Here is a 63246-nt window from a genome sequence, read left to right on the forward strand (position 1 = left end):
CGTCTTTTACTTTTTGTATGCTATCGTATCAATCTTTTACCATTGTAGTCTAATGGTTAAAGTCTAAGCGCTCAATTTGAACATCACAAGTTCGAACTTCATTGAGGATATAGAGCTCGTCATCATATGGATATATTATGGGATGGTAGTGACCGATCCATAATATTTGAACCAGTGAACCTTGAACTTAATCCACTAGTGTGTTGGTGGAAATGCGATAACCAAGTTGAGCTAAAGTCTCACTAGCGGGTCAATAACCCGACCTAGTCTTTTACTTAGCCAAAAAAAAAAAGATATCTATCTTTTGAAATACATGCTTTGATACGAAAAGGCTAATATAAATTTTTGCAGTATACTTCTTCTAAGTTGTCGAGTTGTGCTAAGTTAGAACTGACGTGGTTCCAGCGTGTTAGCGACATTGGAACAGAATATGAACATGCCATAACGACAATGTGGAACAGTTTGTGTTTGGGGGCTTGGCACCAAGAGAGCATAGACATTGACGTCTAACACATGATCTTCAAAATTACTTGGCTTTACATCGAGGGACATTATCATTACACTGAGTCCCCTTTCTCCAACAGGATTCATGTTTGAATTAAACACGTACCAACAGATTCATCAATGCAGAAGCTTCAGAGTTCTTTCAGAATCAACAAAACATATAAAATTTTCCAAAATTTAATGCTACACTTCTGTAGCGTCTCAAAGAAACATAAATATTAGCCTAACAGAACCTCGAAACAGAAAATTTCCCGACATTCCTCATGGTGCCTCTTCTTACCGGTGCCGGTGCCGCTAATGAAAAGGGCAGCCTTTAGGCTCCATCCATCTTGAACGGAGATTCTGCTTCAAAATTTACAGAGATTCTGCAGTTTATGATTGGCTCTTTGTACTGCAAATGCATTCGGGATACGGGTTCTCGTAGAATGATTCTTCAGTCCTGAAACGCGCTCGGCCTTTAACCCCAGGTGTTGCAGTCCTCCTTTTCCTTTTAGCCCCTTGCCTGTAATGCCAGGAAAGGTACTGTCAGAATTATTATCCTGTTTCAGTAGTTCTCGGTTTCGTTGAAAATACCTATTCTCATGCATCTTCCGCACAATACGTGACAAAGAGGAACCTTCACTTATTTCACCTCTTCCAGCTTATCAAAAACTTCAACCAGTCTTCTCCTGGGAAAGAGAAAAAAGTAAGATAGACTGACAAGACTGAGTCACCACATGCCTAGAGAGCTTCAAACGATTTCTTTGACTATACTCAAGTGGAAATTCAAGAAATCACTATTTTTCTTTTCTTTTTATTTTTTGGATAAGCACAAGAAATCACTATTACCAAGTTGATTAGGAGGAACAGGAATGAAGATGAACAGAAATGCAGTGCAGAAGTTATAAGATGATGCCCATCCCTTTCTGTTTTCAGTCAAACATAACAACCATGCCTAAAAGCCCAAGTTTAAGCATCCCTCGTGGACATCACTGATTGCCATTCTATTTCCTAGATAACTAACTTGCGTATTCGAAACATTTTACCAAATACATAACTTACCTGTCTGGGGAGATTGTCCTTCGGTGCCCTAGGAATCTCCGGTGGCCCTCAACTGCTCTTGCCATGTTCCCAGAATAAGATGGCACAAAGACATCACTTTGCACTGAAATAATGTAGTCAAGTGCTGCCGTCTGAGACGCATGATCCATGAAGCCTTCCAGTTCTTCTGTACTTGCAAGAGTCTCCTGAAATAGATGATAAAAAGCGATTCCTTGAAATTGCAATTTTAGCACAACATCGTACAAAACTCGTTCAACCAACATAATCAAGGTTTCTATTAGCAGCGTTTTTACTGGTGAAAAGTAATGCTAATTTGTTGTAGTTGCATATTATGGTCTCTTTGCTTTTGACAGTTTTTCACTTTCTCCCTCAGTAACAATAAAGAAAAGTAAAGCAAATGTGTCAGAGCACAGTGCAAGACATATTGTAATATTATGACTTGTCTAGAGAGAATAAATCAACACCTTTTCGTTTAATTTTCTAAATTTAGTAAACAAAGAACTCTCGAAACGTAAAAATTTCTCTTGCCTCCAAATATAAAAGCCATTTCTTAGCTAGAGAGCTTTTAATGCTTCAAAACACGTAAAAAGCAATCCTATCAAGCCATATAACTGGAACAACTGAAGAAAACCACTCCCGACAACTTCCAGCTAAAATATCAGACTTTGCCCATGCAATAAACATTCATCACCAACCTTAAAGATGAGATTTGGGAATCGAGATGCAAGCTCTAAAAGCCGAGCACTTCCGCCATAGATTTCACCAGCAGCAATGTAAATCAATGTCGATGAGGGATACCCGAGAGTGCGAAGAAAAATTCCCACCTCCTTAGGTGTTAAAGGGCAAGATCCCTCGTTTCGCTGCTCTGTTGAATTATCTTCTTAACCTTCCAGTGACTTACTCTCTCCCTACAGACCATGGAAAATAAAATTAAGGTCCTGATGAGGAAATCAACAGTCGACGTGACTACCGAAACTAGCTATCTGGATTTTTTCCACGTTGCCATTTTCTTCTTGAATAGCAGAGAAAAGAAAATAAGGGTTGAAAATGATTTGGTCTGGTTTGGCTTCAGTAGTCCACATATCATGTAAAATGCAAGCTAATGTATTCTTTCACCAAATTCACCTCATTTTAGAAAGAGAGAACAAATGGAAAACTAGAAATTTTTCTAGGACTCTGCCAAAACAACTTTACAAAATCCTAACAAAGAGGACTACTATAACAACTATACAAAGATCTGTCGGGGTGGGGAAGATTTTCAAACCTCATTATCCTCAGCTCGTCTGACTCGGCTTTAGTCAAACCATAAGTGCAACCAGTAAAAGACAGCATGTCTTTCTCATACCGAAGGTGAAGAGCAATGTATTGTCCATTTCTTGATCTCAGCCGCTCCACCAGCTTCTGTGAGGTTTCACCGTCACGCACGGCTCAGTACCTAATTTAAACAGGATGCCCCATAGGAGACCTCTTAAATGCATCAAATACAGAGACAAGACAACCTCGAGGCTCATGCTTAAGATGGAACATTAAACTTTACCTGAGACACATCATTAGTGCAACTTCCAATTAGCTTAAGCTCCTTGGAACTCAGTTACTTCACACAATATCAGAACACAAGTTTCGCATTAAAATCCTGTTAACCCCCCAACACTTGTCATTAACCAAATGATCTGTTTCTGTTCATTGTTATTTTAAGTCCGTTAAGCATGTGTAAACCTTATATATTGCTCCTTTGTCCCCCTCACAACCAACTTAAACTTTAACAAATACTGGTCACTTGGCAGGGAAATAACAATCTGGCCAACATTGCATAGAACTTGGCAAGGAACTATCCAGACAGTTGTTCAGCAATATAAAATATGCAGAAAATTGGAAAACTCTACTTCAAATTGCCACGGGAATAAATAGTGATCCCTGGAGGGTACAAGGGATTTGCGGACCTTTCCTAGGCTCTCGATAGGGGAGAGAAGCGAAGTGCATGATACAAGGCTCGGCATCTCAATCTCTGTATGTCAAGTGGGAGATCATTGTTTGCAAGTCGGGAATCCGATTTGGGTGCATGGATGACCTGCATGTGGAGACCCATTCAGAAATTTCATGTTCAAAGAAACCAATAGAGAGACCCAAAATAATAAAAAAGTCTCAACTACTAGACTATCACGATGCCATATAACTGCAGGAGTAAACTTTCATAGAGACATTGCATAAGTTTTCCCACATGAACCCAACTACATGCGTTTTCCGGGATGCAATCATATGCTTTATCAGAAAATTTTAGCTGCAAATAAAAGGCTCTAAAATGCTCTGAGTACCTGATAATCTTTGAACAAATGTGACATTTCCTCATAGTAGCCCATGCTGGACCATGAACCAAAGTGCCTACGAGCATGAGGAATAGATTCTATTCCCACGGGAAGCTCCTTCATGACTCTCACATCTCCCTCTAAGCTTTTGATGAAATGAGCCTCATCAAATATGTCCGCAAATGAACTGATAATTAGAACGATGTTAGCAGGAATATAAATGTAGGGGAAGCAGAAAATGAGAAACACCAACTGTTGAAGTAGGGAAAACAAGATAAGTACCTTGAATCTTTCCAAAATGAGCGTCTATCAAGTTGAGGAATTATTAGAGTGGCATTCATTATGCGTGCCACAGCTACCATGTCTGATATCTGTCCAAAAAAAGAAAAAGCACAAGTCAAAAAACCTGCCATAGATTGGTTCCCTTCATTCACTTAGTCTCTATACAAGTTTCAATAAGAAAAGATGCGACCCGATAATTGCCCAAAGAAGTTTTTTGGTAGAACTTCACTCTCAAAAAGCATTGTATTCCTCTTTAATTTCTGGGCAGTTTCTCAAAATCTCAGTAGGAAGGTTCAACAACAAAGTATATCAAGTCCCACATAATAAAATAAGAAATGTAGAAGTCATTCCACTAAAAATTAACAGATTTTGGGTCAAGTTTCTCAGAAGCAGTGCAAAGAATAAATGGAATCGTCATATGGTCATAGTTCATATGCTGATCAGTTTTGGTATCTACTCATTCATGTCAAATGTGATCTTATGCAGTCTGTGATCAGAAAACAAAACTGTGCTTTCCATGAAACATGTGAAAACATATGGAAAACAGGACAAATCAACATCCCATATATATCCCACAAGAGAGATCTACGTGAGTGGAATATTGGCCAAGGTTAACTTACACCAGTCCGCATCTGATTCAATCCTCCATTGCTCCTCACAGTGAGATATCGATCTGTTTCTTGAGCAGCTGCCGTTGCAATTAATAAAAGTTTTAACAACTATGTCAGTAGTGTAACATACCTCTAAGAATAGCGCGACACCAACTAGATTGTAAGGGATTGACTATTTACAGTAAAGTTAGGGACTTCATGTCTTGATTCAGTAAATGAAAATAAGTGGATAAAGAATGTTCCTTCCAGACCTTTGTATTTAGAAGTGGACTTGACGCAAGGATGCAAACCGAAGCTGAAAGGAGTACCCCAAAGCTGTTGGTCCTTCATATGGACCTCCGAGTGCAAGACATCCTCGTGTTCAGGAACCTGTATAGACACTATTACATGACAGAACTACACATATACAAACACTTACATATGCCAAGTAAAAGCCACTAAAGTCTTGAGACTCGTCTGTTAAGAGACAGTGAGGCAAAATTCGGTACAAATTTGAATGGATTTAGTCATAATTCCTTCAGCTTCTCATTCCTCGGTGCCAACTGTGGCCTAACAGAACAGCTAACCTATGAGCACAGCAGATATCTCAGACTGAACGCATCAAAATCAACAGTGGCGCAACCGAGCAAAGCTAAAAATCAAGAATCCAAGCAAGCAATTTGGGCATAACCCATTAAAGAGCAAGCACCCGACAAGCCAGAGCCAAAAGAAATCACACCCGTTCAGATCGAATTTCATCGGATGCGGTCCCCTGCTGCCCGTCACCTTCCAACCCCTTTCTTGAGATGTAGATCAGCGTGAACAGAAAGAACGTAACGAGGAGGGCGAGGTATATGGCAATGGAGCGGAGCTTCCTGGAGAGCTTGGCCCTTCTTGAATGGAATTGGAAGGCCCCTCTGCCGTTCACCATCTCATCTGCTGCAGATCTCTCTCTCTCTCTCTCTCTCTGCGTCTCTTCTTCTTGTTCTTCTGCCTCCTCGTTGCTAAGACTTACGGACCAAAAGGGGGAATTTTAGCAGAAATTTGTATCTTCAGCTGCTTCCAACGTTAAAAAGATGGAAATGTTTTGTCAGTAGGGAGAGCTTCTTCTCGAGGAGGAGACATTACAGACGCAGATTCCCTCAATTTCTTGCATAATCTGAAGAATAGGATGATCTAATAATCTATAAATTTTATATATCTATCTATATATATATATATGGACAATAAAATTAGGTTGAGTGCAATAATAGATGTAATTAAAGGTAGCTAAATTTCTTAGTAATTATAATTATAAAGCTAAAAATTCAACATAAATGATTAAAAATATTTTGTTAAAGATAAAATGAATGAGAAGTGATTCCAAAATTAATGACGGTTGTAATTAACTTTTTTACAATCAAGTATTTCAAATTACAATTGAAATAAGAATTTAAAAGGGAAAATTATTACAAACAATGATTATAAGATGTACTTAAAATGTTAAATAAATAAAAGTGGTTAGTTTAATTTGTTGCATCCAAATTGAAAATGTTATGAAATGATAAGTTGAAAAAATTACAATGAAAACCAACAAAATAGTAAACAGAGAACTTTTTTTGAAGACTCAATATTCATGATTTTTTTTTATTTCTTAATATTATACGCTTTTTTAATTTCTTTGAAGATATTGCTTATCATAATAATGCATGGCAATATAAATTTTAAAAAATTTGACAATCTTATGGTTATATTTTTATTTGGTGATCTTAGTTTAAAGAGATCATATTAGTGAAAGATTTTAACTTATTATAAGCAACAAGCTACTAAGTATGTTTCATGTCTCATTTTGATTCTCTTTGCATGTACAACGGTTATCCCCTTGCCGCGGATATTACGAAGCTAATGAAGTCTACTAAGTAATGCACATTAACTACCTTTTGCAATAAATGATATTAATATATGTAACAATTATACTTAAAAGTTTTTCTGTAACCAATGAATGATCTAACAAACAAATATGAAAATAGATGCTATAATAATTTATACTCTAAAATAATTAATTAAGCATATACCAGCTATTACGATCCCCTAATTAAATTAATTTATGAGCATACTAAAATAAAAATTTACAGATAAAAGCTATTTCAAAAGAATGTGTAACATAAGTTACCTATGCACAGAATTTTCCCAAAAAAAAGAAGAACAAGACACTAGTTATATGTATTAAGATCATAAAAGGTAAAAAGAAATTAATAAATGAAATTAAGGACGTAATAAAATATTACTTTCCCATGAAAATGCAAAATGAAGTTTATATACTCACACTTAATATTTGTTGTGAATCTGAAGATGTGAAAAATTAAATAAAAGTTAAATGCACTTTAAAGAAACAAAGTAATAATAAAACAGTTAGTAATAAATTTGTCACTAAAATATTTAAAATTATTCTAATAAAATGAGTTTATAACTTGAAATTTTCAATTATTGTTAAAAAATTTTAATATTCTTGAAAGTAAATTAATCTTTAAAAATTTTGATAATCACTATTGAAAATAAATCCGTGCGACAAGCGGATTAGAACACTAGTAATATAATAAGAAGAACATTTTCAACAAATTAAGATTTCATTTCAACATTTAGTTTAGTTTTAGCTGCGTTCCAACTTCCAACATTTAGTTAGTAAAATAATAATAACTATAAAGTCTATAAAATCTTGAAAAACTTTATTTGTTGTATTTCATTCTCGGTTACATATTTCTTTTTACTTAAAGAAAAAATTTCCTAAGAAAATAACTATAAAATTATATTTTTTGCCACATATGTAGTATATATATGATGCCTTCTTAAAACATACGCCGTGGAGTTTGCTCAATAAAATTTTTTTTACTTGTGAATGATGCGACACTAAAAAAATAATTTATTGATCACATATATAATTTCAATGAAAAAGACTATAAGCTATTGATTTTATGGTTTTATTGTCATATAAGAGAAAAAAAAACTTTATGCACAGTATATGTACTTATGATCAGCAATAACACAAAAAAAAGGAAAAAGAAAAGGCACGCGGGTATCACAAAAATTGTTTTCAAACTAAAATTGCTAAATATAAATTTGTATTGTAATTTTAGAATTAAAGTTTATGTGATAAATTTGAATCAATAATACGTGTTAAACGAGACTATAAGTTGCAAAATTTTTATTAAACTAATTAACTTTCTATAATTTTTAATTAAAAATTTATAAAAAATAATTGTTAGAAACTTAAAATTAATATAATTAAAAAATGTTATTGATCTTAATAAAAAGTTGGCCTTTAAAAAAAAGTACATTGTAAGATAGAATGTAATAATATACAAATATATTAAAAGGAACTCGTGCAACACATGGGCAAGAGCCTAGTTTTTAGGGTAAAATGAACTCACCTACCTTGAGATTTGAAGAATTAGCGCATAACTCCATTTGTTTAAAAAATATGCATTTAGCCCCATTTTACTTTCTTTGAATAACCATTATTTTTTTAGAAAGATACATATTTAGGCGATAACTTTTGAAATTTCTTTCTTAAGACCATACATATACTATTTTATCTAACAAGGCCACCATGTTACATAAAATGTTCGTGTAAATCCTTTTCTTAGTTGTATTATATGTTCTTTAATTTTAGAAATTAAAAATTTAAAAGTTTAAAAACGTAATAAAAGAAAAAAGAAGGCAGATAAAGAGAGAGGAGAGATCCCTCTGGCAATATTATTTTAGGTGGTGGTCACCAACGGTAGTCACCACTATCCCATAATCATTTAATACGATTAAGCAGTTCAAAAAGTGGGTGTGCATGTCTGTGGATGAGATCCTTTTTGTTGTACCATCTCCATCTCCGGTAGCTCGCCTCTAGCCACCATCACGTGACACGAGGTCTTTGGCGTCCTCTGATGACATTGCCTAAGGTGGCAATGGCCGGTGACGCCTCAATGCCCTTTCTTCTCTTTACTTCTCCTATCCATTCATAGTTTTTAGCTTCATTTCTTTTTTTGTATTTTGTATTTTGTATTTTTTATTTTTAAAATAAAATAAAATATTTTAAGAAGAAGAACTTTATGTAATGTGGGTGGTATTCAGTAAAAAATAAATGTATGGTCCTAAAAAGGAAAGGTCTCCATAAGTTATGATCTCAATTGGAATTTTAAACAAAAATAATGATTTGGTCAAATAAGTCATATGGGGCTAAATGCATATTTTCTTAAAAGAATGGGATTGACTGTTATTTTCTCCAAATCTCAAAGGAGGTCAGTGCATTTTGCCATAATTTTTATTTTATTTTAATTTATCTATGTATCCATGTAAATTAAACAATTAAAAAGAAAGGGTGAAAATTGAAAAAGGAAAAATAGATGAGTTGAGGGAGGAAGCGATGGGGGAGAGAGAGAGAGTGAATTGTGAGAATATGTCACATGTGATACAAGTGTGCATGAATACCGGATATACCTAGAACTAGTTGGAACCTACTCATTAGGTAGGGTTCAAGTAACTCAAATTGAAAATATGGTAGGATCTGAGTGTTAATTTAAGGAACCGGTGAAAATAGATTCATATTCGGGTTTCAACATACAGGGTACCTACAAAATTGGTACTCGGGACTTATATATATTTTCAAAAAAATTAGTTTATATTTACATAATCCTCTATGTGCAATGTAGTAGCTACAAAATCTTAAGAATAGCTTATTTGCTTTGTTTGTTAAGGAGAGTTACATCATCCCTTATTTGCTAAATAGTTACATAATATTTTAGTTGCTTATTTGCTTTGTCTGCTATATATTCTTAGTTACATAATCCTTTAGTTCCGTGGAAGGATGAATATAATTCGATTAATCTATTTCAATATTTATCTGTTTTATGTGATTATGAATGAGATCTTTTCGAGTTGTATTTGAAGAGAAAAAATAAATAAATAAAGTTGCAACTTCCAACATGATAAATTCCGGTTACATTTCTGTTATAAGTCCCAACATGGTAAGGTATGATTCCAAAATCTTAGAACATGTTCTTTACTAGATAGGGTCCGGATACTTTGAAAAAAAAGGGTACCCGGACCCGCATACCCCTAACATGTGAGCCAATGAAGGGGAGAGGAGAAGTGGATGTTCACACGCGAATTTTTATAACCAATTTTGCTGTAAATAATACAAAAAATTAGGAAAAATAAAGAAAAGTGGTTTTACAGAGATGAGAGAAAAAAATTTAACATGAGAGAGATGTGAAAGAGACATGGAATGAGAGAATAGTGGGAAGTGAAGGAAAATTATTGAAAAAAATGAGAATATTTTATGCAATGAAAATATACAAAATCATTTTCTTTCTAATTGTATGGTTACTTTTTTTTAATGAGTGATTGACTAATTTCATAATATTTATTTTTTGTATTTTCATGGCACTTACAAAACACAACTCTCCCTTAAATAAATAGTATAGATTTTACCTTCGTCGACTATATTAAGGAAATTGAAGACAATTCGGTAAAATCAAGCGGGTAAAGAAAAAACTTTTAGGGGATACCAAATCCTTCCTTTATCATATATAAGTAAAATTGATTTCTATTATAAAAAAAATGATCCATCGTAAATCGAACAAAATTATCAAAATAATCTACTTAAAATATAAAATTATTAACTAAATTTCTATTATATGATTAAAATCCGTATAAGATATAAACTTATGACAATATCAAAAATTAACAAATAAGTATTTGAAACAAATATGTCATAAAATTTGATATTTAAAAATGTGTTATCGAGTTTGTGTATATCTATAATAAATAAGTCTAATATAAAAACGGCTAAATAAATATACAATTGTACACTAATTGAGAGATGTTAGTTGAATATTTAATGGATCATTCAAAATTAGTCTAATTTTATTAATTAACTATCGTATAAAACATGAAACTAATATTAAAATATTTCATTGTATTAAGGCAAATATGTTTTTTAAAAAATTAGAATAATTTTTGTAAGAAATATCATATAAATGTGCTGGAATAAACATATAAAGTGCAAAGAATATAAACACCACAAAAAAATTTAATTGACCATACATAGAATTTTGAAAACACTTATGGCTAAAAGAAAAAAGAAATTTACAACATATGACTATGAACTTAATCTCATAAATAAAATAAAATTTAAACTAAAAACATTGTTGTTAAAACACTGATTTAGAAAGAGGACAAACAAATGTCAATTTTGATTATTAAACTTAATTAATGTAAGTGACAAATCTACACTAACAATTAACTTAAATATTATTATAACAACTTATTTAACCACATTATTATAATTATTAACTTTAATTTTTAAAAATTGAAGATTACTATTTGAAAATTACATTATTAATCAAAATTACTTATAATTAGAAAATCGGTGTTTCAAATTGTAATAACTATAGTAAGGACTTACATAGAGATACGTAGAAAAGAAACTCATACAACGCACGGGTAGAAAAGATTAGTATAGTACTATAGATGATAAATGCTTGGAAAAACTTATAGCATTTCTATAATCGGGTTCTCATATAAATATATTTCACTTTTTGGCCCAAAACTAATTTTCTTTTACAAATCACACCCCATCTGCCCTCTGGGGCCCATAAAGAAGAAGCTGGGCTCTCCCGAGCCCATAGCTTACTGGGAGCCCAATAAGAAAGAGGGCATTTTATCAGGAGAATGATATTCGTTTCAATATTGTTGGAATGGTCGAATATAGGAGAGTGCTAGTCCGAGTATCATATTTTTTTCACGATACCCGAATCCTGCCCTGTAGGGGACAAGTTTCAAGATTTTGAAACCGGATCCTACCATGTTAGAATCTGGAACCGAAATTTACTCGGAACCTGAATTATACTACAGGTTCCGAGTATCCCATTGGAACTTGTGATTTTTTTTCCTCTTCAAGCACAATAAATGAAATAAATAACTAAAATGAAAAAGATCTCGTTCACAATCACGCAAAATAAATAAATGTCGACATAAATTAATCGGATCACATCCATTCACAAAACTAAAGGATTATGTAGATTTTCTTAGGATTATATAATACCACGAAAAGATTTTGTAGCTATTTAACAAAAGAAGAATGATGTAACTCTTCTTAGTAGACAAAGCAAATAAGCTCTCTTTAGGATTTTGTAACTACCACATCACACATAAAAATTATGTAAATATAAAATAATTTTTTCCAGAAAAAATATAGGTTTCGGATACCGGTTCCGTGAGTAATGTGTATGTTGGAATCGAAATCATAACATATTTTCACCAATTCCTTAAATTACTACCCGAACACTACTCTATTTTCAATTAGAGTTACCCAAACCCTACCTTAACGAGTAGGTTTTAACAAGTTTCGGTTATACCCAGTATCCATGCACACCCGTAGTCAAATGCCACAAATGGTCCATCGAGTTGAACTTTGGAATATTTTTTTTTTCCACTTCAATTTGATTTCGTCGGTTTAATCTCTTGTCTTTGAGAAAAAGTTGCATTGTCCCCCTAGCAACAATTCCAATCAACACTCCTTACGTGGCCGAAGTTCGACTCAAATATGAATTACTGAAAGAATGCCACGTATAACCGAGGCGACAGAATCCTCGATTGAGTCCAAAGAGCACCCGGCCATGGATCTTCGATGAACGGAATTGCAAGTCCTAAGATCCAAACCGAACTCTGGGTGACTTAAGATCAAAGGAATAACCATGAAAAATAAATGCAAATGACAAAAAGACCTCTAGTGATCCATTGTTTTTTTTTTTATGGAACTAAGTGATCAATGTTACCTCCAAGTCTTATTGGGATTTGTCGCGATTATCTTAAACTCTAGGCACGAATTCGGCATTCTCATTAGTATAAATACGGACCGTCTGATCTCCATTGTCCCAAATCGGTCGGTTGTAAGAATTTTTTTCATGTCATCTAACAATATTCCTTGGAATGAACTAAGTCATTGATGATTCCTGAGAAATAGAACAAATCCTGCATTTGTTTTCACATGGTTTAGCCGGCTAAGGATTTGCTGTCTTTTTCTTTTCCTTGAGGAGACCACAACGCATTTTCATCATATTAACTGAGAATGATTCTTACTCGAGCATTGACTTGACTTGATTACAAAATGCTTTTACTACAAGAGAGGCCTATAATTAACTATTAAGCCTAGCCAGTAAGGGATAATGGGAGGTGATATGAGTGCACATGAAAGTTTCACGGATAAAAGTTGAATTCACCACCTCTTGATTCTGAGTCGAGACTCAAAGGGAGACATGACCGTATTGTCTTGTCAACTATATAATAACAGGAATTGAAAGTGAAGATCGAAGTTTCTGATCACTCTAGACAATTTCGACTTCTCCGTTTCATTTTCACACAGGAAGAATATCACGAGAAGTATATCAATGGCTGCCCTTCATCAACTTCTCCTTCTTGCTTTCGGGGTCGCCCTCGTCTCTCGACACAATTGTAGTTAGTATCTTTGCCCCTCTTTTTTTTTTTTTGTTTCATTTTTCGAGGCATTAACACTGATATATAATTTTTCAAGAAGACGTTTCACATGCGTAATTTTTCTTTTCCGAATTTCATGTAACTATGAGTAGCTAGCCCGTCATAATGAAGTTTCTTGGTCTCCTGCACTTAATGAGAATGATAACTCCCCTAACCCGTGTCCTGCACTTAATGAGAATGATAACTCCCCTAACCCGTGTCATTCTCGCAATGTCAATGCTACCTCCATAAGATTTCAAATTGCTCGAGGGAAATTTAAAGCGATTGTCCGAAAGAAAGGGATCATTTATGTATTCGATTCTTATATTACGGTAGATGAGCTAACCATATATTTTCTAAATGATCTTAGATGGAAAAGTAATGATAGAGTATATTGGAGCCACCGGTGTTCCAGTGACCTTTGATTCAGTCCCAATAAAAGATGGGATTGATTTCCATTTCATCTTAAGCTTTGCCATCGACGCAGATTCATCAGGGAATCCCCAGAACGGGATTTTCTCACCCTACTGGGCCTCGTCTCTAAGTCCGGACTCAGTTACCCAGGTCAAGCAGGATCACCCGAACATCAAAGCCATGGCGAGCCTCTCGGGATGGGGCTTAGGTGACAAAGTTCTTCGTTGGTATGAACCGAACAACACCCATGAGTGGATCTCAAATGCTTTCAGTTCCCTCAAGTCTTTGATCGCTTCTTACCATCTCGATGGCATTGATATCGACTACGAGTCTTTCCCGAAGAAGAAAGCTAACTCCACCTTTGCATTTTGCATGGGTAAGCTTATAAACTTGCCCATTTTTCCTGAGACGTCGTCTGCTGATCCATCTCAAGCTCAAAGTCGAATATGCCATATATGTAAATATATATACTACTTTGCCATAAACCAGTACTTCTCTAATCTTGGCACATAAGTTGAACTAATCCTCGGACGTACTGTGTGCAGGCGAGCTAATCACTATGCTGAAGAATCAGAGCGTTATCTCCATAGCAACCATTGCCCCCTACCACTTGACCGCCCATCCCTATTACACCGACCTCTTCAACGGCTATGGCTCGGTAATCGACTACGTAAATCATCAATTCTACACCGATAAAGTGAGGACCCCGAAAGGGTACTTGGAGGCGTTTCAATTGAGGGCAAGCCAATTTGATAAGGGCAAGTTGCTCCCAAGCTATGAAGTGAATGGAAGAGGCATCCAAGGGGATGCCTTCTTTGATGCCTTAGGGCTTCTTGAGGAGAATGGCTTTGAAATCAATGGGATCATGATCTTCTCAGCCGACGCCTCTTCCGTTAATGGATACTATTACGAGAAGAAATCGCAACAGTTCTTGTTAAACTCTACTAGTGCCGATCCTCCTAGCTATTACTATTGAGATGATATCAACAGACTACGTCGTTAATTGATTAATTCGTCGAGTATGTTGGAATGTCATCTCGTATGCTAGCTGTTACATACGAGGTTAATAAATTTCCAGACCTTTGCGAGATGTATCATACAAATTATGCCTACTTTCCAAGACCAACTAATTAAGCAGCACGCTACATCAATCGCCGTAGGAAATGTACATTCGGGCAAAAATTTATATCACATACCCGATAGTTCTATTTAGTAATATCATTCGATGATGATTTTTTTGAACAAAAAGCTAACCATTTATCCTCAGAATTCGTATTTTCGCCATGTTGTAATAATCAAGGGTGAGCCCTAACGTTGAGGAACAGTTTGAAAATTCAAAATTCTTTCTATCAGAGTCTATGCTTTGTTTGTGTCTCAAAAGTTTATTTCTCAAGTAAAGATAATTTTCAAGGAAAACGATTTTCATGTTTTGGAATTTTTAGAAAGAACTTTGCTGGTGAAGAGGATCTTGGTGGGTCATAAGTCAGAGAGTGATCACCAACCTTTCTTGCTTTGTTATTTTTCCATGTGAAATCGGAGGGGATGTAATCTCGTGACACACATTTTCACATGTACAATCTAAAGCGTTTTGTTTATAATCTCGCAAATGAGATTTTCCATGTCTCATCTCTTTACGAACCGATGTGCCTATGTTATAGCCGAAAATAATAAATTTGAAAATTCATGACATTATTGATTTCTCGATTCTCCTTTACATTTTTACCTCTCATTGGAGGGAAAGGAAAAGGCATAATGAATTATCATATTAAGAGTTGGCCCAAAATAAAATTAATCATATTAAGAGGCTAAATTGCGCGTGATTGCAGCGGAGCGCAGGTTAGAGAACCCTTGGCTTTCCACTAATTATTAAATGAAATACTTATTATTAATTAATTGCATTTCATTCGTTCAAAGAAATCATATAATGGAAAATTTAAATAAAAAAGAAAGAAAAAATTAATAAATATTCGTAATAAATAAATAATGATAAATTTGAAAATTATTGCCTCAAACTTTTGTCCTCTCTGCTTAACAGCTTCAACCACCGCTTCCACCACCGCGTCGAGACCTCCACCGCCACCGCCACCACTGCCGGCAGCTCCGGAACGGCCGTCGACCTCTCGAGAATTCCGCCACCAGCTCCCGGAAGGACACGATCAGCCTCTTTTCTGTATCTGTATATCTATCTTCGTCGGCGGACTGAGTCGCATTTCCTTTCTCTTATTCCAAATCTGCTCCTCATCGCGGGAAATTCTACATCTTTTCTTGACGAGACGAGCGGGAATCCTCGATTTTTGCCGGAATCGCGAGTACCTGTGATCCTGCAGCCCTTGGCTGTCCGATTTGATCAGTCGAGGTGTTGCAATTTGGTTCTTAAAGTTCACGTAGGGTTTGCTCAGCATCAGGTTTGCTACCTAATTCCGATTTGCGAATTGACATTTAGGTTTATCAGTATTGTTAGATTGGTGGGATCAGGGTTAGGGTTTTGTGCTCTATGATGGTAGATTGATATAAGTAGGATTTGATAATGGTTCGGCTGCTCGGGCTCACTCTCAGAGAAAACGATGATTCGCCCCGGGAGATCCCGAGCTCTCGGACTACTCTGGCCAGTGAGTCAGGTGAGACTGGGTGGCTCATCAGGTTTTTCAACTCAGCATTCTTCTGTGAGTGGATTGCTGTTAGTTACCTTTATAAGCATGATCATGCGGGTGTTCGCGATTATCTATGCAATCGGATGTACACATTACCTCTGCCCGGGATTGAGAGCTATCTTTTCCAAATTTGCTACATGATGGTGCACAAGCCAAGCCCTAGCTTGGATAAGTTTGTGATCGATATTTGCTCCGAGTCATTGAAGATAGCATTGAAAGTGCATTGGTTCTTGATGGCGGAGCTGGAGGATAATGATGACAATGAAGGGATTAGCAGGATTCAGGAAAAGTGTCAGATTGCAGCTACTTTGATGGGTGAGTGGCCTCCTCTTCTGAAGCCACCCAGTTCTACTTCTAGTCCTGGGAGTAAGAATCAGGTTTTGAATAGGATTTTGTCATCAAAACAGCGGTTACTATCACTAACATCTTCACCGGACGAAAACAAGAGAAGGTCCTTCTCATTCTCTCCCTCTATGGGGAACAATTTGCAAGAAGAGGTTGGTCAGTCAACTCCAGAGGAGAATAAGATCTTCAAGAAATTTATTCCGGGACCAAAGGTTCGGGACGCCTTTCTGTTCAGGAAGTCTGTGGACAAGGATGATGAGGAGTCAGAGAAGGATGGTTTCTTTAAGAGGCTTTTGAGGGACAGTAAAAATGAAGATGAGGAATTGACAACTAGCTCGGAAGGTTTCTTCAAAAGGCTTCTGAGGGAAAATAAAGGTGAGGATGAGGATTTTACCTCAAGCTCTGATGGATTTTTCAAGAGGCTGTTTCGAGATAGCAGGAGTGATTCTGACGATAAATCTGTCTCAAAGTCAGTGGAAGAGGATGAAAAAGAAGGGTTCTTTCGCAAACTTTTCAAGGATAAGTTTGAGGACAGGAAAGACGGTAATGATGATGAAGATAAAGGGATGGGTGAAGAAAGATGTTCAAAATCTGCTGAAGATGAGGACAAGGAAGGATTCTTCCGGAAATTTTTCAGGGAGAAGTTTGAGGATAAGAAAGATGGTAATGATAAAGCTGATGAGGGGAATGCTCATGGTGAGGAGGAAGAATTTTCATTATTTCGAAGATTATTCCGTGTGCATCCGGAAGATCCCAGAACCAGTGCAGCGAGTGAGAATGGTACTGCTGGTGGCTTGTTTGAAAGCAGTCCTGGCACTGAAAACTTTTTCCGCAAACTGTTTAGGGATCGTGATCGTTCGGTTGAGGACTCTGAACTTTTTGGTTCAAAGAAACAGAATGAGGTTGGTGTCTTGCTATCTCACCTAGAGTGCCTCATGCTGGAAGAACAGCACCACTGTGGTCAATTTTGCTAAACTCTCAAGGTTTTGTATGAATTATCTACTCCATGCCAAGCTCTCGCTGATTACCAAACAAGAAAAACAAAAAAACAAAAAAAGCAACAGAAAGATGCTAGGTTCTTGCCTGAGTTGAGAGAGAGAGTACATGAGCGTACATCATGCTAGGGTTGTTTATTAGAAATAATATTTTTGCCAAAATAAGATAAGTCCAGGTGCTTAAGAAAGTTCATTTTGGCTCAGTTATTGGTATTTAGTTGTTTCTGTTAAATTTTTCCCTAATGATTTTCTTTTCTTTTTTACAAGTAGTGGTTGTTTGCCAAGCCCATGCATGTTAAAAATAGTCAAAGTACTTCCTAGCCACAATTATGGGTTGCTGACCATTCCCATGGTCTGGCAAGGCATGATAAACATTTTACCTTAAGCTCATGATTGTCGTATTGCTACTTTTGGTCCATCGGTTGCCTCTCCCTCGTTACTTTAGTAAACTTTTATAGGTGAATAAGAACCTATGATCTGATTCTTTGTTGTGCCACAAATTAAAGACTCCTGCTCTAACTACTGCAGAAGCGCCCTGGATCGCCCAAACAACGAAATGAACAGGCAAATGTGAAGCCACCTCTTCCAAACTATTCTGCATCTCATTTCCGCAAAGGGACATACCATGAGTCACTGGACTTTGTCCAGTCTCTGTGTGATACGTCATATGGGCTAGTTGATGTATTTCCTGTGGATGACCGCAAAAGTGCTCTTCGGGAGGTTGTTTATGCATTTCACCTTTGCCTCATTGATCTTGGATTATGTTGTCGAAGTTATAGCATAAAGCAGATACATATTCTAACAATTTGTTGTTGTTCTTCTGTCTAGTCACTTGGAGAGATGAATTTGCATGTAACTGAGGCCCAAAATAGTGGAGGTACTTAATTATTACATTGTTGTTTTTGTTCTAGTTAAAGTAAATCATGGTGCTCTGATCCCCGATGAATGAAGAGCTCCTAAGTAGAAGGTTTTTCTAAAAGGGAAAATCCTTAGTACGATTTCTGGATTTAATTTCCTCCATGTTGTTTACATGGATTGAAGGCTCATTTTTTCAGCTAGATACTTCTCTGCGTAGCTTGTAATTTTGCTTCCACTTTTTCAGGTGTTTGTTTTCCGATGGGAAAGGGAATGTATCGTGTGGTTCATATTCCTGAAGATGAAGCTGTTCTGTTGAACTCTAGAGAGAAGGCACCATACATGATCTGTGTTGAGGTTTTGAAGAGTGAGATGCCAAGGTACTCTGCAATTGCTTGCTATATATAATGGAAAGGAAGAGGAATGTCTGGAACATATATATCCGTGCAACCAAACCCAACCCCCGCGCCCCCCCCCCCCCCCCCCCCCAAAAAAAAAAAAAAAAACTTTGACCAATAATTAATCAACGCATCGAAAAGTTTTATAAATTGGGCTTTTACTGTCAAATAGTTAGTAAGTAAGCTGGTAAGGCTAATAATATCAGATAAACGAGGGCAGCATAAATTACAATAATATCATTGGCAACATAGCAGACATAGCAGATAGTTCTTGGTCATGACATTTTCTCGTGAATTTTCTTTCAGCAATTCCAAGGACAATTCTGGAGCACACAAGCTTTCCAAAGGTGGAATCCCTCTAGCAAATGGAGATGCACTATTGGCAAAACCACCTTCTTGGGCGTATCCTTTATGGACTACACAAGAAGCATATCGTAATAGCACAGATAGAATGTCTTCTTCTACTGCTCAAGCAATTGACCAGGCGATGGGTCATAAATCAGAGGCTACAGCCAAATTTGTCAATGTAAATTTCTCAGTGGAGAAGAAATTTCGGGCAATGGGTTCAACAAGAGATGTCAGTCATCTAGATGAAGGGGCAGATATGGATTTGGAATGGGTTAGAGTTGTCCTGACTGCGGATCCTGGAGTGAGAATGGAAGACATTGAGGATCCGCGACGTCCAAGGAGGAAAGAACACCGGCGAGTTCCTAGTACTGTAGCTATCGAGGAAGTAAAGGTAATACCGTCGTGGTCTGTTCATATATGTTACTTCTGCTTTGCTCTACGTCAAAGTATTTTCGACTCATCTTTCCTTCTATCTATGTATATGTATTTTCTTACTAGGTTCTTTTATATAACTCAAGAACCTAAGCATGTGTTCCTATGAGCTTTCGCTGTTAAGGTGATTGTTGAGGGTACTTGGAGAGGTTCCTCGTGTAGATTTTTTAGCACATTTTCCTTAGCCTCTGCAAGTAGTTGTAGACTTGTGCGACTAGGAAACAAATAGAATTTGCGAACTTTCTCATATTATGAAGTCATAAACATTGGGATGAATTCGTGGAATTGGATGTCACCCTTGAACTTGTTTTATACAGTCCTCCAATTATTGAGTGTTTAACTATTTTTTGTACAGTTATTGTAAACTGTTTCATTTTTTACAATAAAAGTATAATTAAAAGCAGCCAAGTTGTTTTTATTTTGCATGCTTTTGATTTTCGCAATACCAAGTCTCCTTTTGCAGGCTGCTGCAGCAAAAGGGGAAGCACCTCCAGGACTCCCTCTTAAAGGGGCTGGTCAAGACTCATCAGACACACAACCTCGAGTAAGCTGAATAGACATTGATATCCCGATTCATTTATTCAAGCGAAACTTTTATTTGACTTAGCCTTTATTTTGTTTTTCTTTAACAGGTTGGGGGACATCCAAAGGCTAGCGATGCCCTATCTGGTGAGCTTTGGGAACTTAAGAAAGAGAGGATTCGAAAAGCTTCACCGTTTGGAAAGTTATCTGGTTGGGACTTGCGATCTGTAAGTGTGACTCTCCAATAAAAGAACGCAATCTTCGTGGATACTTTTGTTCTTTAAATCTTTTAATGTTCCGAAGTGAAGCATTAGGTTGTCAACCTACCTATGTGAAAAGGGTATAAAGCCTTGACAAAGCTAATGAAAAAGAATGGTGAAGAACATACCAATTGCTGGTTTTGCTTCGACTTTTCTAAAGGCAATTGTATACGTACAAAAGTCCAATGGGTGAATGTGTTCTAACTTCTATGAATGCCTCTGGTGCCAAAAAGCTTGGAGAATCTCGGCTTTCTGCGTGAACTGGATCAGACTATAGTTTTGATTGGTTATTTCTTTACTCTAATGAAATGATTTTCCTTTTTTTTTTGTCCAGGTTATTGTAAAGAGTGGTGATGACTGTCGGCAGGAACATCTAGCTGTGCAACTTATTTCCCACTTCTATGGTGGGTGCCTATGTTATTAACAATACTATTAACCTCTGTATTAGCATGATAAATCTTAGGAGTTGCTTTTGTCTCCTTAATGATAAATGGTGGATGCTTGCAATTTTATCAGATATATTCCAAGAAGCTGGTCTCCCTCTTTGGTTGCGCCCCTATGAAGTCCTAGTCACTTCGTCTTACACAGCTCTCATCGAAACGATTCCAGATACAGTAAGCGCATATTATAGAATTTCTCTCCACTTTTTATGAGAAATTATTGTCATGCTGATTCTTCATCTGTGATCTGTCACCCAGGCTTCACTTCATTCTATTAAAAGTAGATATCCCGATATAACGAGCTTACGTGATTTCTTCGTAGCAAAATATGGAGAGAATACTCCTAGCTTTAAGCTTGCTCAGGTAATCGATGATTAAAATGAATAGCTTATCATCAACTTTCGTGGATTTAGGCAGTGTATAGGATTCTAAAGCCCAAATATCTGTATTTCAGAGGAACTTTGTGGAGAGCATGGCAGGATATTCACTAGTATGCTACCTCCTTCAGGTACACGTCTAAACCATATCTTGTGGCAATTTTGAGGACGGTAGAGTAATATGGAAGTCCCCCCCAAACAAACACAAAGTAAAGGCCTTTCAACTTTTCCATTTTACTTACCCCATAGGTGAAGGATCGCCACAATGGCAACCTCTTGCTAGATGAGGAAGGTCATATCATACATATTGATTTCGGTTTCATGCTCTCTAATTCCCCTGGTGGTGTAAATTTCGAGAGTGCTCCCTTCAAGCTAACACGAGAACTTCTTGAGGTACGGTCCTACCACATGCAGCTTCTTGTTTCCAGGGGCATGTATAAACACACTGCAATTTTCATTTTCTTTGTGGAGAAACGTTAACTCGTATGCCATTTTAGGTCATGGATTCTGACGCTGAGGGAGTTCCAAGTGAATTCTTTGACTATTTTAAGGTATGGAGCAGTAAAATTCACGAGTCATATCTTGATTCTTTGGAGTAAACATGAGACTGAGTTGTTTAAGAGTCTACTCTTGCAGGTGTTGTGCATCCAAGGGTTCCTAACTTGTAGGAAACATGCTGAGCGTATTATATTGCTCGTTGAGATGCTCCAGGTGAGATCCTTACTGAGCCTCCTCCTGCAAGGCTGATTGGAGGATAACTAAAATATTCTCATAGTTTATAAAATATTCTCTCCACATCAATATTTGCTTTTATAGTGGACCTTTGTTTTTTGGGGTTTGGTTATGCATCAACTGGTTGATTGTTCTTGTACATTTCCCTATTTTCTGTTTTACTTTTAACAACTGAGCATATTAAGAGAGAAGATATAGAGTGATAGAAACCTGTGAAGGGCCGGCCGAATGCATTTTCTTCTTATTTTCTCTATATGTTCGGAAGAAGATGTTTTCTTTTTCCACAATCAGACGTACGGAGCCCAAGGATGAAAGAAATGTCTTCCAAAGCCAAACTGAGCTTCGCATGTTTCGGATTATATATACATAAATCTACCTTGCTTGTTGACTAGACTCTTCACAATGTTGTGGACCAGGATTCGGGCTTCCCGTGCTTTAAAGGCGGTCCACGGACTATACAGAACTTGAGAAAGAGATTTCATCTTAGCTTGACTGAAGAGGTTTGCCTCCGCTGCACGAATAACTGTACTTCAGCACTCTTAAATCACATAAAATGATGACATGCTTATTGTGCTTTCTTTATGGCAGCAATGTGTATCTTTGGTGCTGTCCTTAATCAGCAGTAGCTTAGATGCGTGGCGGACCCGACAATATGATTACTATCAGAGGGTCTTGAATGGAATATTATGAGCAGTAGGAGAGAATGTTCAGTTTATCTACATGGCAGTTCCATGTGGTGGGGCCATTCACTGCTAAACCTCTACTGGGTGAATTTGCTGATTCAATCAGGTCCTTGTGTTGGAAGGGGAGCAGATCTACCGTGGGATTGGCCGGAGATTTTTGCTGTTTGTGTCGATTATGCAAGCAATTGTTTATAGTAGAGAAGACCCTTATTGGGGATAGACACATGAATTTGGATCGAGGACTGTTCTGATAACAGAACAGATCTCGGATTTGTTGGGTTTCTGAAACTCTGCTGATTGTTAGGGATGGAGCCTGGGCGGTCGTCTGTACCAATACTACTCCGACAGATCACACTGTACAGAATGATTATTCTGTAGGGGGAGAAGCAGCAGAAAGTACATATATAGGCTCAGCCTTCGGAAGCAGAATCTCGTGGGAATCTCTGGGTGTGATTTGTGAAGTGATTTATATCTCGTTCCTCTTCTTATTTTTCACTTCCGGATTGACGTTTTCCTTGGGGTGATCTTGTGTTACGAAGGTGGCAGCTTTGTAAACTGGTGCTGCTATGTTAGACAGTTAGAAAAAATCTGTCTCCCCCAAACAAGTTCTCTGATTATTTTGAGCAGGCAGGGTGTTATAGAAGCATTGCGATTTTGTTTATGTCCTTTTCGAGTGCAATTTGTTTCCCTCCCTATACTATCCGTTTTGGGTTCTCGAGAAGAAAAGGTTATGTTTGTTCTGCGTAGGTAATCGCTCTTCCGGGTGACTCTTCGCACATCGTTTTATTTTGCAGCTGAAACAAAAGCAGATATTAAGCTTGTGTTCTCTGCTGAACTGGCCTTCACAGCCATAGCCACTCATAATAAGCTCATTAATATTGAAAGGAAAATGCTGCATATTTTCAGTCCCAACCATCCTATTTCACGTCGATTTTCTCAGATATTTAATGAGATCGGTCGATTACAATTGGTAGATATTAGGTGCCTGAATCGAATGGAATACCACATGGAACATCTATGCACTAAAATATCATTTATTAACTAGATGAAAATATATTCAAGAATCAGAGTATTCACATAACGATAAGTTGATATTCATTGGCCACAGCTATAGCTCTTCAGAAAATTTTCAATGCAAGTTTATAGTGACATGCTACTCCACTTTTGTGACAGTGAAATCACGAGTCCTTAGATTATTGGCTGCATTAATTCAGTTCAAGAATAAGTTTGATCCTCATAATGAGATGCTTAAAATAAATTTCGAACCATTTTATTTTTGGTAAAGTCCATCCAATAAAAGTGCATCTCGGGAGATTCATGGTTGAATGCATCTTGGCCCTCTCCTGGTTCTCGCATAGGGGAGATCCTTGTCCCCTTTGCAAAACTAGCTCCGATGAGTATGACCACCTTTATAAAAACCGTATGTCTTTCCCACAAAAGCCATAAATATAAATATACATCACTTCGATATCCATAAATATATATATATATATATATATATATAAAGAAAAGGAAAAAAAAAAGCAAAAGCAAAAGGAAAAAGAAAAAAGAATCATCACTTTTTTACCGGCTATAATAAATAATTTCCAGCTCCTAACTATTCTATTCTATTTCTCGACGGCACATGGGGCATGTACGATCCGCCATTTAGCCAACTGAAGATACACGACTTGTGGAATACGTGCCCGCACGGCATCTTGGTCAGCAGCCTCCTCCAATTACTACGCTCCCCAGTCCCCGCTGCTTGATAGACCTTCATGACAGATGGCACAGATCCCGTGATCAGCTGCCTCCTCCTCAGCATGGAGGAAGCAGGCTGCGTTCAACCTCCTCGTGGCCGCTGCAGATGCCCCGTGTCACGGCGGCTCGTCACTGGGTCCTCATCGATTCGCACCAGCGATACGCTCATTTCCGTGATCTCCAGATACAGAAAGGCGAAGAACTGCATCAAGCGCCCCTCGACCGCGCTGTAGACGGCGGGTAGGACATCTCCCGCGATCTCTTGCGCGAGGACGTGGTGCAACCCCAGGTTGGCGGTGAGAAAGCCCATTAAGCAGGTCCGTAGGGCATTGTTGGGCAGGCCGAGGAAGATGACAGGAACTTCTAAACCCTGGAGGGAACGGCCCACTTCCTCTATTTCATGTGCGCGCATCCTAGAAAATGCCGGGGTAAACGGTCCGGATCCGTTTGGTCAGGCGAATGCAGAAAACTGCAACCTTCAACGCCATGCTCGCCCGGGCAGACGGGTCGTGAAGGGACACAAACCTTGACGGGCTTCGAGAACTACCACTCAGTACTACGGGTTTGGACTCCGGCGGGCACATCATCCTCGTCAAGACACGGGCGTTGGAGGCACCATGACCCTAAAACCTGAAAACTAAACACGAATTTTATTCATATAATCTTTTTTTGGTCCAACATTATATATATTCATAGTTTAATTAATAATCTCCAAATCAGTGTTTGCTGGGATTTGGATTTCAAATTTCCCTAGTTTTGGTTTCGAATTGTCTATCTAATATATATATAGAATCTATATCTTTCCTCTTAGGTCCCTTACTATCTGCCTCATTCCCCTTATTAGGTTAAACTTTATAGAGCAAAGGGACTGTAGCACACTAGGGAAATAAAAAGTTTACTATAGATCCAAACGCTATAATACACGATGAAATAAAGCTTGGATTTCCTGCTGGAAAAATCTACATCAGACAGCCTTCGAAAGCAGATCAATCTCACGGGACTCCCGGCCCCTCGGAGCGAGTGGTTTCTGCAGTGATTTATATCTCGTTCCTCTTCCTATATATTTTGTTCTTCTGGATTGACGATATATTCTGTACGAAAGTGGCAGCTTTGTAAACTGCCAGTGCTTTGTTAGACGTACGTTTAGAAAAGATATCGGTCTCCTCCGAACATATCTCTGATTATTTTCAGCATGATAGACTACTGCAGAAGCATTACGGTCTTCCACAAATTACGGTCTTTGGCATCGAAACGAAAGGAGATATCAAGCTTGTGCAGTTCTCTGCTGAACTGGCCTTACTATCCACTCCTATCGTGTATTACTATCCACTTATCGTGTATATTAATCTACTATCTATGGAAGGATCTGTGCGTGCTATGACCATCCAATTTATTATTTCCAATCGAATTAGCAAAAATGAAATGAATTAAAAAATGTATATCGTATCTGTTGGTAGTTTTTCCGCCTCACCTCCGGCTTCCGGCTTCGATCAGTTTATGCCTTGGCAGCTTCCAGTTAATATACGCCACTAAGCCTGACCCTGCCAAAGCTCCTTCATGAAGTTATAATAACCTGTCGGTGATCTGCAGGAAATTAATTAACAAGACATCATGACTGTATATATCCTTCTAATTTTCTGTTACTACTTTACTAGTCGACGGCTTTGCCTTGACACTCCCACGTAGAGCAAACATGTCAACACCTCCCTATTGTTAGTTGAAATCCAGTAGACTTTGATTTCATTTTTTCCATGGCTAAATTCTCTAATTAAGTACAGACGCGCCTCGAGAACCGAAATGGGAAGCACAAAGTTGCAGGAAGCACGAGTCATGGCTAACTTCTCTATCTAGAAGTCACAACATACATATCGATGCGGAGAAAGACATTTTTGGTCCTATAAGTTTAGTTTTCGAACAATTTTGATCCTCTAAATTTTAAAAGTGCCGAATTAGTCATATACATTTGATTCGTAAGACAATTTTGGTCCGTTTCGTGATTTATAGAACCAAAACTGTCTTTCTTTTTCAAAACTTATAGGATCACATTTTAATTAAAAATCAATTTATAGAATCAAAAGTGTCTTTATCAAAATTTATATGACCAAAATTATCTTATGGAACAAACATATAAGACTGATTTGGTAGTTTTAAATCTTATATGACCAAAATTGATTGAATGTCAAATTTATACGACTAAAAATATATTTTTCCTATATCGATGTGCCCCAAGCAACAAAGAGGAATTACAGGGGTGCAGGAAGAGAAATAGTATTGTTGTAGTCGCTCGAAGGAAAGGCATACTGCGTCGAGATTTAATCAAAACACGAGAATGACGGGCTGAATACACGATTCAACAAGGTCCGGGTGCTAGCTCCCTACTGCTCCGAAAATCCTATTCATAGATCATGCAAAGATATCAAATTAGCAATAACACATGGATAACGTAGGATCTAAGATTCTGATCTATGTCATTTATGGCACGTAAAATGTGAACTTCAAAGTGTGCTTATGATTATTAAAATATAATGTAACGTAATGGTGCATGCTCTCGTCTATTGACTTAGAGATCGCAAGTTTGATATCTAGTGAGACTACTCTTATCTCTTTATTAGTTATTTAAAATTTATTTTTCATTAATTGTATTAGGTTACGTGCCTCATTTATAACAAAAAAAAAAGAAAAAAAAGGTGTACTTATGATTATTTCCCACTTCGGCCGATTAACATGGTCCAGAGATGGATAATGCGTATGACAAATACCCAGTATACATACGCAGACATTGAAGAGACTCTATCGAATAAATAAAAGGCTGTACTTCCCAAGAAAAAACAGAAGAAAATTAAGAAGCTGTATGAAACATTAGAGACATGCCCATTTATTGTGTACATCAACTACTGATCAAGTTCATATATACATATATACACGGCTCGTAAATCCTTCGATGCCTATATCATGCAGTAATGCTGTTCCCAGCTAGTTAAAATGGGGCCGTCACCACATCTCTTCCCGACCACCGCTGTCGTCTCTCGAAACAACCATCTCCCCCCTCCTCATCGTCTTCTGTCGAGTCCACCGACAGTGTTGCACAGTCGGCAACCGATTCCAGTCCCTATACAGTGTCAAAGGAAGAACCCTAACATAAGCTTTTAACGACGGATTATCATATCTCCTCATCTATATATATGTACATATATAAATGCCTCGGGAGTAGGCATTCATTACTGGAAACAGTACCTAGTGCAGGACAAGGAGCAACCAGTCGATATGCATGATCGCTCAAATGCAGATAGGACTTCGAGTTTTAAGTATCAAAAATTACTTACCGCTGTGAAAATACTCAATGCGTCTTCAACGCTCCTAGTGTTTACCACGTAAAGTGCAGCTTCCTGCCACAAACAAACAATATATTCTTCAAGAATAATTCAAACCGACAACACAGAAAACCTCTTAACACAAAAGAAGACATTAGGTTTGAACCGATAATATGGTCATGCATAGTCATCCGACCAGACTATATACATATATATTACATCATACATACTCTCGCATGATGAATTTGACTGAAGTCGAGTGTTCTCGGTTCATTCTCAATGGATGACGTCCTCCCAATTCTCGTCACGGATTTTCTTCCATGGTTGGCCCTTGCTACTGTCTAAGGTATAAGTTTACGAAGCATGCATATATAGTTGATTTTTTTTTTTTTGGGTTTGAATAGTTGATGATGAATACGAGAGAAATGAGAGTTCAGTACAACTACGTAAAAGAGCAACGGCGTCGTTCACATATACACAAGCCGTGACGATCTGGTGCAACGCGGGTGGTAACGTGGACAATTGGACAGTCAGCTACTCTTCTACGTGGCACGTTCCCCTTCGTCTGGATTGACACGTGTCCGGTAGTGATATCCTCGTCATGGTTGTTGCCAGAAATGGAAAGTGGGCGGCCTTCGCGGCTGCATCGTTGCGTGTCACTGTGGTGGGGGGGGGGGGGGGGGGGGGGGGGGGTCCCAAACCCAATCAGCAAGTGCCACGTCTTCCTTTCTTATATATATATATATTTATTATCGGGTGGGAGTACAGCATTTTCGTTTCTTTGCCAATCTCACTTTACGTCTTTCTGTTTTGTTGTGCTTCTTTTTTTTTTTTTTTTTCCTTTTCCTTTTCCTTTTACTACACATTTCTATCTATCTGTCGTCTTGATATGATGAAGAATGAAGATGCCGATTTTACGTTGTTCACGACAAATTTGAATAATAAATTTTAAAAGTAGACAATTAGTTGAGAATTCTATCTATGACTTTTCGAAATTCAAGATGTCCAAATTTATTTGTTTGTAGTTCTAAAATGATATTTCTAAATAAAGAGATTGAGACTAATCTTCACTATTAACGAACATCCAATGTATTTGGCAATACATCTGATACATCTGGGATGCTTTTTTATTCTAGGCTAACTTACAATATCTTGTCAACTAGGGTGATAGCCCGTACTAAGCACGGTCATTAATGATGTTATTATTAAGATTTTTTTTATTATGGCATTTAAGCTAATATAGGATAGTTAATGGGGAAAAATTATGTGAGATTAATCATTTTTAAATTAATAGGATAATTAATGTTCCGTAGTCGCTGAAAATTAAATTGAAGCAATTAATGAAACTAGTAATCATTCTTTTTTAATAATGTCAGAGTTAGCATATACTTGGTAAGCAACAAAAAAAAACATCTTGTAATTTATGGGAATAATTTGAAATTTATACATTACTTAACTTTCAACTAAGTAAATGTGACAAAATCAATTAAAGTTTATTATTTTTAGTAGAACATATAGAAAAAAATGTAAGTATGGTTAATATAGAATCCATATGTATTCATACTACCCTAAATCCTAAAAGACTATGTCATAATAGATCCGAACATTTGCTTGAAAGGGTAGAATGGGGTACTTACTATACGAGAAAATCACTCACTTGATCGAGTATGCTATCAATCAATTTTACAATGAAATTCATGAAAATTAATTTGTTGTAAAACTTATAAAAAATAAACATGCATATTAATATTATTTACTTCATCGTTAAGTAAACGTATATATTAATATATTATTTTATAATATTATTATTTACTTCAGCGTTAAACAACGTATTTATTATTGTATTACTTTATAATTTTATTATTTACTTATCAGACAAAATAATAATGTGAACGCACTTATTGTTTTTGTTCATTTATTCATTGAAAATCGAATAAAATATATTATAAGTAAAATAAATTTATTAAAAATATAATAAAAAATAAAACGAAAACGAATCGCATTTGCGAGAGTACGGAATTCGAATCGTATTCTCCCCAACATACTCCAAAAACAATCAAGTTTTATATATACGACGTGACATCAAATAAAATCAAGAGAACTATGAAATATATAAACAATTTTTTTTTGTTGAAAGTGAAGCATATACGAACTAGTTTTTTGCCCGTGCGCTATAGGGATTATTTTTTCCTTTTTTTTGTTTATGAGTTTTATTTAAGTTATAAAGTTTTACAGTTACTAATATTGCTTGCTAATAAATCTTGGAATCGCAGTAATTATGAAAAGGTTAATTTGATTTTTTTTCCTTAAAAAAATGCATTAATTTCTATGATGCTTAAGTGGAACTAGAACCAAAAAAACTCCGTCTAACCCTCTCCTTTTCAAATTACCTATTATTTTTAAAACGTAAACAAAAGACTCAATTTATTTAAGAGTCTTTACTATTTTCATTTTTACACAGCTTTCATCATGTCTTCTTTCTATATGCGAGGATGTTTTCGGTGTTAAAGATATGTCATATGAATTCTCTTAATCTCTTTAATATTAATGAATATATGAATTATATTATAAAAAATAGCTAATTCTAAAGGTGATTTTTTTTAGATTTACTTATTTTTATAGTAAATCTGTAGAATTACATAAATTGAAAAATTAAAAATTCAAATAAATAAAAATATAGATTTTTTTGGTATATCTAAACAAGTATGTGATCACATGTCTATCGGTAATTACTAAAACCAATTTACCAAAATATATATTTTACTTATTGCACGTGAACCAAGTTAATATGTGTATATAATTATTGTTTTATTTTGCTGATGTGAATTAACATATATATATTTATTATATTTTTATGTATGTATATTGGTTTATATGACATGAATTTATCAGATTAACCATATATTTATTTGTATGAATTTACAGAGTTTTCTTTTAAATTCTCAAGTGTATCTAACATAAAAAATATCATTTCTAACCCTAGTATTATATATATGCGTTTACCCTTTTAATTCTACTAGGTCGAAAACCCACACTTCACAACAGGATATTTATTTTTTGGTATTAATTTTTATTATTTATCAAACATAATTTCATTTTATTTACGATCATATATATTATCATTTTATTACGAAAGACAAATATTACAAGGGCTCATGATTATAGAGTGGCAGAATTATTAATTTAACAACTTATTATTGGAAGTTACTCCTAACCCCAAGTGGCATCACTTTTTGTAAGGTTAACCTATCTTTTAATGATAATCACTTTTTTCTTTCTTCGTAATAATAATTACATAATAATGTCATCGAGGTGGCAAAAAGTTCGGCTATATATATACTTTGGGCCACCAACAAACTATACTTGAGCTATTACTTTATTCATTTGTATTATATATACATTATTATATATGGGAAAAAGATATTTTTTATCGTGTAAGTTTAGCGTTCGGTTAATTTTGATCCTCTAAGTTTTAAGAGTGTCAATTAGTTCTATAGGTTTGCTTCGTAAGGTAATTTTTGTTCATTTTGTGAGTTATAGGACCAAAAATATATTTTTCAAAACTTATAGGACCGAAATTATTTTATAGAACAAACGTATATGACTGATTTGGTAGTTTTAAATCTTATATGATCAAAATTGACTGGTTGTCAAATTTATATGAACAAAAATATTTTTTTTCCGATTTTATATTGTATCATGCTATATAAATGTGTGTATTCATTCACATTACATATATGTGTCGATTCCCCCTTTGATTTAATCGCAGAAAGAAACAATTATGCAGCTTGCGGATCAGAGTTGGATATGCTTAAAGTTACCTCGATAAATTTTGTCAATTATAATTTATAAGGGGATGAACAAAGGCGAAAAATTCAATGACCTCGACAAATAATCTCAAAGCTCCGGCATTAAACATTAATAAGCAAGGAATATCCCCGTTCCCGTTCCCGTTCCCATTCCCATTCCTTAGAACTATGTATACGGGTTCTTTAGATTAAACTGCTCAATATTTTTTGCTTGATGATGAGTTCATCCCATTGTTAATAAATCCCAATTTGTAATATTTAATTGAAAGCTAGCTGATTCCTCGAAGATCTGCACGGAATCCTGTGTGTAATAAGTAATAATAAATGAAACAGTTGTAATAATGATTCTTAGCTCGACAAGCTAATATATGGATGATTGAACTAACTCTTGGTGCCATCTATTCCCTAATGATATAAAATTATATACTAAATAAATGCCATGATTATTTTTTTGGTAGCTTTCTAAATATGTGATTGTGCTTATTATGAGAAAAAATATGCATAGGACCATGCCCGTCGAGGGGAAATCATAGTCTTTTTTAATCGGACATTCATTCTCTTAAGTTATCGGGATGATTGTATCAACACTAATGAAGTGATGGGACACCATATTGATTAAAGATCTCGACTAAAAGAGACCATACAAATTTTCCACAAAGAAGAACCTTTGCACTGATGGTGATAATTGAATGTTGCATAAAATTCATCAATGCCATCTACATTGTCCATCATCATCAGTCAAAGGTATCTGCCCCACCCCCCCACTTTCCCTTTCATCTTTGATCAATGTCAGTGGCTAAAGAAAAGAAGCGAGAGAAAAAGAAAAAGGCAACAATAGATAAATTTCAATTTGCCCCCCGGAATTTCGATTCAAATGTATCCCCCTCCCAAAAAAGAAAAATTGTAAAGTCATGTTGGTATTGCATTAGTGAAGCCATCTTAAATTACCCCAAATATTCTGACATCATCTGCTCCGGATGGAATCTTATCTTTCCTGCACATAGTATTTGTTTTGGGCCAAATAGACAGAAGACTCAGTCTTTAAGGGGCAAACTGAGACAATCTAAACTATAGGGTGCATCTTGAGATGGTAGAGAAGTTTCAGGGAGCAAACTGAAATTAACTAACACCCCTCAGTTTCTTCACCCAAAGCAAACTAACACTCCAAAAACACTTTCACTTCTCTCTCTTTATATCTCCCCCTGCCCCCCGAGTCGGGTCGGGTCTACTGAGTAGCGACTCGCCGGCTAACTTGGCTCTTTGTTCTGCTCCCCCTCCACATGGGCTCCACCTCCGCCGTATGCCGGCGGTCGCGCAGCTCCCACCGCCGCGGCTCGTGGTGTTGCTCCTTTACGGTCCCGCCTTCAAGCCCCGAAGCCATAACGCTCTCCCAGAAGTCACATACCACTAAGAGCCTCCACCACCACGGCAACGGCAAAGGTAACGGCGGCGTTAAGCCCGAGAAGCCCCGCGACTCATTCTCCAAGCTCAGCTTCACTAACTCTATCCCCAACTCACCGCAGAGCTCCAAATCCGGCCTCGGCCTCGTCGGCCGGATCGACCCTCGCCGGATCTTGTCTCCCGGGAGAGTCTCCCCAATCGACCCAGATTCGGCTACGGAGGCCTACCCTGACCCTAATTTGGCCATCCCGTCTCGGTCCGGGAGCTTCCGGTCCCAGTCAGAGAGGTTCTCGATGACCCAGCTGCATGCAGAGAGCTTCCGGGACCTACCTGAGAGCCCTCCAGCCGTGCCTGAGGATCTGCCCGAGCCGGCCAGTTTGGGACCCAACAAAGGCTTTGATGTGAGGCTCAATCTGAGGTCGAAGAAGGCGGGCGGGGGAAGCTTGGTTCTGGAGCTCAGCTCGGAGGTCCTCTGCTCGAACTCTGAGGTCTTTGCGGGCCTCGTCGCGAAGTACAAGAAGGGTTCTTCCGGCAGGGAGTCATCTTCGAGCGTGTGCCGAATAGAAGTCCCCGACGTGGAGAATTTGGGGGTTTTCAGGGAGACGATTGAGCTAATGTTCGAAGATGATATTGCCAAGAGCCTCATGAAGATTGGTGTCTATCGGTGCATTGATGTACTCGAGGTTAGCAATTTGTCATTCGACTTCCTTTTCGCAATGTCAGGAGGCAATATATAAGCTGATCCACAATCTTGATTTTGCTCTAATCTGTCATCAATACAATATCCTGTTTTGTGGTGAAATTAGATCTTTCCGCCCGGTTGACTTGCGTCCAGTGTTCACGTGAAAGCTTTGGAGGGGAAAGAAAGGATTTTTTTGTAGGAAATTTTCCAAGAATTGCCTAAATATGGATAAAAGATCATTGATTTAGATGTTCCAACTTAGGCCGTAGGATGTTACATATACGAGCTCGAGTTGCGGTTAAAGTGAAGATTGAAATTGTGACTTTATGAAGGGAAAGTTCTTTATTATGTGAAAGGAAAGATTATGCCCGGTAATCGGGTAGGATGAATTTAGTATTATGGAAGAAAAATGTCTACTTGGGAAGACTATCTCGATTATGTGAAAAGTGATGGTTCCACGTCATTCATGGTTAACATTGTCTTGAAACAGAGATTTGTTAATGAATTCAGTTGTTTGTCAATGATTAGTACAGAGTGTAAAGAATGGCCTCGTGGTGTGGGAAAGGACTTGTGCTAATTTCATTGTCGAGCTAATTGAGATTACTCGAGACAGTTGTGACTCTAAGTTTGTTCCTGTTGCTGATGCCATCAAAGCGGGATCTTAGTATATGAATATGAGTCTCTTCTCTGTCTTCACTTAAAGGGATGTTAGTCGATGATTATGATTCTCATCACATCTCTCTTCGTTTAGCTGTGAATTTTCTTGCTCTCTAGGCTGAATATTGATGCTGAAATGACCTTTGTTAGGTATCGGTGAGCATATTGTTCACGCGAGGGGTGGCATCCTGTTTGAAGTACATTGAGGCTATTCCGTGGACTGAGGAAGAAGAGGAGAAACTCCGGGGCCTGTTTACTCGGGTCAAGTTTGATGAAGCTACGATCAATGATATCATGTATAGACTCTGTAATGTTGAAGCAGATTGTGAACAAAACCTAGCGAAACAACTTGTGTGTTCCATCACTTCCTGCACTGACCAGAATGCTCGGAACGAACTCAAGTCCCTCGTGAAGGGCCTCCTCTCGAAGAGCTCAGTCTATGAGAAGGACAACTCTGACCTAAACAAGGAGGAAATTTACGGAGTCTGTCGCTCCTGTCTCGCTTCCCTAGTCACCCTTTTTAATGAGGCCTCGGGTAACATCAAGAGCGAAGAGGGCAAGCCTCTCATAGAAAGAATCTCGAGAGAAGTTGATAACATCAACTGGCTGCTCGAGATACTCCTCGATCGGCAAATGGCTGAGGATTTCGTCTCGATATGGGCGGATGAAGAAGCGCTGGCAAAGCTCCATGAGGTTGCTTCACCAATGGTGCGCTACGAGCTCAGCCGGGTCTCAGCGGTCCTGTTCATTGCAATGGGGACGAGGAAGCTTCAATGCGGGCTCGAGGCAAGGTCAGGAATCTTCCATTTATGGTTCAGGCCGATACTATCGGACTTTGGATGGCTGCAGAGGTGCCAAAAGGGGCTCGAGATGAAGTTGCTCGAGGAAGCTATGGGTCAGGTTTTGCTCACTCTCCCTCTGAAGCAGCAGTATGGGATGTTCATGGAGTGGTTCAGGTGCTTCTCTAAGCAAGGATCCGAATGCCCGAACCTCAGCAAGCCGTTCCAAATCTGGTGGAGAAGATCATTCCTTAGGGGCTCCGAGACACATTCGATTGAGTGTAGGTGAGGGGTTTGGAATTAAATGTACGGAATGCGAATGAAATCAAATGACACTTATATTCTACTAGAGAGGATTGGGAGATTGATGGTTAATAATCGGGTGAGGTACGTTGGACTTATGTAGAATCCGTGAATTGAATTGTAGTTAGATGTAGGTGGCAATGTAATTTTCTTCGGTTTGTCTATCTCTGTTGTGGCTGTGTGAATATTCCAGTTTCTGGACAGAAGAGATCATGAGGTCGCTGATTCCAGCTAAGATGGCATCCCGCCATTCTTCAAAGTTTGGATTGCTTCGAAATTCTGGTTCTGATTTTAACATATCGCGAACCGGAGGAAGCAAATAAGCTATGTTACTCCCAATGAATCTGTGAATAATATTGGCGGAGACCTAAGTGGGTATGTATACCTCATATATATAGTCAAGAAAGATACAACAACGATGTCCCAATATATGGTGAGCTATACAAAGTAAGAGTATTCTTGAGGTACCGAAATATATTCTAATACACTCCCTCAATTTGTTGGGGGCGCGGCCACGGATAGATTGCGACAATGAGATTGGAATAGGGACACCGATAAGTTTTTAGTTAAGATATCAGCCAACTGATTTGATGTTGGTACATAACGGACAAGAAGATTTCCATGTTGGAGCCGCTCACGAACAAAGCGATAGTCCATCGCTATATGCTTGGAGTGTTGATGTTGAATTGGATTAGTCGCGAGGTAAGTTGCACTTTTATTGTCATAACAAGCAATGATGGGACTCTGAGAGTGATGACTAATGTCTTGAATGATTTGACGAAGCCAAACGTCTCTGCTACAACATAAGTTAAGGCACGATATTCAGCCTCGATTGAGCTTTTAGACACAGTAGGCTGTTTCTTGGAATGTCAAGAAATGAGATTTGGTCCAACAAACACAGCATAGCATGTAGTCAATCTTCTGGTGTTCGGGCAGCCAGCTTAATCGGCATCTGTGTAGGCTGTAATCTGGAGATTAGAGGACCGTCGCAAGGTAAGCCCATGTGAGATTGTGCCAAATACATAATGCAGAATTCTCTTCGCAGCCTGCAAGTGAGCTATCTGTGGTACATGCATAAACTGGCTAATCAAATTGACAGCAAAGCATATGTCAGATCTAGTAATTCTTAATTACTATAAAGCACCGACCATGCTTCTAGATTCAGTAGAGTCAGCTAACAACTCACCATCTGTCAATGACAAATTACTAAGGGATGGTAATGGTGTCTTAATTGTAGCCGAGTTTTCAAGTCTAAAATTAGCAAAGACATTTAAGATGTATTTTTGCTGGAATAGGAAGATGGTATATGAGGAATGCTTGACTTGGACCTCGAGAAAAAAAAAATGCAAAGGACCTAGATCCTTCATTGCAAATTCATCAGAGAGAATTCTAGTAAATCGATCTAAGAGGGAAGTGGAGCTCCCAGTAAGATTAATATCATCAACATAGAGCAGTAACAAGATTGTATGATGGGCATTAACATTACTATAGATAAAGAGTGAGGAATCAAGGGGGCCAGAAACAAACCGAAGAGAGTGAAGGAATGAACTGAAGCGAGTGAACCATGCTCTGGGAGCCTGTTTTAGATCATACAAAGATTTATGAAGACAACATATATGGTTAGGAAATAAAGGATGAGTGAAGCTAGGAGGCTGACTCATGTAGACTTCCTCTGCAAGTGACCGTGTAAGAATGGATTTTTTTACTTCTAATTGACGAATATCCAAAGAGGAGGGTGAGCAAGTGAAAGAACTAGACGAATGGTAGAAGGTTTTACCACGGGACTGATGGTCCCATGATAATCGATACCCGGTTGTTGACGAAATCCTTAAGCAATTAGGCGAGCTTTATATCAATCGATACTTTCATCAGCCACATACTTGATTCGAAACTTCCAAAGCCAATCACATTGGCTTGAGGAGGCGAAGGAACCAGACTCCATGTCCCATTTTGAAGGAGAACATTAAACTCTTCGGCCATTGCGTTTCACCAATTAGGATCTTTGATGGCCTGCAAATAACATGTAGGTTCCATGACTGTAGTAGGGGATGTGGTTAGAAAAGAGAATTTTTGATTTGATTTTATGATTCTCGATTTTCCACGTGTGACCATGGGATGTTGATATTGCAATATAGGCTGAACAATGTTTTCGGCTGTGGAGTAGGAAGGGGGGGCTGGACTGGGCTGAGAGGTAGCAGCCGGGCTAGGCAGTGGACATGGGTTGTGGACTGATTGAGTTGCGAACTGGGCGGTGACTGGGCGGCGAACTGGACAGATGGCCTGGGTTTGGTAGCGGAAATGAGAGGTTGATTGATCCGCTGAGTGTGGGCTAATGGTAGTGGTGGGCTGAGATAGGGATTGAGGGTTTTGGGCTGATCTGGCAACCGTTGACAGAGGGGGCACCTGTGGAATGGACACCGGAAAAGAAATTGGGCGTCCAATGGGTTTGTCCGGAGTCACGACAGCATTAGGTTTTGCAAATGGAAAATAAGACTCATTAAACCGAACACGACGAGAAACATAAATACGGTTTTTATGGACATCAAGATAACGATAACCCTTGTTTTCGCTTGCATAACTAATAAATACACAAAACATAGATCGAACTTCAAGTTTGCTCAAAGCATAAGGCGTGAGATTGAGATAGCAAGCACACCCAAACGTACGTAGAAATCCATAATCCGGTGTTTTGCCACCCAATTTTTCAAAATGAGAAATTTTTGTGGAACCAAGGAAGAAGTATATTTATTGTAAGACTACTGCAAGTGAGACATCAACTCAAAACCGTTGCGGGAGATGACTTTGAATAAGAAATGTTCGGACCATATCAAGGATATGACGGTGCTTCCTCTCTACCACGCCATTTTGTTGCGGAGTGTGATGACACGACATGCAAAAAGTGATTACCGACTTATTGAATAAATCCCGAAATTTAGAATTGTCAAACTCCAAACCATCATCACATTAGAATATTTTGATTTTCTTGTCAAGTAGATTTTCCATTTGTATTTTAAAAATTTGGAAATTATCAAAAACTTCCAATTTGAATTTTAGTGGAAATAACCAGGTGAATCGGGAAAAATCATCGATAAAGATAACGTAATATTTGAATCCCAAATGAGACGCATTTGGAGGTGAATTAACTCCAAAGGAAATTGTGCACCATGATTCACAGGGGAAAAAGGTAACCAAGAAGATTTATCCATATTACAAGAGTCACATAAATCTTTATTGAAGGAAAGCATTGTACTTAACTTTCTAGACTTGAGGACTTTCAAAACCGACTTATTTGTGTGCCTGAGACGCTATGCCAGATCACGGAAGGTTGTGTGTGGGGCACACTAAGATTAGCGGTCCCCCTTCTGCAGTTCTTCCTCAGGAATGCATAGAAGTAATTTATGACCACCTTCTTTATGAACCCCGAGTCCTTTCTCGAACTAATGTCACCGTGACCAAGGAGATAGACAACCTCGGACTCCTTGGCCTTGCAAATGAAGGATAGCTCCCTCTCAAGACTGTGCTCAGCATCAGAGCTCGAGTCTTCTGCAGGAGGAGCGGGTCTTATCTCTTCAGATGCGCCGGCCTCGGATATTGAGTTAGTATTAGTTTCCATGTACTCTGAGAGGACCGGGACCCCAAGAGAGTACATCCTACCGTTAGCAGCTATCACAACCTTTGAAAAAGTGGACTCTTCCTCAGAATCATTATCATCTTCATTCCCATCACTCTCCAGTGACCGCTCCTGGGCTTCCAGGCGAATAAACTTTTCCAGGCTTTCAATCAGCAGCTGCTCGAAGACCAGGTGGTTCTCTTTCTGAACATCCTTATATTCATACCTATAAAATTGCGAGGACAAATACACTTGATTATACTAAAAGATACCACTCTAGTACTATTTTGCCAAGGAATAGCAAATTCAGAAGCGGCAAAAAGAACCAGTTACCTGGCAAACTTTATACCTTCAGGATGATCATCACAGCAACAATCACGAGCCACGAGAGGCCATATATCTACATTCAAATTTGAACAAGAAGAACGGTCAGAAATTTTCGATGCAGTATGTATTACTTTGTTACAGTTTGCAAACTTGAAAAGTCAGGGGAGTGTCACTTGATTCAACTTCAAGAATGTCAATACAGAGGCAGAAGGTATGAACTCACAAGCTCTTGCTCCCTTGGGAGACGTGGTGATGATAGACGATACCATGCCGGTAAACGAAGAACCGGAGAGCGAGAATGACCTCCCAGAACCGTCCTAACCACCCAGTGTACTGCAGGTGCTCTTGCTCTTCATCCCACCATGACTCCCAGCTCTTAGTCGCCGGAACACCAATACCACCTCAGCTACTAATTCATTTTGTCCAGTCATCTCAGTCGTCCCCTATCTTCTGCCACTCAAATCCTGAAGGATTGAAGAGGAAAGGAGCAAACAACCAAGATACGACCAAGAACCACATGGACATCGTGAGGAGCATATAGGCGGTTCCTGTTGCTACCGAGCCATAAATCTGGTAAACTAATCAGCAGAACCATGAGCCCTACTCCCTTCACAAAATGACTCCTGGAATATATCCTATAGTTCTCAGCAAACTTCTCATGCCGAACCACGAAACCACGTCCAGCGGTTCTGCACTTGGCTACACCCTGAAGGATGGTCCTCCCGAAGCAGTGGGCTTTGGTTCCGAGCGAGAAAGTGAAAAACACAGCTGCAAGCTGCAGCTGCATGATTATGATGTCTCCTAGGGCTGTCCTGACTCCTCTCTCGAGCCCTATCTCCATGACCATTGGTAAGGCCATGAGAAGCTCGAGCTGAACCACAGACTGAGAAGCCATGGCAGCCTTCAGAGGATCATTCCCCCCAGTCCTTGCGACTTTAATGATGGACTTCTCCAATCCACTCAGTGAGAGGTAAAGCCTCCCGTACAAATAAGCGTAGAGGACGAGGACGACCAACTGCGCATAATGGAAAAGAGAACAAGGATTGGCTTAAATTGTCTTCAAAATAAAGTGCAAGAAAGCGAAAGGCTGAGGGATGGACATGAAATGGAAAAAGGAAAACTTACCATTGCACTGACATAAAATCCCACTGTTGTAAAGTAACAAGACAACATGCGGAAAAAATCGAAGCGATGACCCAAGCGGTAGAGATCCCTGCTGAGAGTCTGTTCACCATTCCCACGGGCAACTTTTGCTTCAAAAAGGGATATTTGGTTAAAGCCCAACGTCTCTGCCCTCTCCAACTTGAATATATTCATGATGAGTAATGTTTCCGCTTCTCAATGTAGAATTGAAGCCTACCGAGAGGTAGAGATGATATAATTGATTAGTAAAATGTAGTCTTTGCTGCTTCTGCAGTTTGCAAGGTACATGTTTCGATGTTCTTACCTTCAAAAATTTCCTCACTGAGATTGATGCCACGAGAAGCCTTGCTGATGCCTCCACGAGTAATGTGGAAGATTCTGTCAAATACATCCGGGTGACCATAAGGGAACCGTACCCTGATGTCAAAGAACTCAACTTGGTTAAGCAAAAAATTTGGCTCTCGAAGAGCTATCTGTACAATTTCATATCGAGTTTTCATTTTGGTATATTGTCAAGCTTTCTATTTTATAATTCTGCTAGCATGATTTACTTCGGCAATTTCAAAATGGTGTACCACATACCCGCTTAACTATACCACATTATTTGTCAGTTTTGCTTTCAGATTAGCTCATGTCTTTTCTTCCTTTTTTATTTTTTATTTTTTTATTATACTACATTAAGCTAATTACTTTATTAGATTGTAGCTTAAGTTTGAGAAGCCTGAACATCAGCTAGATAGTAGTATCCATACCTATTCCAGGTTTTGTAGACTATTTGTTGCCAACCTATACTTATTTTTATCCTTCCCCTTAAGAAGATTGGTCTATGTTTATTGCCTAATTGACATCCACTCTGATTCTATCGTGCAAAATCTGCCATTTATGTTCAAACTTTGTTTCTCAAAATGCGAGATTTGTTATCTGTTAGCAGACGTGGACAATTGTCATATGTCAAGTAATAATGCCTGAGAGAATGAGGAAGGTTCTTTTAGTTTGGATAGTTGCTTAGGGCCCGATGAGTATTGCGCATGACCTGAATTCAGCGGGCATACTATTTAGCATTAGCTTCATGATTCTTGCTAGAGTTTCATATTCTTTGGAAATGTACTTATTTCAACCAGGCTTTTCATTTCCACAACATATGATCGGGAACCTCGTCTCTAGTGTCACCTGGTACAGGGCGCTCTCTCATGGACGGTGAGTGCTATTGTAATTGCAATACTTTTCTAGATATTCTGTTGATCCTACAGACTCATGGTCACCTGAGTCAAAGCCTCAAAGGAGTGAGCACCTACATAGGAATATTATGGGTCTGGATCTCTCTAAACAGCTGCTCTAGCAGCTTTCCGCCAATGCATATCGTGACTAGCAAACTTAGCCCAAGCAGATTGTTTTCTGTTTTGTGGCACATGCTCTGACCTTGAAAAAATCTGCGGTCATTTCAGTCTTTGGGGTAATGAATTTCAATTTATTTTCTGTAACTTGGGTTAATTACTGACTTATAGATAAACAGATTACCTCCAACAATTTGTGGAGCCATTTGCGTTCTCCAAGGAGGGAAAAGAAATGAAAAAAAATGAAAATCGACTATACCCCAAATGAAAGATTTCCTCCTTAAACAAGATCATTACTTAGATATATTTGTTGATCATATTCATTTTTTCTCTTCATCTAATCTTCAATGGTCAGCAAGCATCTATTAAGAAGTTAGACGCCAACAATTGCGAGAAACCTGAATCTGTTTTTTTATAGTGCAGGTCTTACCACACTCCATTCTTGCATGGTGATCCTTTTCTTTTTCTAAATATCCTAAGTAAATTTGCGATTTCTACAAGTTAATACAGAGTTCTTCGGATCATTTGTTCATTGAAGCTGTCACTACTTTCGAGACTTTTAAGCATTGACAAGTGCAAAGTATAGACTAATTTTCTTCTTAAAAAAAAAAGCTCAGAAATCTTCGAGAAATGAATCTGCTGTGCACCAAAGAAAGTGGCACAAAATCAAGAGACGAAATAGCACAGTGGTACACCTCTCGCCTAGTGATCAAGAGGTATCAAGTTTGATAGTCGGTGGAACTAACTGTACCCCTTTATTAGATATTTAGGATTTATATTTCAATATACTAAGCCCATGAATATTCCTTGTAATCGAAAAAAAAAAGTGGCACAAAGGGAAAATCGGGAAATCGGCTTGTATTGTGATATCTTTAATCTGAGGGTCTACTACTTGATTGCTTGAAGTAGTTGTTTTGAATCTTTTGATCCATGGATCTTTTTATTTATTTATTATTATTTGATTGAAAGCTCACCTTTTCATAAAAAGGTACTTTATGTTGGCATGTAAACTTGATCTTATCGGTAAATACTTTGAATGGAAGAAGTTTCTAGTGTCATCGAAAAATGATGAGTGCTTTGACTAGTGAAAGTTTCTAGGATCATTGGATAGTGATGAATTAAATGGGAGATGTCATTAATAGAGTAACTAAAATCTTCTTTTGAGATATATAAATATGTAATATAATGAATTATGAAAAGTTAAGACAAAGAAGAATATATCAATTTTGTTTCAACGTCTCCCTCTCCTTTCGTTTCTATTTCTTTTCTATACCATACATAGGGTAACAAAATTGGTATCAGAGCCAAAACAACAATGGCTTTGACCAGTTCTTCTCAATCACAGGTGCCTAGATTAACCAAAGACAACTATGGGATGTGGAGTATCCAAATGGAGGCCCTTTTGGGTTCTCTCGATGTGTGGGACCTTGTGGAGAACGGCTATGCAGAATCAGATACGGACGAGGAGGATGAGAAGAAGCTTAAGCAATTAAAGAAAAGAGAGAAGAAGGCGTTGTTCACCATTTATCAGGGAGTCGATGAAGCCACGTTTGAGTTAATTGCTCCAGCAAAGACGTCGAAAGAGGCTTGGGAGATATTAAAGAAAGCATATGTCGGAGTCGATAAAGTGAGGAAGATTCGCTTGTAGTCCCTGCGAGCTCAGTTTGAAGCACTACAACAAGGGAATTCAGAGACGATCTCGGATTATTTTTCCCGAGTGATTTCCATTGTGCATCAGATGAGAAGAAATGGTGAGGAGTTGAAGGATGTTCGGGTTGTAGAGAAAATCTTGCGTTCTCTAGACCCAAAGTTCGATCATGTAGCTGTGGCAATTGAAGAATCTAAAGATCTGGAGGCGATGACAGTCAATGAGCTGTTGGGATCCCTGCAAGTATATGAAGATAGAATACAAAAGAAGAAAGGAGAGAAGAATACTATGGAGCAAGCGCTGCAGACAAAACTCTCCCTCAAGACTGAATCTTCGAGAGGAGGTCATCAACGAGGAAGAGGAAGAGGCGGAGCCCGAGGCCAAGGCGGTCGAGGTTCTAACTTTGGTGATCAAACCAGCATCCACGGTGATGGAGACGATCGTGATCAGAAAGGGTATGGCCGTGGAAGAGGTGGTGTTCGAGGCCGAGGCCGAGGTCGAGGACGCGATAGAAACACTGGAGGAAGGTACAACAAATCTAAAATCCAGTGTTATGTTTGTAAGAAATTCGGCCATTACTCTTATGACTGCTGGTATAACACCAACAACGGAGGAGAGAAAGCGAATCTTGTCGACAAAGAAGAAGATGATGAAGGGCCAGTGTTGTTGATGTCGTATAATGAGCCAGAACCACTTCAATCAGTCACGTGGTTTCTGGACACGGGAGCCTCCAATCACATGTGTGGAAGAAAGGAATTTTTTGCCAAACTTGACAAAAGGCGGTTGGGTAACATCACTTTTGGTGATCTCTCGAAGAGGCCGATTGAAGGAAAAGGTGATGTAATTTTCGAACTCAACAACGGGAAGTAGCTTTGCATCTCTGATGTTTATTACGTTCCCGACATTAAAAGTAATCTGTTGAGTATCGGCCAGTTGTTGGAAAGAGGCTACGATATAAACATGAAGGATTCGGCTCTTAGCATTCGGGATAGGAACGACAAGCTCATTACTCATGTAAGCATGACCAAGAATAGGATGTTTCCGCTGAAGTTAAGTGTTAATGAGGCAAACTGTCTCAAGGTGACAACTCTGGACGCCTTGCCAACTCTTTGGCATCTTCGTTATGGGCATTTGAATTTTGAGGCGTTGAAGCTGCTCGAGAAGAAAAACATGGTGATGGGACTGCCGAAGATCGAAGCCCCACGCAATCTGTGTGAGGTTTGTGTCATTGGAAAGCAGCAGAGGAAACCTTTCCAGAAGTATAAGTCGAGAAGAGCATCCTTGCATCTCGAGCTGGTGCATTCAGATGTTTGCGGACCCATCAAACCCATCTCCATCGGTGGAAATCGATATATTTTGACGTTTACTAATGATTATAGTGGAAAAACATGGGTCTACATGCTGAAGGAGAAGAAAGAAGTTTTCACCAGATTTAAAGAGTTCAAAAGTTTGGTGGAAAAGCAAAGTGGCTGTCAAATAAAATGCTTGCGGACCGATCGAGGAGGCGAATATACATCGCTGGAGTTCGAGAATTTTTGCAAGGAAAACGGGATTGTTCATCAGCTCACGATGCCTCAAACACCACAACAAAATGGTGTTTCAGAGAGGAAAAATAGGACGATTCTAAATATGGTTCGATGCATGTTGAAGGAGAAAAATGTCCCGAAAGAATTTTGGGGAGATGCTGTTGCTTGCTCTGTCTATTTGTTAAATAGGTTTCCAACGAAGCGCATTGGAGACATCACGCTGGAGGAAGCCTGGAGTTCTCGTAAGCGGAAAGTCGATCACCTCAGAATCTTTGGGAGTGTTGCTTATGCAAAGGTGCAGGAAGAGAAGCGGACAAAGCTCGAAGATAAAAGTCAAAAGTGCATTTTCTTGGGTTATGGCGAGAATTCTAGCGGGTACAAGCTGTACAATCCCGTGACTCGCAAGATTGTGATGTCAAGAGACGTTAAGTTCGATGAGGAGCAGACATGGGACTGGAAGATCAACGACCAGCTGAAGCAAATTGCTCTTGATGAAGAGCATGAGCAGAAGAATGAGACACTAGGAGACATCGAAGAAGCCTTGTCACCTCGTCGAGTCGGAATTCAGTCAGATAGTGATGGTTCGGGCAGTTCGATTATGAGGAAAACGAAGAGCATTCAAGAGATTTATGACTCCAGTCGAGCAGTCGATGTCAATTTTGATGAGGAGTTCAATAATTTGTGCCTCTTTGCAGGATTCGATCCACTAACATATGAAGAAGCTTCCAAGGAGACAAAGTGGAGGAAGGCAATGGAGGAAGAGATTCATGCTATAAAAAAGAACAATACATGGGAGCTTACTTCACTTCCTCGAGGACACAAAGCTATCGGTGTCAAATGGGTGTTCAAGACAAAAAGAAATGCAAAAGGAGAAGTGGAGAGGCATAAAGCAAGGCTGGTTGTAAAGGGATACAAGCAGAAATACGGGGTTGACTACGAAGAAGTCTTTGCACCAGTAGCCCGACTTGAAACGGTGAGGTTGTTCATCTCTCTAGCAGCCCAAAGGAGATGGAAGATGTACCAGATGGATGTGAAATCAGCGTTCTTGAATGGGAATCTCAAAGAAGAGGTATATGTCGAACAACCACCGGGCTTCGTTGTTGCAGGCCAAGCAGAAAAGGTTTATAGATTGAAGAGAGCCCTTTATGGGCTCAAACAAGCCCCGAGAGCTTGGAATTCCAGAATTGATGCGTATTTTATTCGAGAAGGCTTCGTGAAATGTTCGTATGAGTATTCTCTATATGTGAAGGTCAATTCTGGTGGAGATATGTTGCTGGTGTGTTTATATGTAGATGATTTGATTTTCACGGGCAACAGCAGTTTTATGGCTCGAGAGTTTAAGCAGTCCATGGAGAAAGAGTTCGAGATGACAGACTTGGGTCTAATGAGATACTTTTTGGGCATTGAAGTGCAACAAGGTGAAGATGGAGTTTTATTTCACAAGAAAGATATGCGAAGGAGATCTTGAAGAAGTTTTCGATGGAGGACTGTCTGCCCGTGGACACATCGGTGGAGTGCGGCATCAGATTAACGAAGGAAGGAGAAGGAAAGTTGGTGAACCCGACTTATTACAAAAGTCTTGTGGGTTGTCTAAGGTATTTAACATGCACCCGATCTAAAATATTGTTCGGAGTTGGTCTCGTAAGCAGGTTTATGGAGACACCGAAGACTTCCTACTTGAAGGCGGCCAAGAGAATTTTCAGATACGTCAAAGGGACGGTTGATTATGGGCTGTTGTATTCATCTAAAGGAGGTATGGAACTTATCGGCTTTAGTGATAGTGACTGGGCTGGAAGCTGCGATGATCGCAAGAGTACTACCGGGTTCGTGTTTTATCTTGGTGATACTGCATTTACTTGGTCCTCGAAGAAGCAAGCTATTGTTGCTTTATCGACTTGTGAGGCAGAATATATAGCTGCAGCCTCTTGTGTTTGTCATGCTATTTGGCTGAGGAGATTGCTTCAAGAACTAAAGCTGCAGAAAGAAGGCGCAACCAAGATTTATGTGGATAATAAGTCAGCTATTGCTCTGGCCAAGAATCCGGTTCATCATGAGCGTTCGAAGCATATTGATACTCGGTTTCACTTCATAAGGGAATATGTCAAGGCAAAGGAAGTTGAGCTGTTCCATGTGAATTCAAATGACCAGGTTGTTGATATATTGACGGAGGCCCTAAAAGCTAAAATTTTTCAGCAATTAAGGAGACAGCTCGGAGTTAAAGCTCGAGGAGGAACAAGTTTAAGGGGGGAAAATGTTGGCATGTAAACTTGATCTTATCGGTAAATGCTTTGAATGGAAGAAGTTTCTAGTGTCATCGGAAAATGATGAGTGCTTTGACTAGTGAAAGTTTCTAGGGTCATTGGATAGTGATGAATTAAATGGGAGATGTCATTAATAGAGTAACTAGAATCTTCTTTTGAGATATATAAATATGTAATATGATGAATTATGAAAAGTTAAGACAAAGAAGAATATATCAATAAAGTCTCTCTTTGTTTCAACGTCCTCCTCTCCTCTCGTTTCTATTTCTCTTCTATACCATACATAGGGTAACACTTTAGTTACCATCCTTCCCACTTCTTGTTTTCGTTTTTTTCTCTACGTATTTGCAATTTCATTCTAAATCGGTTATTTCATTTCTCTGCTTGAGATGAAACTGTGGTTAAGCCGTGTAGAATTTTGCCTCACTGTTATGAATTTACGCCTTTTCTTATTTGTTCGGTCCCACATTTTGGTTTTCCTCCTTTGTGCTCGTTGTCATTTAGGTATTATAAAGCTGATAAGTGAACTAGAAGAACGAGTTATTGAAGACACTGACACTTAGTGTCACAGAAATTGTATGTCTTTCAAGAGAGTTTTATTTATAAAAAATTATTCCTATTTTTTGGCTTTTGGTGAAAATTTACTAATATAGATATGCTGAATGAACTGTTTTTAACTGTATTTTTTTCTGTTTATTAATGATTGTCAAAATTTATTTCTGTTTTATTTCGCTTGATTCGTGACTTGAATATCTTCATGTGTCTTTTTATTCTAAGCCCTAGTGGGCATGTTTGACGGTGTCCATGTGGTTCTTGGTCGTATCTTGGTTGTTTGCTCCTTTCCTCTTCAATCCTTCGGGATTTGAGTGGCAGAAGATAGTGGACGACTGGGATGACTGGACAAAATGGATTAGTAGCCGAGGTGGTATTGGTGTTCCGGCGACTAAGAGCTGGGAGTCATGGTGGGATGAAGAGCAAGAGCACCTGCAGTACACTGGGTGGTTAGGACGGTTCTGGGAGGTCATTCTCGCTCTCTGGTTCTTCGTTTACCAGTATGGTATCGTCTATCATCTCCATGTATCCCAAGGGAGCAAGAGCATCATCGTACGTTCATACCTTCTGCCTCTATATTGACATTCTTGAAGTTGCATCGAGTGATACTCCCCTGAATTTTCAAGTTTGCAAACCTTAACAAAGTAAATACATACTGCATCGAAAAATTCTGACCGTTCTTCTTGTTCAAATTTGAATGTAGATATATGGCCTCTCGTGGCTCGTGATTGTTGCTGTGATGATCATCCTGAAGGTATAAAGTTTTATTCCTAATCATCATCCAAGTTCCCCCGCTTACTTCATGGAAATCAAACAGCTCTTTTTATTTTTCTTCCCCCTTCTCATGAGCTGATCGACACACACAACGTACGCAGATAGTGTCCATGGGAAGAAAGAAGTTCAGTGCCGATTTCCAGCTGATGTTCAGGCTTCTCAAACTCTTCCTCTTTATCGGGTCCATAGTCACTCTCGGTGTCCTCTTCACATTCCTCAGCCTCACCGTGGGAGACATCAATTCCCCAGCTTACTCGCCTTCATGCCGACTGGATGGACATTGCTTCAGCTGGTGCGCGTCTCTCCCCACTAATACAATCTGGACTTTTGATATCTCAACTCGGGGAATAGATATGTAGATTAATTACATAAAGATGCATAGTCTGTTAAGCTCACCCGTTCTTAGGTCTCGATCCCGGTATTAGTATCTCTTCTTGAAAGAAGAATATTTCTCCGAGATTGAAATTAGAAATGACTGTTTTGGTGTGTGTATTTGTCAGCAGATAGCACAAGCGTGGAGGCCATTGGTGAAGGGTCCGGGGATGTGGGGATCAGTGAAAGCACTCCGGAGAGGGTACGATTACTTGATAGGGCTTGTGATCTTCACTCCCCTGGCAGTCCTTGCTTGGTTCCCCTTCGTGTCCGAGATCTAGACGAGGCTGCTCTTCAACCAAGCCTTCAGCAGAGGTCTCCAAATCCAACGTATCCTCGCAGGTGGCAAGAAGCAGAAGTAATCAATCGCAGTAAGCTTAGCCCCCTATATATTCCTCATAACTGCTGATATATGCGTCACGCAACTCAGTGTATGTACTAAGAAAAAGACGTGGTGCACGGAAATAGAAAGGAAAGATATGTTCCCCAACAAGATATACTTCAATATTGAAGCACTGCTTATTTGCCCCTCTCATCATAGGTTTCCATCAAAATCGGCATTCCAAACTGGAATATTCATATGGCACAACACCGGAAACGAGTCGAAGAAAATTATGTACGTTGATTAGGGTGCCATGCAATTCAATCCAAAATAATGGATCCTAAAATCGGTGAAGGTACTTACTACTTGAACTGGCAGCGTCATGACTCCCTCGTATAGTGAGGAGACCGAGTATTCCAAGAGAGACCTTGAAATGGAGAACGAAGACTGTGTGTCGATCAATTTATTACTTGCAGAAGATATTTCCAGGTTTATATAAGTTAAATAATGTATCGCAATAATAAAAACTAGATGAGTATCCGTGCGTTGCGTGAGCGCTCCAGTCAATTAAATATCATCAAGATTAAATATATTATTTTAAAATACTCTTTCCATGAATATCGAAATAATTATGTTGTAATATGCGATCGTAATTTTTTTTGTTGCTATATAAATAATAAAACATAATTCTATATTTGAATCTCTAACGTACCTTAAGCTTATATTTGGTTTTTTTTAAGGAAATTACTATTGTAGTTATTCTAAACATTCTAAAATGCATACTTATTTTATTTAAATTTAAATGTTAGAATAAATATTTTTTAAAATTTTCAAATATCTAAGAAAGAAAATTGTAATATTGTTACTCATATCAATTGAACAGAGCTGATCTACTACCATATGGGCTTTTTATATCAGCATTTCATATTGGACGGCGCTTGAATCTGAAGTTATTAACGGTGTAAAATCCTCCTTCACGAAGTAATGATCGGAATAAATCGATCTGAGACTTTCTAACGCTTGCATGTATTAGTGAACCTTAATTTCATTAGAAGTAATAATTTAATAAATAATCAATTTTTGTATTAAAAGAAAATATGTTTAATATGTTCAAGATAACTACAATTCAAGATAACAACGTAAAAAAGATAAATTAATTAAAAAAATCAGTTATATCACACGTGAGTATGTGTTTAGTCTTTCCCAAGCACACACTTGATCAGGTTTAATGGCTCACGTTGTGCACTGTTCTTTTTTAAAAAATTCACATACTATATTTGATTTCTGATTCTTTGCGGGATATATATGTGTATAGATAAAGATCAAGAATCAAAACCATATATTTTCGTATAATTTAAATGGCATCTATATAAATTAATATATATATATATATGCATAATCTGTAAACTATATATTATATATACATATATGCAAGCGACATGTATAGAGTTTATATATATAATCTTGCAAACGGCATATATATATATATATATATATACACACACACTTATATGCAAACAATATATATAAGTGTGGGGAAATAGAAAGCTAAGAGGTATTTCATTGAAGCACCGTTGTTTTGGCTTCTGCTTCAGTCAAAATCGAAATTCCAAAGCAACTCGAAGATTTGCAATGCGGAGATTATGTATACCCAAAGTGGAATATCCATATGACACGCCGCCGGAAAATGGGTCGAAGAAAATTATGTATAGTCACAGAGCCATGCACTTATAATAAATGCGTTCTTTTTTGCCCTCCTGTCTGCACCAACTATCGCTCTCCCTCTCCCTCTCGTCTCTCCCTCTTATGTTTGATCATGGTATGGAGGCTGTTCGTGTCCCTGATTTCCCCTTCCCCTTCGGCATGAAGGTGATGGCTGTTGATGCTGACGTTGATCATCTCGACGTACTCTTAATATTCTCCTGTCTCCTGTGTTCTCAGATACCTACAAGATTTCCCGATGTTAGGAAGGCAATCTAACTAAAGGCTGCTCAGTTCTTGACATTAGGCAATCAGATATATTAGGTAATCATCAAAACCGATCGATACTTAGGGCAATGCATATATTACTTAATCAGATGTCTAGGTGTCAAATTAGGCAATCGTATCAAATTGCTGCATTCATTCCAGGGCAGATTAGGCAATAATTACGATCGGTAATTATTCAAAACCTCAAAAGCATTCTAAACATTTCGACTACGTCTCGCGGTGTCGGCTGATTGTCCCAGATGCGATGTGAATGTGGAGTCCATCATTCACATCTTACGGGATTGTTATTCCGCCCGGCAAATGTGGGAGAGGCTCATTCCGCCGTCTCTTCAACCGAATTTCTTCTTGGTCTAATTGCATGACTGGTTAATGCTTAATCTCGTTCGGCCTCCTCGCGAGGACTGGTCGACCATCTTTGTTACGGGGTGCTGGTTGTTGTGGACATGGAGAAATAAGGAATTATTCTACACGGATTTCGATCGGCCGAGCGATGAAGGGCATGCAATATTGGCAGTAGCTAGGAGCTTCCAGGAGGGCTGGCTTTTATCTTCTCAAGTTGTGGATGGAAGCAAGAGGAAGTGGATTTCCATACATTGGGTGAAGCCACTGGAAGATTTTATGAAGCTGAACACAGATGGGGATGTTCGAGGTTCGCAAGGAGTCACTGGAGCAGGCGGCATTCTGAGGAACTCCAGTGGAGGATGGATCATCGGTTTCATGCAGAGCTTGGGAGTCTCAACAGTGACGGTGGCAGAGCTATGGGGAGTTTTAACGGGTTTGGAATTAGCTTGGAATGCAAGGTGCCGACGACTTATCATTGAAATGGACTCTATGGTGGTTCTGACATTGGTATTGAGACAGGACTCGTGTTCGCCATGTTTTCAGCCGTTGCAGAGGAGCATTCGAAATCTATTGCAGAGGGATTGGGAGGTCCACATCCAACACACGTATTGGGAAGGGAATCCTTGCGCGGATTGGCTGTCGAAGAGGGCGATTGATCTTCCCTTAGGGACGTATGTTCTTCATTCAGCTCCTAACGAGATGCTCTCACTGCTGTTAGGCGATATTGCTGGGGCCGTCTTATCCCGTTTCGTTTCTATTTGAGTTTTTTGTATTCGGGCTCTGCCTCCTAATCTACCTAAAAAAAAATAGCATTCTAAACATTCATTCCAGCTATTAGGTTAACAAAATACCTCTGTAATTGCACTTTTGAAGAAGGTTTTCGAGGATGTCCGAATACGGCATCCACAACAAAGCACCCTCATGCCGAAGGGTCATGAGGAATCAGGGAGAGGATTCTCAATGATCGAGAGCAAGAAGAGAGTTTTGACTTTGAATTGGAGGGAGAGACATAGGGGGAGAAGGAGAGCGAGAGTCGGTGCAGAAAGAATATGTTATAATCATGGGTGATCGGTTCCGGGTACCCTGTTTTTTTTTACGATACCTGAACTCTACCTTGCAAGGGATAGATTCCAAGATTTTGGAACCGGATCCTACCATGTAGAATCATGGAATCGAAACCTACCCATATTCTGTATTATACCACAGGTCCCGGGTACCTTGTTAGAATCTGTAAATTTTTTTATGTCACTAAATAAAATCGAATTTATCCCATTTATAATCAGTAATCACGCCAAATAAAATATCGACATAGAAGTTTATTAATCCACGACAATAAAAAAAAAAAGACATCTTAGCCATTCCACCAAGTCTACTATGTCTGCTTCTGCTATGTAACTTCGCTCTTTTTTTTAGGGGTAATTACATTGGTGGTCCAAAAAGTTTCACTAATGTATCAAATTGGTCCAAAAAGTTTTTTTTGCTACTTGATGGTACAAAATGTTTCAAAAATGTAACATGATAGTACAAACTGTTATCTCACCATTGACACCGTCAAGCGAAGCTGACGTGGCCGACACGCGGATCTGATATGTTTTTAGGAGTTGGTGGAACATTACATGATGGTTCAAACTCTTTTGAAGTTATCACTTAATGGTCCAAAATGTTTTACAGATGTAACATAATGGTACAAAATATTTCTTTAATTAACTTAAAGGTCCACCCATGTCAATGACAAGATGACGAGATCAATGGCGAGATAACGGTTTATACTATTATGTTACAACTTTGAAACATTTTGTACCATCAAGTAGCAAAAAAACCTTTTTGAACCAACTTGATACATTAGTGAAACTTTTTGAACCACCAGTGTAATTATCCCTTTTTTTTATTAGTAAGTATTAGCCGATTCTGGGTACCAGTTCTGGTTTTGAGTACCCTGTAGGTTGGAATCGGAATCGAAACCGATTTTCACCGATTCCTGATTTTAATACATGGACCCTATCATATTTTCAATACGAGTTACCCGGACCATACCCTAACGAGTAGGTTCTGACCGGTTCCGGGTATACACGGTATCCGTGCACACCCGTAGTTATAATGTCCCCTAAGTTAATAATGGTCCTTTCCTGGCCGTGCCACGGGCTATTTCTTTCCTTTTAATGTTTTTTTAATATAATGGTCATTGGGATTTTTATATATTGCAAATTAATTTTTATTTTCCTGTAACTAAATTAATTAACTATTTTTAAATAGTTATTATATTATATTAACTTAATTCATTTTTATTATTGCAACACATTATTTAACTTAATAATCATTTCAAAAGTACAAACCTGGAAATATCTTCAGCAAAAGTAATAAATTGATCGACACACCGACTTCGTTCTCCATTTCAAGATCATTCTTGGAATACACGGTCTCGTCACTATACTATACCATACTAGGAAGTCATGACGCTGCCAGTTGAGGTAGTACGATCACCGGTGTTTAGGATCCATTGCAGGACTCTAGCGCATACCTTCGCCGATTTTAGGAATTGCGTGGCACCCCTAGTCAACGTACGTAATTTTCTTCTTCGACTCGTTTTCCCGGTATCGTGTCATATGAATATTCCAGTTTGGGGCATACCAAAATGGTCGTTTTTTTCTGCGCTAACTAACATGTAATGAATTGTTTTGGAATTCCGATTTTGACCGAAACCTATAATTAAGAGAAGCAAATAAACAGTGCTTCACCAATTTTAGGAATTGCCTAGCGCCCTTATCAACGGACATAATTTTCTTCGACTCGTTTCCGGTGTTGTGCCACATGAATATTCCAGTTTGGGGCGAACCAACATGGTCGCTTTTTCCGCACTAACACGTAATGAATTGTTTTGGAATTCCGATTTTGACGAAAACATATAATGAGAGAAGCAAACAACAGTGCTTCAATGAAATATATCTTTGATTTCTATTTATTTTTCTTAGTACAAAACACGAGTTGCGTGACACATGTATCTGCAGCCATATTTCGAGGCTTTTCAATATATGCATGTGCTAGCACCGGGCAAGTGATATTGTCGGTTGATGATATATGCCCCGGTGAACATGTACATTATGCCTCTTAATTATTTGGCCCGAGTCGGAGTCTATGAGGAATATATATAGGGGGCTAAGCTTACTGCAATTGATTACTTCTGCTTCTTGCCACCCGCGAGAATACGTTGGATTTGGAGACCTCTGCTGAAGGCTTGGTTGAAGAGCAGCCTCGTCTGGAACTCAGACACGAAGGGGAACCAAGCGAGGACCGCCACCGGAGTGAAGATCACGAGCCCCATCAAGTAATCGTACCCTCTCCCGAGTGCTTTCACCGATCCCCACATCCCCAGACCCTTCACCAATGGCCTCCACGCTTGTGCTATCTGCTCATACATACATACATATATACACCAAAACGGTCATTTCTAATTTCAGTCACCGAGAAAGATTCTGTTTTCAAGAAGAGATACTGATGCCGGGATCAAGACCAAAGGATGGGTGACCTTCACAGACTATGCATCTTTATGTAATTAATCTACAGCAGGAATATCTATTCCCCGGGTTGAGATATCGAAACTCCAGATTGTATTAGTGGGAGAGACACGCACCTGAAGCAATGCCCATCCAGTCGGCATGAAGGCGAGTAAACTGGCGAAGATGTCCCCCACAGTGAGGCTAAGGAATGTGAAGAGGACACCGAGAGTGACTATGGACCCGATAAAGAGAAAGAGTTTGAGAAGCCTGAACATCAGCTGGAAATCGGCGCTGAACTTCTTTCTTCCCATGGACACTATCTGCGTACGTTGTGTGTGTCGATCGGCTCATGAGAAGGGGGAAGAAAAAATAAAAAGAGCTGTTTGATTTCCATGAAGTAAGCGGGGGAACTTAGATGATGATTTGGAATAAAACTTTATACCTTCAGGATGATCATCACAGCAACAATCACAAGCCACGAGAGGCCATAAATCTACATTCAAATTTGAACAAGAAGAACGGTCAGAATTTTTCGATGCAGTATGTATTACTTTGTTAAGGTCTGCAAACTTGAACAGTCAGAGGAGTATCACTTGATGCAACTTCAAGAATGTCAATATAGAGGCAGAAAGTATGAACTTACGATGATGCTCTTGCTCCCTTGGGAGACGTGGAGATGATAGACGATACCATACTGGTAAACGAAGAACCGGAGAGCAAGAATGACCTCCCAGAACCGTCCTAACCACCCAGTGTACTGCAGGTGCTCTTGCTCTTCATCCCACCATGACTCCCAGCTCTTAGTCGCGGGAACACCAATACCACCTCGGCTACTAATCCATTTTGTCCAGTCATCCCAGTCATCCACTATCTTCTGCCACTCAAATCCCGAAGGATTGAAGAGGAAAGGAGCAAACAACCAAGATACGACCAAGAACCACATGGACATCGTGAGGAGCATATAGGCGGCTCCTGTTGCTGCCGAGCCATAAATCTGGTAAACTATCAGCAGAACCATGAGCTCTACTCCCTTCACAAAGTGACTCCTGGAATACATCCTATAGTTCTCAGCAAACTTCTCATGCCGAACCACGAAACCACGTCCAGTTGCTCTGTACTTGGCTCCACCATGAAGGATGGTCCTCCCGAAGTAGTGGGCTTTGGTTCCAAGCGAGAAGGTGAAAAACACAGCTGCAAGCTGCAGCTGCATGATTATGAGGTCTCCTAGGGCTGTCCTGAATCCTCTCTCGAGCCCTATCTCCATGACCATTGGTAAGGCCATGAGAAGCCCGAGCTGAACCACAGACTGAGAAGCCATGGCAGCCTTCAGAGGATCATTCCCCCTAGCCCTTGCGACTTTAATGATGGACTTCTCCAATCCACTCAGTGAGAGGTAAAGCTTCCCGTACAAATAAGCGTAGAGGACGAGGACGACCAACTGCACGTAATGGAAAAGAGAAAAAGGATTGGCTTAAATTGTCTTCAAAATAATGTGCAAGAAAGGGAAAGGCTGAGGGATGGACATGAAATGGAAAAAGGAGAACTTACCATTGCACTGACATAAAATCCCGCTGTTGTAAAGTAACAAGACAACATGCGGAAAAAGTCGAAGCGATGACCCAAGCGGTAGAGATCCCTGCTGAGAGTCTGTTCACCATTACCACAGGCCACTTTTGCTTCAAAAAGGGATATTTGGTTAAGCCCAACGTCCCTGCCCTTTCCAACTTGTATATATTCATGATGAGTAATGTTTCCACGTCTCAATGTAGAATTGAAGCCTACAGAGAGGTAGACAGGATATAATATATCAGTAAAATGTAGTCTTTGCTGCATCTGCAGTTTGCAAGGTACGCGTTTCGATGTTCTTACCTGCAAAAATGTCCTCACTGAGATTGATACCACGAGAAGCCTTGCTAATTCCTCCACGAGTAATATGGAAGATTCTATCAAATACATCCGGGTGACCATAATGGAACCGTACCCTGACGTCAAAGAACTCAACTTGGTTAAGCGAAAAAATTTGGTTTTCCAAGAGCCATCTCTACAGTTTATCTGGAAGAATGTAATAATGCAAATAACTCATTCATAGAAGAAATTCAACTTCCATCTTGAACTCGGAGATATATACGAAAAAGAGTGGCTTTCAGCATAAGTGAGTAAGCTTACTTCAGAGGCCTCGCGAGCACTCTTTGTCCAATTGTAACAAAACTTGTTTCTTGGTTAGACATAAACCAAGCCAATGAGGAGACACTGCAAATTCAGACAATGGCGAATTAGAGATATCTGAGGGAAGAAGAATGCCTGGAAAAAAGAATGTAACAAGTCTAACCTTCCAGTAAAGACATGCTCACGAACACCCAAAATTGACGGTGGCCGCACACCGTGGTCCTCATTGAATTCTTCCAGAAGGTTACGCATTTTTAGAGCTTCTTCCAAATAATTATCCTGAAAGAATTTGCTTAATAATCCGTGCCAGAAGCAAAAGATGAAAAAGAGAAGCTTTTATAACAAATTCTTGTGCTCAACTGACCTGGTTCATGTCAATAGTTTGAAGAGCTTCCCCTCGAGTGAAAATTATAGCATGGTTCTGATTTTCAGGTTTCCCTTCTCCAATTTTAGCTGAGCCAGGCAATTTTATGCGGTAGATTTCCTTTGGACGAGAGAACAAGGAAATGAGGCATTGTTCAAAGCTCAGTGCAATGATCTCAGGATGATATTTTTATTGCATTATATGCATCATTACCTGGTCTAGGTTGTCAACTGCTTTGACGAGCACGGAGTAATAAACCTTTTGCACCTTGTCCCCATCTCTTTCCTCAACCTCATCAATATATGCCACACGGAGCGAAGGATTACTGCAGAATAAAGGACCAGAAGAAGTTAGCAGCTGGGCTCTTGAACAAGCATAATCTCAAAGTCACTTTCTCAGAAGTTTACCAACTTGGTTAGTTAGAGACGTACTTGACCATCAAATTAAGAATGTCCGTTGCTCGGCGGTCTCCATTTCGCTTCTGGTTTCCGTAGTTCTGACAGGTAGCAACATAAGTGAATTTCATGTCAGCCATGGCCTCGAGTTGAGCGTGCAAAGATCTCTGCTTTTTCTTGTCGCCCTCTGACATAAATCCTATTGCTTTGTAGCCTTCCTGCATCTCTGTTAAAAATGAAAAAGCAAAATGAAGGGCATACTACTTCCCAGCAGGATAAGTTACTTCACAATTCAATTAATGTGGTTTTTTCTTCAGTCTTAAGCTTACTCATCTTTAGAGACTGAAAGTGAAAAAATGGATGCAAGTGGCATCATTTAATTTTTTAGAATAATACTCTCACAATTGTAGGACAACGTAAGGAGAGTACTCCAGAAAAGAATAGTGTTTCTCACCGCTCTCATTAGCCATGTCAAGGAAAGCCTGAAGCTTCAATGCTCGCCGGTAGTACATCATTCCTCTAACTGTACAAACCGCATTGTCATCAAATAATGATACAAACCTAACTTTTAGCCTTTACCTCAAGGGAGAGAATGGTCCCCTCAATTACCTGTCCGGCAAAGAGTTTGTCCTCTTAGGGAGACCCAGTGACGAAGCTGCAGAATGTTCTCTTCATTTTCCCAGATTTCGCTCTCCTTTTTACAGTTAAGCCGCTCCTTGAAGTTTTCCCACTCATCTAAGATGTTACGAAGCAAAATGATATCAAGGCCTCTAGCTAGGTATTTGCCCATTCAAAAATATGGCTGTGTCAGGTAATCATTTCAAAGTACAAACCTGGAAATATCTTCTGCAAGTAATAAATGATCGAGATACCATCTTCGTTCTCCATTTCAAGGTCATTCTTGGAATACACGGTCTCCTCACTATAGTAGGGAGTCATGACACTGCCAGTTGAAGTAGTGTTAAATCACAGTATAAAAGAACATTTGCATCATAAATTACATAAGGTGTAAAATCCTCCAAAAAGAGAGGAATGATACTAGAAATCAGGTCCTGTTCGCTAGAATATGAAAGTCCTTGAAGTGGAGAAACCTACAGATGAAAGACTAGACTACAGTTTGATTTCTCTAAGAAAAATGAAAAATCACTATTTGCATATATATTTGCTTGCAGCAAATCATATTAAAAAGTAGGAAGAAGGTATCGGGCAGAGTAATTGGAGATGTCGATCATAACGCATAGGGCATGTTCTGGATGACACTTCCAAGGTTCAATGCATGGAAGTGTCGACCATTAGAAAAGTTTCATGTTTCTTATTTCCCTTTGTTGATTCTATCAATACCTGAATGAGAGCATTTTACGGACTCGAGGAGGACGAGGCATATCCATGAACAATGAATTTGTGAAAAATGAAATTCTACGACGAGCTTCAAGGTTTGTAGGGACGTCCATTGCAGATTCCTTGACTGTCAATAACAGATAGAGGCGCCTTATCTGATATGGAGAGAGATGGGCACAAATAAAAATTTTAGATCGAAGGATTAATCCTCAGTTAGAAGAAAAAAAATTCCTTGATGGCTATAGCTTAAATTTTATTGTTAGATTACCTGTTCGTCCCATTGTGCTGTAACTACAGGAGGATATAGTATGGCAGGTTTTGCATCAGTGCCAGCAAAAAGTTGTCTTCCAGTATCTTTGCTACTATGGCTTTCCACCAACTCACTGAAAGGAATGAGATTGCAAGAGGCCAATGGAATTATATAGAGCTGAAGATCATCAATTACTGAAAACTGCTCCATAATTCTACAATATAAGAATAAAAGAAAATTTTCCTACCGGATCTCAATCGTTGACATATCACGGGAAACAACTTCCAACATGTCCTGCAGCAGTAGTACCACTCTACCTCGCTTGTCTGGATCACCATCTTTCTACAAAATGCATTTTTTTTAACTGATAGGAGATAAAAAGAAAAAGAACGAAAAGGGTTGGCATCAAATCACTGTGTGTATCTGCTACGATTCAAACGTGACTCACCAGAATTCCCACGAGCTCTACAAGTTTTTCGCACAGAGTGGATAAAGCTTTCATCTTGAAATTTTGCAGGAATGTATTCTTTGCAATGTGGCTTTCTATTTCTTTGAAGATGCCGCTAACGACCCTATAGGGAAAGATTTTATCAGGCAATTGGCCATATGAATTGGCCTCACCTCACCAGTGAAGAGCGTGACAGGGAAAGAGAAATGATTTCCAGCTTGAGTTAAAAACTTCCTGCCGCTAGAGTTTCAAAGTCCATATTGTTCAGGGAAAAAAAAAGGTGTTTAATGGAGCTCAACCTTTTCTCATTTTCTCCAATAACCAGAACATTGAGGGCATGCTTGATTGATTCATAGCATTCAATAACTGCACATTTCATATATTCATCTGCGCATATACGCTTCCAGAGATCAGCGTCTTTGGATCGGAATTGAGCAGCAATATCCAGAGCTATTGGAATCTGCAGACAAGGATCGTGAGTGAACAACATGTGACTGACTAAGATAATGAGATAATTTTACAAGACTGTTGCTAACCTTGCTAGCAAGCAAAAAAGGGGGCCACTGTATAATATTCAGGCTTGGATCGAGGGAATAAGGAACCAACAACAGGTCCATCTCTCTGAATAAGATAAAATTTATGTTACTTAAAGGATGAGAAGATGAAGTCAATAACCAGAAATAGATGTAACTGCAATTTGGTTCAGAGGCTTTCCTGTCACTAATAAGATCCTCTTCCCGAAAACTACATATTATTTCATTCCAAAGCTGAGCAAATTTCGCAGCTTCACTTCTCCTGCTTGCTGGAACCTGGACATGGGCAGAAATTATAGCTCCAGATTACCGAATATGACATAATAAGTCACTCCCTGATATTAGAAGACAAACCTCAGCAAAACGCTTCACAAAAGAAAATCCTCTTCTCTGGGACTTGTCAGTGGGCACCAAATAGGTGTTAAATGCACCAGGTAGTGACTGGAAACGGGACCTTAGCATGCCCAGAGTACGTATCTGAGCAGTAGAGCATATCCAAATTAAATACCAGAATTTTATGATTATGGGTTAGCAAAGTGATAGGAATTGAACTTAGTGAAGCATGAGTTACAGAAAATGGCAGATCTATCTAAAGTTTAATTAATACAGCATGCGCCAATCAGTTTCAGATAGTGAACTCTGAAATCAAAAAATTATCTGTCCACCAGTCAGAAGATAAGAGAATTGTTTTCATGTGGGGAATTTGGCAGAGAACTAAAGTTTTGTTTCTAAAATCTCCTTTTGGGTGACATATATAATGGTCTGACATCTAATATGATCTAAACTAGGAAGATAATAAATAAGGAAGGGAACCAAAGTGCCGTTTACCTCTCCAAGGCGATCAAAGGCCCCAATTATGCCACCACACAAAGTTGAATATATCGCATACCAAATTTGAGAGTCCATGAAATATACCTGCATCAATTGAGCGAATCATATATTTAATAGAGATGCTTCACCATGCATAATATTAAACTCTTGCCCTCTCCCGAGAAAATTATAAGAGAAATTATTGGGAAGGAAAGCATCCCCAGTATTGGACTTCTTTAGTGAGACTCACCAAGATTACAGGAGCCCAGAGTGCAAAAACTGCTCCATAGTTACGTTCAGCTGTATTCACAAGAAAAGGTATTTTAGAGGAACTTCAAATTTATTGCAAGGCAATCAAAGGCAGAAGCAATGATAACTACCTTCTGGAAAAATTTCATGCCATTCATATTTAACAAGAGTGATGCGCATTATATCCTTGGTCGGCTTGACAAGAGGCTTTATCTGTGAAGAAATGGAAAGTGGATTTAAATATATAGAACCACTATTTGAAAGAACAGGTGATCTCAATAATCTCTACTCAAAAGAAGATGGTGAAAGAGCTTGGCAACCAAGTTACCTGGATGAAGTAACTGAATGCACATTTGGAACACAACAACAAATCAACCAGAAGAGAGTGTACCTGTGAACATTTTTAAGGCAAAAATTGGTTAGCTCGAACTAAACAGAAAAGGAAAACAGTCAAGCAAATACAAAGACAGAGTATCTGTTCCTCGGGGACTTACTTTATTAGTGCAAACTGACTTTCATGCATCCCTCTGCCAATGTAAATTCTAGGCTGCAAATGTCAAATGGCTTCAGATCAAGATAGAGTTCAGAAACAAGAAAGACCATTGAAGGCTGATACTAAAGAATCTGAACCAAAATAACACCATATAAGCACGGCAAATAGATACCTGTGACCACCACAAGAGTAATCTGATGATATGCCAGTCTGAATTTTCAATAAAACGTCGCAGCATTGGGAAAATAAAAAGACAGGCTGCTAGTACATTTGGAATGAGGTAAACTCCCACTGCCATAATATACAGCGGAGGGATGCCTTTCACTTGAGGAAGAAATGAGAGCAGTTTCTTTATTTGACCAGCGCCCGCAGAGTCTGACTGAAAATAACAGATTGGAAGAAGGATTGTCCATGCAAGACTGATCACTATTTTGAGAGTGTTCTCTCAGGACATTACTGAACCTCCATCTGTGATAACCAGGGAAGTTCAAAACGATGTCCAGTATACCTACAGAATAGTTTAGAGGTATAAGCGAAAGGAAACTGACTGAAAAAAAAATATCAGGACTTAGAATTAGAACAAAAACATACATCTGTCCAGCCGCAGGTTTCTAAAGTTAAAAAGCTTTTCTAATAGGTCTTAGTTGAGCTTTTAAAAATTAATGCTCAAGAACAAAATTCAACTGGTAGAACAACTAGTTAGGCATAAGTTCATGACACTTCAAGGTCTGGCACCAAAAGCTTTCCAATATAAGAGATCATAAGTGCATCACAAATTCATTATTGGTGTTATTGATAATTAAGTGATGTATATCCTAGATCAGTGGTCACATAAAATGTCAATCATTATGATGATCATAAAAGAAAGTATGTGGATTTAATAAAAGTTGAACCGACGAGAAGAAAGAATGTGAAATGAGAAGACCATTTTGGCAAAAGAAATTACAGTAAAGGGTATCTGCAGTCGCTTTTGGCATGCAAATATAGAGGCTATTTTGGATATTAAATTGTAAGAGCTGCCGTTAAGGTTGAAGAAGCAACATACTTTGAAGAAACGGAGAATCGCAGCTGTGATAAAGATGCTGGATATTTTGATAGAGGATTCTTTGGAAAATCTCCATAATGGATACTCCACTCCATGCAATTA

General features: G+C 38.7%; 6 protein-coding genes, 1 long non-coding RNA gene and 1 pseudogene across 7 annotated transcripts; 4 read left to right on the forward strand and 4 right to left on the reverse strand.

The window, feature by feature from the left end:
* Positions 1 to 514: 514 nt before the first annotated feature.
* Positions 515 to 5907, reverse strand: LOC116189732 (O-fucosyltransferase 38-like). The gene is given in 14 exon segments (XM_031519446.1): positions 515 to 1006; positions 1078 to 1141; positions 1144 to 1172; positions 1546 to 1730; positions 2241 to 2422; positions 2425 to 2453; positions 2810 to 2946; positions 3486 to 3505; positions 3508 to 3613; positions 3858 to 4035; positions 4131 to 4219; positions 4751 to 4818; positions 4993 to 5110; positions 5460 to 5907. Coding segments are annotated over 14 exon segments (1527 nt in total). The 5' UTR covers positions 5652 to 5907; the 3' UTR covers positions 515 to 876.
* A 7699-nt stretch (positions 5908 to 13606) lies between these two features.
* Positions 13607 to 14719, forward strand: LOC116189733 (chitinase 1-like). The gene is made up of 2 exons (XM_031519447.1): positions 13607 to 14015; positions 14185 to 14719. The coding sequence occupies exons 1-2, from the start codon at positions 13607 to 13609 to the stop codon at positions 14613 to 14615; spliced, it is 840 nt and encodes a 279-aa protein (XP_031375307.1). The 3' UTR covers positions 14616 to 14719.
* A 918-nt stretch (positions 14720 to 15637) lies between these two features.
* LOC116189727 (phosphatidylinositol 4-kinase beta 1-like) lies at positions 15638 to 23343 on the forward strand. The gene is made up of 16 exons (XM_031519444.1): positions 15638 to 17537; positions 18159 to 18350; positions 18459 to 18507; positions 18733 to 18865; positions 19190 to 19622; positions 20127 to 20207; positions 20296 to 20412; positions 20780 to 20849; positions 20962 to 21059; positions 21144 to 21248; positions 21340 to 21393; positions 21512 to 21655; positions 21760 to 21813; positions 21899 to 21973; positions 22411 to 22494; positions 22583 to 23343. Exons 1-16 carry the CDS (start codon positions 16167 to 16169, stop codon positions 22682 to 22684), a joined length of 3162 nt encoding a protein of 1053 aa, XP_031375304.1. The 5' UTR covers positions 15638 to 16166; the 3' UTR covers positions 22685 to 23343.
* A 3817-nt stretch (positions 23344 to 27160) lies between these two features.
* Positions 27161 to 28131, reverse strand: LOC116189731. The gene is made up of 3 exons (XR_004152470.1): positions 27959 to 28131; positions 27741 to 27803; positions 27161 to 27526 (listed from the first exon to the last, which is right to left on the reverse strand). It is a non-coding gene; the product is annotated as an uncharacterized LOC116189731 (long non-coding RNA).
* A 4579-nt stretch (positions 28132 to 32710) lies between these two features.
* Positions 32711 to 35594, forward strand: LOC116189728 (BTB/POZ domain-containing protein At2g13690-like). The gene is made up of 2 exons (XM_031519445.1): positions 32711 to 33621; positions 34428 to 35594. The coding sequence occupies exons 1-2, from the start codon at positions 32818 to 32820 to the stop codon at positions 35343 to 35345; spliced, it is 1722 nt and encodes a 573-aa protein (XP_031375305.1). The 5' UTR covers positions 32711 to 32817; the 3' UTR covers positions 35346 to 35594.
* A 3039-nt stretch (positions 35595 to 38633) lies between these two features.
* LOC116189730 lies at positions 38634 to 40939 on the reverse strand (annotated as a pseudogene).
* Positions 40940 to 48012: 7073 nt separating this feature from the next.
* Positions 48013 to 49187, forward strand: LOC116189725 (callose synthase 5-like). Its single transcript, XM_031519442.1, has 3 exons — positions 48013 to 48312; positions 48464 to 48514; positions 49038 to 49187. The coding sequence occupies exons 1-3, from the start codon at positions 48013 to 48015 to the stop codon at positions 49185 to 49187; spliced, it is 501 nt and encodes a 166-aa protein (XP_031375302.1).
* Positions 49188 to 54488: 5301 nt separating this feature from the next.
* Positions 54489 to 62607, reverse strand: LOC116189726 (callose synthase 5-like; the record flags this gene model as incomplete). The annotated part of the gene is given in 29 exon segments (XM_031519443.1): positions 54489 to 54962; positions 55188 to 55373; positions 55496 to 55546; positions 55697 to 56491; positions 56602 to 56831; positions 56923 to 57035; positions 57220 to 57303; positions 57383 to 57498; positions 57584 to 57703; positions 57797 to 57908; positions 58015 to 58204; positions 58433 to 58501; positions 58588 to 58713; positions 58812 to 58921; positions 59320 to 59471; positions 59585 to 59699; positions 59814 to 59908; positions 60015 to 60138; positions 60314 to 60474; positions 60551 to 60823; positions 60902 to 61024; positions 61376 to 61462; positions 61608 to 61657; positions 61738 to 61819; positions 61935 to 61976; positions 61979 to 61997; positions 62101 to 62153; positions 62272 to 62541; positions 62543 to 62607. Coding segments are annotated over 29 exon segments (4244 nt in total), but the record flags the coding sequence as incomplete, so codon positions are not given.
* Positions 62608 to 63246: the final 639 nt, after the last annotated feature.

Source organism: Punica granatum, unplaced genomic scaffold, assembly GCF_007655135.1.
Source record: "Punica granatum isolate Tunisia-2019 unplaced genomic scaffold, ASM765513v2 Contig00001, whole genome shotgun sequence".
NCBI lineage: Eukaryota > Viridiplantae > Streptophyta > Magnoliopsida > Myrtales > Lythraceae > Punica > Punica granatum.

Coding starts and splice junctions, on each gene's coding strand:
- LOC116189728 (XM_031519445.1), top strand. CDS start 32,818: ATGGGCTCCACCTCCGCCGTATGCCGGCGGTCGCGCAGCTCCCACCGC. Junction 33,622..34,427: donor GGTGCATTGATGTACTCGAG/GTTAGCAATTTG, acceptor GACCTTTGTTAG/GTATCGGTGAGCATATTGTT.
- LOC116189733 (XM_031519447.1), top strand. CDS start 13,607: ATGATAGAGTATATTGGAGCCACCGGTGTTCCAGTGACCTTTGATTCA. Junction 14,016..14,184: donor CACCTTTGCATTTTGCATGG/GTAAGCTTATAA, acceptor TACTGTGTGCAG/GCGAGCTAATCACTATGCTG.
- LOC116189725 (XM_031519442.1), top strand. CDS start 48,013: ATGTGGTTCTTGGTCGTATCTTGGTTGTTTGCTCCTTTCCTCTTCAAT. Junction 48,313..48,463: donor AAGGGAGCAAGAGCATCATC/GTACGTTCATAC, acceptor ATTTGAATGTAG/ATATATGGCCTCTCGTGGCT. Junction 48,515..49,037: donor CTGTGATGATCATCCTGAAG/GTATAAAGTTTT, acceptor ATTTGTCAGCAG/ATAGCACAAGCGTGGAGGCC.
- LOC116189727 (XM_031519444.1), top strand. CDS start 16,167: ATGGTTCGGCTGCTCGGGCTCACTCTCAGAGAAAACGATGATTCGCCC. Junction 20,208..20,295: donor CATCAGACACACAACCTCGA/GTAAGCTGAATA, acceptor TTTCTTTAACAG/GTTGGGGGACATCCAAAGGC. Junction 21,814..21,898: donor AATTCTTTGACTATTTTAAG/GTATGGAGCAGT, acceptor CTACTCTTGCAG/GTGTTGTGCATCCAAGGGTT.